This window comes from Heterocephalus glaber, unplaced genomic scaffold (genome assembly GCF_053883595.1).
Source record: "Heterocephalus glaber isolate CG9 unplaced genomic scaffold, H.glaber_assembly_v1.0 deba00001472, whole genome shotgun sequence".
Classification (NCBI taxonomy): domain Eukaryota; kingdom Metazoa; phylum Chordata; class Mammalia; order Rodentia; family Bathyergidae; genus Heterocephalus; species Heterocephalus glaber.
Window position 1 is genome coordinate 63,429,661 of NW_028258315.1, and position 72,089 is coordinate 63,501,749.

At 39.2% G+C, this 72,089-nt stretch overlaps 1 pseudogene; it reads left to right on the top strand.

Annotated features, from left to right (window-relative positions):
• Positions 1-28,569: 28,569 nt before the first annotated feature.
• On the top strand, positions 28,570-41,057 carry LOC101701997 (zinc finger protein 462-like; annotated as a pseudogene).
• The last annotated feature ends 31,032 nt before the right edge of the window (positions 41,058-72,089 follow it).

The following is a 72,089-nucleotide window of genomic DNA, read 5'->3' on the forward strand; positions in this document are numbered from 1 at the left end:
GTTCTTTATAGATTCAAGATAGTAGACCTTTGTCTGAGGAACAGCAGGTTAAGATCTTTTCCCATTTTGTGGGTTGTCTCTTCACACTGCTGGTGGTTTCCCTTGCTATGCAGAAGGTTTTTTTGTTTTTTGGAGGGGTTTTTTTGGTACAGGGGATCAAACTCAGAACCTTGTGCTTACAAGGCAGGTGGCAGAACCACAGAGCTAAATCCCTGGCCCTCAGAAGTTTTTTTTAATAAGAAGAGATCCCACATGTTGATTGATTGTGCTAGTTCACGGGCAACTGAGGTTTTGTTCATAAAATCTTTTAATACACCAAGTCTTTAAGTGTTCTATCTAACCTCGGTTCTAGCCATTTCAGTGTTTCTATTTGAATATTTAGATCTTTAATCCATTTTGATTTTAGTTTAGTGCATGGCAAGAGATATAGGTCTAGTTTTAATCTTTGGCAAGTTGAAGCCCAATTTTTCCAGCACCATTTATTAAAGAGGCTTTCTTTCCTACAGTGAGGGTGTTTGGCTCCTTTATCAAAGATGAGATGGCTGAGTGTGTCTGGCATTATTTCTGCATCTTCTAATCTGTTCCACTGATCCTCAGGTCTGTTTCTTTGCCAGTACAATGCTGTTTTTATCACAGTAGCTTTGTCGTATAGTTGCAGGTTGGGGATTGTGATACCACCTGCCATGTCTCTGTTACCTAGAATTGATTTTGCTATTCTGGGTCTCTTCTTGTTCCAAATGAATTTTTGGATTGTTTTCTCAAAGTCCATGTAGTATGCTGCTGGGATCTCAATTGGAATTGCTTTAAATCTATATAGCAGTTTTGGAAGTATGGCCATTTTCACTATATTAATCCTTCCTACCCAGCAGCAGGATATGTCTTTCCATTTTCAGATATCATCTTCAGTCTCTCTTTTCAGAGTGCCATACTTTTCAGAGAAGAGGTCTTTGATTTCTTTCGTTAGGTTGATTCCTAGGTATTTCAGTTTTTTGGATGCTATTGTGAAAGGAATTATTTGCACTATTTCTCTCTCAGTGAGCCTGTCATTCATGTAGAGGAAAGCTATTGATTTTTTTGTGTTGACCTTGTAACCAGCTACTTGAATGAATTTGGTTATTAAGTCTAGAAGACTTTTGGTGGAGTTCTTGGGGTCTTCTATATAGAGTATCATGTCATCTGCAAATGATGACAATTTGACTTCTTCATTTCCTATCTTTATTCCTTTTATTTCTTTCTCTTGCCTATTTGGCATGGCTAATGTTTCCAGAACTATATTGAACAAGAGTGATGATAGTGGACATCCTTGTCTTGTTCCTGATTTGAGTGTGAAGGATTCAGTTTTTGACCATTTAGTATGATATTGGCTGTTGGTTTTTCATAGATGGCTTCCATCAGTTTGAGGTAGAGACCATCTATTCCAATTTTTTGTGGGTTTTTTTTTATCATAAATGCATGTTTGATTTTGTCAAATGCTTTTTCTGCATCTATGGAGATAATCATATGGTTTTTGTCCTTGGCTCTATTGATATAGTGTATTACATTGATTGATTTGCATATATTGAACCATCCCTGCATCCCTGGGATGAATCCCACTTGATCAGGGTGTATCATCTTCTTGATGATCTTCTGCATTCTGTTTGCCAGTATCTTATTAAAGATTTTTGCATCTATGTTCACTAGTGAGATTGGCCTATAGTTCTCCTTTTTAGTTGTGTCTTTCTCTGCTTTGGGGATCAAGGTGATGCTTGCTTCCAGGAATGAATTCAGAAGTATTGCTTCCCTTTCAATTTCATTGAAGAGTTTAAACAGTACTGACAGCAGTTCCTCTCTAAATGTCTTGTAGAATTCAGCAGTGAAGCCATCAGGGCCTGGGATTTTCTTAGTTGATAAGTTTTTAATTAGGTTTTCAATTTCATTAGTTGATATTGGGTTGGTTGTTCAGAATTTTTAGATCTTCTTCGTTCAACTTTGGTAATTCATATGTATCTAGGAATCTGTCCATTTCTTCTGTATTTTCCATCTTATTGGCATATAGGTTCTTGAAATAGGTATTGAAGATGCTTAGGATTTCTGCTGGCTCGGTTGTCATTCCACCCTTTTCATTCCAAATTGCATGGATTTGGGCCTTTTCTTTCCTTTTTCTGATAAGGTTGGCTAAGGGTTTGTCAATTTTGTTGATTCTTTAGAAGAACCAACTCTTGGCTTCATTAATTTTTTGTATTGTTCTCTTAGTCTCCATTGCATTGATTTCTCCTCTGATCTTTATAATTTCCTCCCTTGTATGAGCTTTGGGTTTGTCTTGCTCTTCTTTTTCTAGAAACCTGAGGTTCAGCATCAGGTTAATTGGGTTCATTCTGTTTTCCTAATATGAGTATTCACTGCTATGAATTTCCCTAATAAGACTGCTTTCATTGTGTCCCATAGATTGATATGTTGTATTGTCATTGTCATTTAATTGAAGGAACTGTCTGATTTCTTCTTTAATTTCCTCCATGACCCATTGGTTATTCAAAAATGTGTTGTTCAATTTCCATGTGTTTATGAAATTTTTGCAGTTTCTTTTGCTATTGATCTCTAATTTTATCTCACTATGGTCTAATAACATACAGGGGATAATTTCAATGTCTTTGCACTTACCTAAACATATTCTATGTGTGAGTATGTGGTCTATTTTGGAGAACAACCCATGTGCAGCTGAGAAGAATGTGTATTCTGATTTTGTGGGGTGGAACACTCTGTAAACATCTATTAAGTTCATTTGCTCAAGAATTCGATTGAGTTCCAGTATTTCATTACTTATTTTTTGTCTAGTTGATCTATTTGTGACGGTGAGGTATTGAGGTTCCCCACTATTATTGCCTTAGTGCATATATGACTTTTCATGTCTGTTAGGATTTTTTTTTTATATAGTTGGGTGCACTAGTGTTTGGTGCATACATATTTATGATTGTCATCTCTTCCTGTTGGATAGTTCCCTTTACAAGGATGTAGTGTCTTTCTTTGTCTGTCTTAATCAGTGTTGGTTTGAAATCCACTTGATCTGCAAAGAGGATAGGGAATCCTGCTTTTTTTCAGCTTCACGTTGCATGGAGTATTGTTTTCCACCCTTTAACTTTCACTCTATGAGTTTCTTTTGAATTAAGTGTGTTTCTTGTATGCAGCATATTTTTGGACCTTGCTTCTTGACCCATTCTGCCAGTCTATTTCTTTTGATTGGTGAATTGAGACCATTATTATTGATGGTTATACCTGATATGTATTGACTTATCATTGTCATGAGTTTTTCTTTTTGTTGGATTCTCTCTCTTTACATTTAATTTCTTGTTGCACCCAATGGATTCATTCTGCTGGGCTTCCTGAGGTTGTCATCCTCATTGTCTTTTCCTAGGATATTGTAAAAAAATTTTGGAGTGCTGGTTTGGTATTCATGAAGCTCCTAAGCTGCTCTTTGTTATGAAAATATCTTGCTGCTCCATCAATTTTGAAAGATAGTTTTGCAGGGTACATCAATCTGGGTTGGAGGCTGTTTTCCTTTAGGCCTTCAAACACATCACTCCAAGCTCTTCTTGCCTTGAGGGTTTGCATTGAGATGTCTGCTGAGATTCTGATGGGCTTTCCTTTGTATTTGATTTGTTTCTTTTCTCTAATTGCTCACAGAAGTTTGTTCTTCTGTTGGGTTTCTGAAATCTTAACAATTATATGCCTATGTGTAGATATTTTTCGATCAAGGCTACTTGGAGTCCTATATGCCTCACTTATCTCTATGTCAAGCTCTTTTCCCCTCCTTTGGAAGTTTTCTGCCATTATTTCTGTGAAGAATTTTCTATGTCATCTGCACTCTCTCCCGTTTCTTCATTGACTCCAATCAGTCTTATATTATTCCTCTTTGCATTGTCTAGCAGCTGCTGGATTGATTTCTCATGTTCCCTTACAATTTTGAAGCAATTTTTCTTTTCCTGGTCATTAATTGCAATCTTATCTTCTATACCTGAAATTCTGTCCTCACATTGGCTCATTCTGCTGTGTAGACTTTCAATGGAGTTTTTCATGTCCTGGAAATCTATTTGCATCTGTTTTATGGATTCCATTTGTTTCTTATGTTGGGATTCCATCATGTTCCTCAGCTTCTCTCTAGATTTATTAATCATGTGTTGCACTAGGAGCACAATTTCTCCTGTTATCTGAGAAATTATTTCTGATTTCATTTTTTCCAGATCACCTTTTGTTGCCAGTTCAGTGGGTCCAGGTGGTTGAGTATCAGAGTGTTCTATCTCATTTCCCTTTGGGGTTGCTGTAGGTGATCTGGAAGTCTGGCTTTGAGACTTATTTATGTGTTTTCTCATTTTGATTGGGGGGGTGTTCTGCTGGCACCTGCACAGATTACCTCCTCTGAGCTGGGAGAGGTGGGACAGGGGCCAGGAGCAGCGGTAGGGATGGTTGCCAAAAAGCCCTTTCCTCTGGGCTGGGAGCAGCAGGAGGGGTGGTGTCTGGGAAGCCCCTTCCTCTGGACCAGGAGCAGTGGGACAGTAGCTCAGAAGCCCCTACCTCTGGGCCAGGAGTGGTGGGACTCAGTACCATGGTCTGGTGGTCTGGTGTCCTCTGCGTCTTTGTAGTGTGGAACTAGGTGGCTGTACAGAGGAGTTGGGGGGGTGTCCAGTGGATTGTTGCCAGGCATGGGCTGATTGGGTGTGTTCCACTGGACTCTTGACCTTGGTAGCTTGTTTGTGTGTCTTCTCATTTCAATGTGGGGGGTGGGGCAGGAGGTGTGTGTGCTGTTTGCACCCATGTGGCTCACCTCCTCTGTGCTGTGAGCAGTGGTCCAGCAGCCTGGAAACTCCTTCCTCTGTGCTGGGAGTGATGGTATGGTGGCCCAGAAGCCCCTTCCTCTCTGCTTTGAGTGGTGGAACAGCGGCCCCAAAGCCCCTTTCTTTGTGCTAGGAGCAGTGGAATGGCAGTCCAGAAGCCCCTACCTCTGAGCTGGGAGCAGTGGTTTGGTGGCCTGGAAGTTCCTTCCTCTGCTCTGGGAGCAGTGGAACAGCAGCCCAGAAGCCCCTTCCTTTGTGCTGGGAGTGGTGAAATGGCAGCCTGAAAGCCCCTTCCTCTGAGCTGGGTGTGGTGGTATAGCAGCCCAGAAGCCCCTTGCTCTGTTCTGGGAGCAGCAGATCAGTGGCCAGGAAGCCCCTTCCTCTGGTCTGGGAGTGGTGGAACAGCAACCCAGAAGCCCCTACCTCTGAGCTGGGAGCAGTGGTTCAGCTGCCTGGAAGCTCCTTCCTCTGTGCTGGGAGTGATGGAATGGTGGCCTGGAAGCCCCTTCCTCTGCCTTTCAACTTCTCAGACCCTTCTCCAAGTCAGGCGAGACTACCTGGTGCAGATGGGGCTAAAACTACATTTCTCCTAATCATTTCTTTCATTCTGCTCAACATCTCTGTAGTTATCTGGGAAATTATTTCTGCTTTGAATTTTTCTAGAGCCTCATTCATCTGTTTTGTTACTTTTGGTGCTATCAGTTCCAGGTGTCCAGGTGGTTGATTATCAGTCTTTTTCATCTCATTTCCCCCCAGAATTTGCTTTTGGTGAGCTGGAAGTCTGGGATTGTGCCTTGCTTAGGTGTCTTTTCATTTCTATTTTTGTTGTTGGTCCTGTCCTTGGTTTAATTCCTTGGTTGGTACTTCAATAATGCTTATGGTATCTTTATTGCTTGCATTTAGAACCCTAGAATTTAGAATGATTGCTTCTCAGAGGTATCTTCCAGATATAGCTGGTGTTTAGGTTTTGAGTCTCTAATGACTCTGGGGCAATCTCATTTTCACCAGACCAGGAAGGATAACTGATTAGATCAATCACAACAGCTTTGCCCAAGTAATACAATTAGCAACAACAATAGTATGAAACATAGTTTAGAAAATGACAATTTGTGGTAGTTATTAATCTATCACTGTTAACCTTGTGAATTAAATAAAAATCAAGGACCAGCCCCAAATATGTTTATAGTGAATAAACTCTTCAATATAGCAACTTTACCCTTTGGATGGGGACTTAGAAGGCATTGGGGAGGGAGGGATAGAGGTAGAAGGATAAGACAAGGTTAGAAATGAGGCCAGAGGACACAGGTAGATGATGCAAACTCCAGGGAACTGTTGAACACAAGAGGAAAATACAGAATGAAAGAACAAAGACAAGAACAGAACAACCTACCAGCAATAGGGAAGTTAGAAAGTGCAACAAAATGGGAAATGAAGAACAATGTGGGAAAGCAAGAGAGCCAGAGAGGAAGAGAGAAAGAAAAGTAAAAAAAAGAAAAGAGAAGAAAGAGAAAAAAATTGAAAAGAGTAGAGAAAAAAATGAAAAATAACAAAACTAAATTTTGAAAATAAAAAAAATTAAAATGTAGGGCCTCCTTCAGGGTATGTCTCTGCTGCCACAATAGACAATGTGGGCCGCAGTGTGCAAATCGAAGTAAATTAGTCTCAGCAAACCAGTAGCAGAGACTTGAGATTCAGGCTGATTTCTGGCTGCAAGGCCCAAGTTGAGCTCCCTGAACTCCTGCAGGGTTGAACTCTGCAAGGTTCTACTGCAGGTTCCAGCTGTCCTTCCCCTGAACATAGTCCAGTTTCTGATGTGAGGTGATGATCTCTCCAACTTAGCAACTACCATGGTCTGGTGTCCCTTTATTGCAGAGATTCTCTTAACTTTTTCAGTGGGCTTCAATTTTCAAGGAGCCTGAGAGAGGCCCTTTCTCTGTTGTTCACTTCTGCTGTATTTTCTGGAGCTCAGGACAATGGCCTTTATGAGCCCGCTGTGGGTCTATGGTGTGGATCCATGTGTAGGAGTAGTCCGGACACCAGAGGCAGGGGTAGGGGAGTGCTGCAGACACCCTCTAGGCTCTCATCCTCACTAGACTGCTCCTGGCTGGGAGGTGCGGTTGAGGGCAGGGCAGTGCCGATGGCTCCAGACCACTTATGATCATTTTTATTTATGACTAAGATCTCAGAGGGGAAGATGGATGTTCCCAATAAGAGAAAATTGGAAATTCTGCAAGGCAAGTTGGCTTGGGGGAAATGATGATAAACTTGGTTGCAGACACACCAACTTTGAGCAGAAAGAGCCCTCTAATCTAGGTAACTGTAAATGTAGAGGGAATTTAGGAGAAGAGTTGAAAATATCAGTGTGCAAGGAGTCACAGGGGAAGCAGCGTAAAGGAAAACCAACAGCAGACCTACACACTTAAGGGAACCACCAGGATGGGGGTTGAAGCTCAGTGGGAGAGCATTTGTTTGGCATCTGCAAGGCCCTGGATTCCATCCCTAGTATGGAAAAAAAAGGGAAGCATTATGAGGGAGGAGTGGGTACAGTTTTGATCTGTATACATAAGGGGTGCACATCCACACAGAGACACCTATAGATCTTCTCACTTTAAGTGTGTTCATACAGAGTTCCAGTGCCCTAGAATTTTAAGGAGAATTGGCAGGCCTTCGTTGTAAAAAGCCAAATATTGTGTATATATTTTAGGATTTACTGGCTCTGTGATTTCTCTTCCAACAACTTAACACTGCCATGGTAGTATAAAACCAGTCACTAAAAAATACATAAACAAATGGCTTTGGCTAAGGTGCAGTAAATTCTAACTGTAAAAACACTCGGCCAGCTAGATTTGATAACAGAGGGTCTGGTTTTTGAGCCCTGTTTTAAAGGAACATCAGGGCATTGAAACAGATTCTATGAAGTCAGGGCCATGTTGTTCTGTTCTCTACATATCCTCAAGGACCTAATAAGGAACCTTGCACAATTTGCTTATACCTTTCTCATCTGAGGGTTTACTGACACAGAGAAGTCATTTACACTAGAACATAGAAGATTGGAAAATAGCATTTTGGAACAAAAGCAAAAGAATTCACAAATATCACAATCTAAGCACCCATTTAAAACTCAACACATGCTTTCAGCTTGCAAAATAATTTCTTTATAATTAGGCAAACCGCAGCAGATGACCCACATTAGTTGGGGTTTTTTGTTTTGTTTTGTTTTCTTGGAGAAGTCACAGGATAACAGTGTCCTAAGGGCATCTCTGTGTTGCACTTGAGAAGTGGAATGAAAGAAAGTTATGTTTTCATTCCAAACCATGGAGGTGCTGTGTAGACTGTCATATTTCAATATCAGGAAATGTTGGGAGCAATGCTACATAATTCTAGGGAAAATTCATTTGAGTAGGCCTAGTTCTCCTGCCTACAGACCAGCCACGACATTCCAGACATAATTGCATTTTGGCCTTGGGTCACAACTGAGACCTCAGTGATCCCTGGATGCTGTAATACTCCAGGACAAGACCACACCTGTGGGAGATGCCAGGGAGGAACCAAATCTTCATCTGCATAGTTCCTCATTGTCCTTAGATTTCCACTGCCCCCCCCCAAGTCTTTTTACACCTTGTTTATCCCAATGTAAAGTACTGAACTCTGCATTTTCACTTGTTACATCTGTTTCCCCATGTACTGAATAAAAAGTGCTGCAAGCTAGGGGGCTTTTGTCTTTGCCGCCCAGAGCAGCACTGATCAGACCCAAAGCTCAGCTTCTTCTCATTTGTCTACCTTTCCTGTAATTCACCGTGTGCTGCCATGGCTCGCAGGAGACTAGGACTTACTGCAGAGGTTCTGGTAATGTCCTCTTCCCCTGTTCCCTACAAGGAAAGGGAGTAGATTAAAGAACTACCACTCCAGAAGACAACCCAAAAATAATTGCACATGAAGTTGGGCATGGTGACACATGCCTATAATTCTAGCTAGTCAGGAGGCTGAGGCAGGAGGATTAAAAGTTTGAGGCCAGCCCAGGCAACTTAGAAGTACCTTGCCCAATCCTGAGTTCAGAATTTTTCACCTAAAGGTCAGTAAAATCTTCTTCCTATGTGATGAGGATTCGGCACAGCCTAGTAGAAGCACCCAGGCCAGACTACCCTGCGCTCTTAGACCACTTGGCCATAGTGACTCTCACTCCACTGTCTTCATGCCTCCTCACATCAGCCAAAGTGGCATGGAAAATGGCTTTTCATCAAGACACACATGCATTTTCACTGGGACTGAAATCTTAAGCAAAAAGACTAAAGATTTCATGTAGAATTATAATCAATTAGCTGGAATCTGTGAACAGTCAAAGAAGTTTTCTAGCAATCCTACAAAAACAAGAAGAAGGCAACTGCCTACTTCAAGATGCCCTATGGACTCCTGGGGCCCAGAGTGCATTAAAATTTCAGAGATGTCATAGTCCACCATACTGTCTGCAAGATCCAAACCCTAGAGTCAGAGATTCCTTTGATTTAGAAATGTTCTCCCCACACTCACTGGTGCTGCAGAGCACACATTTTTGCCACAAGCAGACAGGGCAGTTATAAAGGTACTAACTATTTAGCAAGAGCCAAACTTTTTAGAGAGGTTTAATTAAGTGATCAACACAGACAGCTCATGTTGTGATAACCTAACAAAACAGGAAGAGACAAGGCACTGGCTTCTAAAAGAAATACGCGGATTTGACAGGAGAAGATGCTCTTGGTCTATGATGGGTCCTGCTCTTGTCATTTCTGTTTCAGAAAGGAGTTGCTTTTGGGTACCCAGGACCTGGGATAAAGTGAACCTGGAAGAGTTTTGCTTTATTGGCCTCTGGGTCAGACACCTGATACTCCTGTTCAGATTCTGGCTGTTGAAAAAGATCTCTACTTGCCAAGGTGTTTAAGCACTTAAGAAAGAAGTGAGTGTGTGGATAATTTGCAAGCCCTCAGTTTAAGGTTAATTGCTGCTAAACTCTCAGCTTGAAAACCTTCCCAGAGTCAGTGTGCATGCCTTTCCCAGGGTTTGCTTGCTGGAATCTGTTTCCACTGGATCTCAGAATTTGCCACTCTATTACCTTTCCATACAGTTCCGGCTCACCTGGACAGGGCAAGTTGTCCTACCATTGTGCCTTGTAACTGACAAGCTCAGATAAATACTAAATGTTTTGAATATGGGCTTTGAGTTTTTCTCTAGCTCCCTTTCACTTCCCTGCTGAGCTTGGCTGGCTAGAAGACAGACAGTCTGTGGGCTCTACAGCCAGGCCAGGGTTGGATTTCATTCACCCGTGGGCCCCATGGCTGGCCACTGGCAATGCTCACTGAATACCACTGAGATCAGAGCCAGGATGGGGCTCCTCTCCTGCAGACCCCATCAATCCACTCTAAGTTCCACTGGCAATACTTCTTTAGCAAGAGTGCATCCTCAACCCAAACAAAAACAAAAACAAGAAACTTTAGCATTCTTGGGAAAAAATGTTCCACAGTAACAGATAAACCCTTCGAAACAGAAGTTCTAAGAAATCACCAAGATGATACCAAGTATCTTTAACTTTCTTTTACCTTAGATTCTTTTTTCTGTCCTCACAATAAGGTATCTCAGGAGATTGTTCATAGACTCATATTATAGTTTGCTGAATGAAAGAAGTCTATTGGACAGATGGATGGATAGGTGCACAGATAGATAGATGCATAGACAAATAAGGCAGAAGAAGGGACAAAAATGAAGCGGCAGCCCATTCTTTCCATCCTCAAACTTTTTCTGACATAATAAAATATCCACATAGACATCTCAGAGCATGTTGCAAAGCAGTTTCCTAATAACACTGGTTTTACGTGATGCTCAACATATGCACTTCAAAATGATCCCAATGCTTTGGAAAACCTGTCTTCTTTTCTTTGAGAGTCACCTTTGATATTAGAGGCCCTATGGATTCTATAGTAAAGCCTTCTACCCAAGCTAGATTTAACCTAGTATTTCTCAAACGCATTTGTCCTCACAAACGATCCCTTATATTTACTTCTCACTAATCCCTTGGAACTAGTGTTCATAGGATGTTTTAGTAATTTCTCATTTGCACATATTTTACAACTTTCTCTCTAGTGTTTTGCTAAGAGATGGGGACAGGGAGATGTTATAGAGAAGTATGTGATTAAAAAGAAAGAAAAAGTATTATGTTTCCTAAAGAAATATATATACTGCATTATCTGCACATCCATATGGTGAGAAAGAGTCACTGACCCTGACCACTAAAGAATACACTTGGGCCTGGAGCTCACACTGAAATCAACTCCCCATTTGGATACTTTTTCTTCAGAATTTCATGGTCAAGTTATTTGCTTTGGGGGCTTGTTAGTTTTAGTAATGTTTATATTTCATTCTGACATTGTGCATTTATTTTGTCATTCTAGCAAAGGAAGCACTAATTGGTTTTTCAAATGCTAATCAATGAACAACTTTATTTTTCCCCAACAATCCACACTGAATACAGTGTGGAAATTATGCACCAATTGCATGTGTGAGACTAGGGAAAAATCAGTCTCAGGTTCTTATCAAAACAGGCTGGCATTTATATTTCTTGATTATCACTAGTGTCTTCTGTTTTGAAAGTCAACATTTGCTTCTGTTTAACCCCCCTCCCCCAAGTCCTACACAGTTAGGGACTAAAGTCTTACTATTCTTTAGATAGTTTTAATTTGCCCTAGGGATATTTATGCCCCCACTACAAATCATGTTAATGCAAAAGCAAAGCCAAAGCACTTCATGTGTAAGACATGAATTTATGAACCACCTAGAAGCCAGCAATTAGACTTGAGAGTTCATGACATGAGACAGAAAGTCCCAGGCAAGTATCTGTGGAGCCAAGAATCCATTGAAAAGGTCAATATCTCAATAGGTAATAGTAAGTGAACTCTGTAAATGATGCGCTGTTTGCCATAGGGAAGTCAAGGGCAGTGATTAAATTTGTGAATGTGCACGTTTCAGTTTGACAGTATAGCTTCAAGGAGAGATGACAGTCATTTTTACATATGTGAAGTACTATCGTGTGGAATAAAGTGCTCAGAATAGATCAATTTCCTGCTTGGAAACCTATAGGACTTAGATGATTTCCTATTCTGATATTGATAGTTTTAAGTCAGTTTTAGATATTAATCATGTCTTGACTGTCATTTTTATCATGGTCCTAAACAAAATATACTTAGTTATTTCCATTTCACAAGAATGAATAAATTTATTTTTGTATCACATTCATGTCAGCTTTTGTTTTATTTTCCTGTAAGTCTCATTTAAACATACATTAATTCTACAGCAATATTTCCAGGAACATCAACCATAAAACAAATTGCTTTACCAATGCCAAATTAATATAGAACTCTGCTTTCCACTAGAAAATGTATTTGAAATATAAAATGATAAAAAGTTATTTATGGAAATATGCCTAAATTGATGCCTATGCTATTCCTTGAGAATGAAATATAGTTATTATTGACAATTGTCAAACTAATATGCTAATTTCTACCTAAGTGACACCAAAAATATGCCCTGATCCTTCCTACTCAGGAGCAGGGCATGTTCTTCCATTTTCTGACATCATCTTCAATCTCTCCTTTCAGAGTGCTATAGTTTTCAGAGAAGAGGTCTTTGATTTCTTTTGTTAGGTTGGTTCCAAGGTATTTCAGTTTTTTGGATGCTATTGTGAGAGGAATTTTTGCCCTATTTCTGTCTCGGTGAGTCTGTTGTTCATGTACAGAAAAGCTATCGATCTTTGTGTGTTGACCTTTTATCCAGCTACTCTACTGAATTTGGTTATCAAGTCTAGAAGACTTTTGGTGGAGTTCTTGGGGTCTTCTACATAGAGTATCATGTCATCTTCAAATGATATATGTGCACCCATGATCATTGAAGCACAATTTGTAATAGCTAAAACTTGGTAACAGCACAATTACCCATCAACTGGAGACTGGATAAAGAAAATGTGGAGTTTTTTATAAAATGGAGTACTACCCAGCCATAAAGAACAAGAAACTAGAGACATTTATAGCTAAATGGATGCACATTGAGGCAATACTCTTAAGCAAAGTAAATAGGACACATATGTGTAAATATCAAATAGTTTCTCTAGTGTGAGAAACTGAAAGTGTAAATAAGGACTAAAAGGTATAATAGATAATGTGAAATAGGAAGAAAAGGGGCAGAGGGGAAGGGAAAGTGGGAGGGGTAAAGGAAGGAAAGAAGGGAATGGAATTAATAGGAGAAAATGGAAAAATGGAAACAAAGTCTTTGTAAATAGGGAGAGATGGAGGGGTTGAAGGGAGGGCAGGGGAATGGGGAAAAAATAAGAACCAAGAGAGATTATGTAAAAGTGCAAATTTCCCATGATGAATGTCATTATATTGTATACCTAAAATGTACCAATAAAATAAAATTTAAAAAATATTACCATCTTCAGAACTTCAGTATATTAAAATACTAATATTATCAATAATTATTTTAAAATGAGGAACTTGTAACAACTCACTAAGTTCAAGACTTTCCAAAATGCTTCCAACCAATCAATTCAGTGCTAATACCCATAATTCTTCTTTACAATGTATTTGATATTGTAAACACTTTGTGACCCACTTGATTCTGGTAAAAGTCCACTAAATATTGTCTCATGAGCTTCCAAGCCACTCTAATGTAAACTCTATGCAAACAAGGATTGTTTGTTCCCTGCCTTAACGCTCACACCTGTAATAATGCACATTAAGTGGACCCTCGAATTATGATCAACCTGACATAAAAACAGCTTGGGTTATGACCGAAATTGTAGTTTTAACTTATGAACAAAGTCTTGAGTTACAACCCAAATGGTGGCCATTTGTGCTTCCAGATGGTCTCAGATACAGATGTAACCCTTAAAGAGTTCTGGAAGGAAAATTACAACATCCTTTCCTGTGTAGGATTAATTGAGAAATCCTAGACTGAGATCTGTCTGAAAGTGTGGCCTAAAATTATATAGCAGAGAGACTTTGAAATCTGTATAAAGGAGTCTGAGCCTTCAATTGACCAACTTGAGTTAAAACCAGCCCTCGAAAATGAATTCAGCCCATAAGTCAAGTGTTCTCCATACTTGAAAGATACAATAAATATTTGTGGACAGAATGACTGTGTATAATCTCACAGCTGATATTCAATAAATATAAGAAAATTTGTGTGTGTGTGTGTGTGTGAGAGAGAGAGAGAGAGAGAGAGAGAGCATGTGTGTAACCATGATGTCACATGCCAGATAAAAAATAATGTGCACCAGAACTCAGAACTGCAGGGTAGTCAACTTCTAGTGGTGCCACTATCATGGTATTACATGTGGGTTTGTGTTGGGCATGCAAGAGTTACAGTACATCCCAGCCACCAGATAGGATAATATGTCACATTTTTCCTGGTGTTCTAGCTTTTTCCTATTATGGAGGAAACACATTTTTAACTCAGGTCTAACTTCAACTTACTCTTTCCACCATGAAAAATGAGCATATAACAATTATTTTGCCATGAGGCCCTTGCACTCATTGGACTCATGGGGATGGGGGACAGTAAGGAGATGGAAGTCACAGGGTAAAAATTTGTAATCATATAGTATAAATAAGTCCAATATACAGCGCTATGGTTGTAATGAGTGGTATACCAAGAATGTATTTATTTATGTATTTATGCCATACACACAAAGGTAACTATGTGAGATGATGGGTATATTAATTTACTTGACTCATTTCACTATATGTATGTCTGTCAAGACATAATGTTCAATACTTTACATATATATAATAAAAAGAATCGTTAAAAAAGAAAAATATTAAAAATAAAAACTTTAAAGAAAAGCCAGTTCCACAGAATCTGTGCCTAGCAGCAAGTACTTTCTAGAATACAATCAGAAAAATGCAAATCTTTCTTTTGGTTCACATATGAGGATATGTGCTTAAAGTGAATTCTGAGCAAATCAATCCATGTAGATTAAAAAAGGGTTTACAATTAAAGAATGTGACGCATGAAGGTATACAAGGGGGGCAAGAATGGGGTGATATAATCATGAGGAGTAATAGGCTATCAACAATGAAAGACAAAATTACATTTTGCCAAAGTCTTCCTGGCTGGTTTTGGCCCAAAGTTTTCACTGCCTCTTAAAGGAGGAACATGTAAATATATCACTTGTTGAATGAATAATTATCACAATTATATAATAAATGATACATAGTTGACTCCATAGTAAGAATTCAATCATTTACAACTATACTTTCAAAAAGTTCCAGGATTAAAATACTTTTAAGCAGTTCCACATGGAGGATTTGGCAGACCTCTGATTAGACCATTAGAACCAAGATGCTGGTGTCTACATAGGGAAAATGAATTGTAGCTCTCATCAAAATATTCTTTAGCAGGCTCATGAAAGAAAACCAAAGTGTTCCTTTAAAAATATACTACTATATGGAAAATTAATGTCCAGGTGGCAAAAATAATTCTTTTAAATGAACAGAATACAGGCTGCCCACTAACGTGCAAACATTTGATTCATTTCAGAGCTTGTTAGGAGCTTGCAAACTGCAAATGTTCACTATATATCAGAATGAACATATGTATACATATGTAAAATATATATATTAATATATTTCTTTCATAAGGGATGAATAAGACTAAGCAGCTGCAGCAGGAATAATGCTAATACTACCCAATAACAGCTGCCACAAATAAAACCAATCAGTATGAAAAAATTAAAATGCCTATTTGATTATCATGAATTGTATTTTAAAATGTAGGCTGAAAGATATTAGACAATTGAGCATTCATTTTCTTTCTCAGATGGAATATGCCATCTAAATCTAGCTTTCTGTCTCCACCCTACTACTGAAGTCCCAGTTTTGTGATGCCTGAGGATGTAGGTTAGAAAGGTCCAGACCCATACCACCTGCCTGACGAAAATAATCTCAGCCTGCTGGTGTTTAGTATCATGCGAATTCTAGCATTGGACAGTTTGTGGGACTAACTGGGCTTAGGTAGAATCCAAGTGCCATAAGGTAGATTACGCTAATTGACTGGGATTTCTAGGCACTCTATCTTTTTTCTGTCATGAAATAAAAAGCTTATTTTCTGGAGCCAGGGATTTAGCACAGTGGCACCATGCTTGCCTCGCAAGCTCAAGGTCCTGAGTTCGATCCCCAGTATCAAAAAAAAAAAAAAAAAAGCTTATTTTCTCTAAATTCATCACTACTTGCATTAGTTGGCTAGGGCTGCCATAATAGAATACTGCAGATGAGATGCCTTAAACAAAAGACATTTATTTCTTCACAGTTCTAGAGGCTGAAAAGTTCAAGATCCAAGTTGGAACAGGGCTGGTTTCTGGGGAGGCCTCTCTTCCTTCTTCCTGGATTCCTGTGTATCCTTACATGGTGCATATTGCCTGTTGTTTCTTCAGCTCATATGGAGCCCCGGGCATTACTGGAGTAGGACCCCACTCTCACAGCTCGTTTAACTCCAATCACTTCTTTAAAGGTATTATTGAAGCGGTTTCAATATTTGTACATACTTTGAGGGGGACTTAATCCATAACACTAATCTTAGTGCAAAACTAATAATATCAAGAGATCTCGTAAAGGTAAGTTTCCCCCTATGGAATCAATAATAGCTTTGTAAAAATGCTTCCAGATGTAATATTTAATATACTTAATGAGCGATGGGCTTTATCCATCAAAACAGACAGGCCCTGGGCCAGGGATTTAGCTCAGTGGTTCTACTGCCTGCACAGAACCCTTGCAAGCACAAGGTCCCAAGTTTGATCCCTGATACAAAAAAACCCCAAAAAACAAAACAAAACAAAACAAAAACAACAAAAAAAGGCAGGCCTGAGGCAGGGTTTTAGAATATGCAGTGGTGCTAAATGATAGGAGCACTACTAAAAGCAGGAGCAAATGGAAGGGGCCTTGGGGTTATGGTAACAATGCAGAACATTTCAATCTAGTAAAATGCCAATGTTCTTCCTCAAGTGCAGAGTAATTCACTCAACTCTGAAAATTGCACAAGTGGAAAATGCTTTGTTATTATTATCTACATTAAAGGAGGAAATCTTCTTTTCCTTTGTTTTCACTGACAAAATAATTTCACTTATAAAATAGCCAAATTTTGTAGACTGGAAGCCAGTCTGTCTTCCCTTACCTCTGATTTTATACACGTAAAGTTATATACCCTATTTATAAAATACACCTTATATATATATGCACACACATACATATATAAAACTCCAGAATTACTCCTGCATACTTACCTCCCTTCTATCACTTTCCCATTGTAATTAGAATATAATAGAGAAAACTACAAGTCACCCTGAAATAGCAAAAGGAAACAGTAGAAGGGGCCTGATTCTACATAAGAAACTCTCACCCTGTGTCAGGTGGCTCTGATGCATAATTGCCTTTAATTTTGAGCCTTCGTCTATGTTTTGATCCACTGGATGTGTGGGGAGAGACAAACCTCCTTCACATCTCTTCAATGTATTACACTGAATAATTTTTAAGGCCATATTTGCACAAGTTAAATGCTTTGTAACGCACAGAGCATTTGTACTTACATTGCTGAGATGATCGTACCCTAATACAATTCCTACCTAGTCCTGCACAAAAACTGTGGATCTAATATTCTCATTTTATCCTGTGAATTCCTACTTTCCATGTACTTGAACCTCATTCTGTCATTTGCTGACACTGTGAATGGAGCACACATTTCTAGTTCCTGAGATTACTGACCAGCAAAGTTCTTCCTTTCATGGTATTGAAACTCTAGTGGTATTTCTATTAGTCAAAATGCTACTAAGACTCATTGGGCTTTGGTTTTTTTCAGCTGTAAAATGATGTGAAGATTTGCAAGTTTTCTGATCAAGATTATATAAACTTTCTCTAATAGTGTCTATACCTTTCAGTGAATGATGTCATACCAAGCCAGGCAGATCTGGACTTTGGATTGGATATTGATGGGGTTATAAATGGTTAACAAAATGCACATACTCCCTTTTTATGCTACTAAATTTTGAATGTATTCATCAGAGTCCAGGTATGAAAATAAAACCCACACCAAGCAGAGAGGGTTGGATATAGGGAATTAGTTACAATGATCTTTAGCTGAGCCAAAAGAGCAAACATAAAAGGCATGGCAATCTCCAGATTAGTCTGCAAAGAAAGCTGCTACTACTTCTATAACAGAAGAGAAGACAGTGTTAATGTTCCTAGGAACTGGGGCCTCCAGTAAGAACATAAATTATCCTTAAGCTTTCCACAAGGCATCAAACCCCAGAGAGCATATCTGGCTACAGATGACTTTGATATTGACAGCCTCCATTACTGGATGAACTGCCCTAATGTGGCAGAGAGAGTAGATACACTGACTTCTACTTTTTTCCTTTCCTCCAGCATCCTGCTAAACTTATCCTTACCTGAGTCAGGGAGAAAGGAGTTGGCAGTAAAATTGTGAATGTGGTTTGAGGGGTCAGGCTCCTTGTAATGAAGAATGGAATAGGCAAGGAAAGGAGGTGAGGAAAAATGATGATAGCAGGAATCAAATGAGACAAAGGAGCTTGATAGATGAAGACCAGAGTATCAAATGTATTTCAGAGAAAACTATACAGATAATATGGCTTTAATCTGTAGGCAAATTCATTCCCAATTATCACCCTGAATTAAATAGGTTTACCCAGCTTGTACTGGGCATAACTGGACAGCCAAAAGCTACCCCTTTGAAGTGGGTACCTTACTCTGCTGATGAAGTACAAATTAGAAGGATGCAGTTCACCTGCTTCTTATCTAATGCATAGAAATTATTTCACTGTCTTTGCCAATATCACAAGAATCACCTTTTTGAAATTGCAAGCATAAATTGACTAGACATTCACTCACAGGTTATGATGTCTGTCACATCAAGCCAAAGTGCAACCATAAGCTTGTCTCTGGAAATAAGAGACAATGATAGGATAATTTTTAAGAGCCTTGACTTTGTGTTTCTATGGTGACTGGAGGGAGATGTTCAGAAACAATGAATGCCTTGAGAAAATACTGGAGAACTACATGTAACAATGAAAAGAATGAGAGCTACAGTCATCCCATAAACTTAAACTCCAGGTTACAGCCAATAGGAACTAGAATGGTCAAGTTTCTGAAAGAATAAACTAATGAACATGTGGAAAACATACAAAAGGAGGAAATGGAGGGTGAAGGGATTTGATAGTGGGAAAATAGTAATATAGGTATGAAATGGTCTTGAATAAGGAGTAGCACAGGAAGCTTCAGGCCTTTTGAGTTCTCATGGGGGTATTTGTTTTGTGTGATTTTTGCATGTAACTTTTTCCTTGAGCTTACTCAACACTGATGTTACTGCTCTCTACTCCCCAAATCCATGTTTATTAATCATCACATTCCTTTCTAGACAGATGGTACACAGCCTTACAATTCATCTCAACACTGGACTCCAGACATGACTGTCCTTCAATCACATGAGCAACTACCTGCTGGCATACATTTTAGCTCACTGCTGCCACCCAAGTGTGTCTTCTTTCTGAAATGACATCTTTTAATCATCTTATCCAACCCTCAATTTTCTTTTCTTCATTTATTTTCTTTGGTACCGGGGATCGAACTTGGGACCTTGTGCTTTCAAGGCAGGCAGCAGAACCACTGAGCTAAATCCCCAGCCCTCAATTTTCTTTTCTAAAAATTGGTATGCTAAAAACCATCTGTCACTATATTAGCTTTCTGTCACTATAGCAAAACATCTGAGATTAAAAAAAGTAAAAAGCTTTATTTTGACTCATGGTTTGAGAGATTCCACTTCCTATCGTTTTTAGGCCTCTAGTGGGAATGTTGAATGGCAGTGGTTAGGAGCATATGATGGAGCAAACTGATCACCTCTGTCCAGTAAACAAATGAGAAAATGAAAGAGACAAGTGTCCCAATATCCCTCCAAAAACATGCCACCCCTCATGACCTAGGACCTCCCATTTGGCCTTACTTCCTTTTATGGCTTATGTCTAGATGTCCCCTCAAAGCCTCATTTGCTCACCCATGGGGCTTTTGGGAGGTGACTGGATCATGGTGGTGTGACACTGCACCATGGGTGTGTGATACTGGCTTAATCTACTGATAGGTTTACAGCTGGGTATAGTGTTGGGAGGCAAAGCTTGGTAGGAATAGGTGGGTTACTGTGGGTGTGGCCAGAAATTGTATATGTCATTCCTCTCTCCTTGATCTCTTGCCACTTCCTGCCTGCCATGCCAGGAGCTCTTTCAGCTCTGCCATGCTCCTCTGCCATGCCACCTTGCCTTGGAACCAGCTGAGTATGGACTGAAGCTTCTACAAATCGTGAGCCAAAAGAAACCTTTCCTCCTTTGCGGATGTTGATTATTTTGTCTCAGCATCAAGAAAGTAACTAAGACACCTCCGAAAAGTTTTACCACTTCCTAATTATACCAACCTGAGGACCAAGACTTTAACAAACAGACCTTTGGGGGATACTCAACAGCCACACTACAGCCCTCATCCATAACTGCTAGTCTTCAGTACGGTAAATGATGTACTGTCTAGTGCCAGCCAGGTCAGACGAATAGTAGATATTTGAAAAATGGCTGTCATCATTATTAGTGCTTTCAGACCCAGGAGTCAATATAAGTTTGCATCTCTTTTTGTTTCTGATCTACTATATCTCTCAAGATCAAGCTCCAATTTTTCTTCCTCTCTCAAATTGACCCACATCAGTATCATGGTGAATCTATTTACATGACTGTATCTTGGAGCAGCAAGGGGTCACTTAGAGTTTGATTTCTTGAATTGTTTCTGTATCCTCAGCTCACTTGTATATCAGAAACTGTTAACTAATAACAGCTTCTATATGGTTGGTGGATAAATCCCCAGCATATAATCTAGGAACTGCAGGAATGCTCTAAGTGTAAGAGTATAGTCTGTGAAAAGCAAGGACAGAAAACATGATGAGGGAGATATCTTCCATTTTTACTGCTGAAAGAGAAGCTTGAGAGACTCTGAGAAAATTATGCAATGCGGCACATACAAAGTGCTCACTCCTGATCATGGAAACCAGTAAGTGCTCCAGAAATGGCAAATACGTGGGCTTCATTAGGAGCTGTACTTGGTGCGCGACCAATGCAAGGTCAACTTAAAACTGTAGTCTTCCTAAATACAGATGAGCTGCGCTCTATACCCTGAGGGCTGAGCAAACGTCCTGAAAGCTTTAAGGAAGCAGAGGTTCAAACTAGTGATGCTATTTGTTTTAATCACCTTTCATAAGGAAATCATCTGATGAGGGACATACTAAGAGGAGGTGACCCTTTAGGTTGAAGAAATGCAATTCAGGCAAACAACCTTCTCCTAAAATTTCCTTTTGCCTGTATTCCAGTGAGCATGCCCATGATTTAAGTTAAAAAACCATCATATATAAACATTGTTGGTCTTTTTGCCTGGTTTATTTGCTTATTTTTGCCTAAAGTTTCTCCTGCAATATAGATAGGAATTAATTTAAGGTAGACATCAAAATAGCCTAACCCTAGATAGAATTTTTCTAATCAGAAAAGAAATTAAGATATAGTCTATGAAAGTTATAATATATCATATTCTCTCTCTCTTCCCATACACAAAGATACACAAACACATGTGTGTGCACACAGAATTTGGTGGCAAATTATTTCTGAAGACTCTTTGAAAAGAAATGTAATATAACTCTGCATTTCTTAAACATCAGCCCTAGAAAAACTAAACTTTACCATATCCTCATTCCAACTCTGTTAGTGTTTTTTTCTTCTAATCAGTTTGCTTTATTTAAAATTTGACTCTAAAAAAAAAACTACACAGCTACCAAAATTTACAGTAGTAGAGTTACTGCTGTAACTTAAGATAAATTCAATAGACACAAAGCTAGGCTATTAAATTTATCAGAAATTAATGAGGCTCACTAATTCATTCTTACACAAAAATCAGCAAATATTTATAGAAGTATATGATGTTGAATTAAGAATATTATCTTACTAGAATGACTGAAAGAGAATTGAAAAGGAAATGCCTCTTTTAGAGTGAACCCCCTCATCCATCTCAAGGATCACCAGCAGTAGGAACCTCATGCTACAGGAAATATCTGAGTGGCAGAAAGAAGAGGCAAAGAAGCAGGGTGCTTATACCAGCTCTACCATTACAATTCATACTTCTACCTCACACACTCAGGTATATCCTCTCTCTAGACCTCAGTTTCCCTCTGGGTAAAATAAAGTATTCAGAGTTATTAGACTGTTTCCTCTAAAGCACAAATAAAAACCCATCTTATTTCTTATGTTTCAACTCTCAGAGATAGATAAAAAGCAGTTGAAATACAGCACAATCCAAGGAAAAATTTAGATCCAATAAGGACTGAACATTAACATAAGTAAGGATAAAAAATACACTGCAATCTTGCATTTTAGTTGATCCTTACCAGTCCTTCTGTGAGCAGTTATGGACCCACCTGGCTTAAAAAATTAACCTCCAGACTAGACATAAGAGGACAATGAGGACTCTGTCACTCAGTCATCTCTGTTTAAGAATAAGTCTGACAAATTGCTTCTTGGACTTTTAGCTAAGATCAAGTGAAAAATAAGTCTGACATGTCTGGGAAAATAGACATATTTTATAGATATTGGGCTAAATTGCATGAGAAAAGTCTCAATTTATACTTTATCAGCAACAATTCAATTCAGGTTTAAAATCCCAAAGGCAGCTATCAAGGAATTGTGTTCCTTAGATTTTAGACTTCGACAATACACAATAATTGATGTTCATTTCATTCTATATCACAAGGGCCCAGATTTTAATTAAAAATGGTGTTTTCAATAAGTTTAGTATACAATTTCTCCCTGACCACAAATGTCAGCACAAACTACTGACCTCAAACCAATCTGGCAGATTTAAGGCATAGTTGTTAAAGGAATTATTTACCCTAAATGCAAGATGGCCACCGAATTGCTGACAGTACAGTACCCCCAACCCAAGGAGGGCTAGATCTCCTGGCTTTAGGTAATGGGAGACTGGGGACAGTGTACAAATATGATAATCTGTATGCAGGTGAAGGGACAAATCCATGACTCTATTTTGCTTTAAGGTTTCAGCTTTACCTTTTTATTATACCTTCCGGGAACTAAAAGAGTGTGATGAGTCCTGTTTACAAAAAAAGATTACATAGTTACTTAATATTTCATATAAATCAAAAGATGAAGCACAGGATGGCTCTGGAAAGAAGCAGGAAATAAATTTTGTCTGCTTAGGTCAGTATCAAACAAGATATTCTTTTTCTTTATATTCAAAAAATATTTTTCAGTGATACCTGTCCATAAATTTTGTGTGAACAGGGATAAACTAGCAACTCTGAGACAAGTTTATGAAATTTTAAAGATAAGGAAGTATGGCATTCTGGTGGATATGCTCTTTTTAGCAACCAAAGTTTCCTTTCCTCTTAGGAAACATAGTACCCACTACTCATTGACCAGAGTTCTGATATGCCAACAGAGCACACTTCCTACATCCCACCCACAATCACTAAACTTTTCCTCATTGGTCATTGTACATGTGACCTCTGAGCTGGCTGATCAGATTTCTCTTTCCTCCCACCGATAGTAACTGGATTAAGGTCTGGTTAGCAGAGCCAATAGAATTCTTTCATGACTTCAATATGCAAATATGTGAAGAGAGAAGCTGGTGGGATTAGACAGTTTAAGTTAGTATTATGGGAAGCCTGTATCTCCCTCTGTGGGTCCTCCTATCACTCTCTGCTTCCTGGCTGCCATGACACAAGCAGCTTTTCCTCTGCCATGACCCTCTGCCATGCTCTCTTACTTTAAAGCCAGCAGACTATGGAGTAAAAATATGAGCCAAAATAAAACTTTAAGTTTTGGATGTTGGATATCGTGTCCCAGCAACAAGAAAGTGACTAAGACTGCCAGTTATGTTACTATAACACACTCCCAAGTCCCAGTGGCTATCAACAACACTTGCTCCAACTCTTATGTCAATGAAGTAAAGAAGTATAATTCTTTCACAGAAAGATGTACCACAAGTCATGGCCAAAATTGGTATCAATGAGTTAGGTGATGAATAGTCTTCTCATTGTTAATATTTTGAACCTATATTACATACACATTATTAAAGTCCACTGGGGATGATAGGTAATGAAAGTTTTAAAACATAACTAACAATACCAGCCATATTATATTATCTAGCAGGAGTCTATACAACATGGTTTTAATGCAGCAGACAGCCACAAAATACTATACCCACTCATCTTTGGGAAAGACATGTGATCAAGGCATATCCACCCAGAGCTAGGTTTTCCCTGTATTGGCAAGTGAACCAGATATTGTTCAAGGAGGGTTCATCAAGGTGCTTCCCTGTTGCTGAAACACAAATAGCAAAGAAACAATCTCTTTTCCATAGGGTTTCTGAGCTATTTGTGAAGAAAACCTATCTTAGAATGAAGCCAAATGGGGACTAACAGAGATGAGTGAAACAGAGCAAAGTAGAAAGATCAAGCAGGCATGGGAAAAGAGTGTGAAGTGGGGAATATCCATGTTCAAAGATCTTGACTTCCAGTTGGAGTATCCACAGATTATTTACTAAACTTCATCTTCAGATCCTACAGGATACTTTAGTATTTTTCCTGGTCTACAATTTATAACCCACATATTCTCTCTCTCTCTCTCTCCTCCCCCTCCCTCTCTCTGAAATACACTCATATACATATACACACATGCACACACATATGTATATTTTTTTTTTACTTATTTAAACTGATTGAATTGAAGGCATGCTAAATAGCAGGTAGTTTGGGAGGAGGTTAAATATCTAGTAGAGTATGAACTGTGTACCCTGCCACAAAAGGTCCTCTTTTCTTTTTTGAGTACTGAGGATTGAATCTAGGGCCTTCATGCTAAGCTCCATCAACAGCACTTTTTAATTTTTATTTGAAGATAATGTCTCACTAGGTCTCCATTTGGCCTTGCTGGACTCACACTTGTAATCCTCCTGCCTCAGCTTCCAGAGTTCTGAGATTACAGGCATGAAACAGATCCCTCCAGAACTAAGCCTACTGCATTTCCACATGCATCTCCTGACACCCTGGCCCACTGTACTCTGCTGCTTGGAAGTGTTGGCCTTTCCTGCAGTGTCTGTTTCTTCTCAACATGGGGTCTCTGTGTATGCCACTTTTCTAGACCCTTAGGTCAATCACTTCTGCTTTATGGGAGAATAATCTCAAGAGAACTAATAACACACAGAAGTCCATCTCTGCCTAACTCCTATTCAACCCTAATTCCTGGGTTTTAGCTCAGGTATAAATTTTCAAACAGGATCAGGAAGTCTTCCCTGTCAGCCCAAATCTGTACAAGTTTTATCTCTGGTGTACTCCAATGCTACCAGGCTCACCTATACTTTAACACACATCACATTGATCCATAATTATTTACTTACCTTTTCTAACAGTAAACAATGACTGTGTTATATTCATCTGTATAAGTTTAATAATGGTGACTGAAAAAAGATCTCAAATATTTGTCGAATAAGTGAATGCCAAATGCCATTTGGTAGAAAATGGCATATGTGGCCCTGGTTAGTTCTAAGTAAGCACATTCCCTATAATATTCTTGTATTAATGCATTTAGAAACATCTCCAATGCATACTAAATGCCAAAAAGCTTAACAACACTGAATCTTTTTCCCTCAAATGATTTTCTCATCTTGGATAGAGCCCCCAAAGATGGAGGAAAGTCTAAACATAGGAGAACATCATGGGTTAGTTGCTCACTTATGGAAGGTGGGCTCCTATAGCTCCCACTCTGACATGTTTGGTTTACAGAGAACTACAATTGCCAGACACCCTTGAAGTGAGTTATGCAGGTTATCTGGAGGCAGACGGACACTTATCTCCAGGAGCTGTAGAAACTAATTATGACTGGTATAACAGGGGACAGCAAGCAGGCAGCAAGCATGGAGCTTCAACCAAGCAGGATACAGGAAGTTCAGGACTGAGTCCCAACATTCCCCAGTATCAAGTGACATCAAGCAGAGGAGTAGGATTTTATTTTGTGCACACATGAAGGAAGTAGTTCTCCTTCTGCTATCATACCACAAAAGTTAACAGGGAAGATTTCTGTGACCTCAAATGGCATGAATATTTTTCCTCACAGCAATTTTGCAGCAGACATCAGCTAGCTATCTTCGAGTCCAATTCAGTTCTGACACTGTCTACTTGGATATAGCATCTGATCTCACAGGTGAGAATTTAGTCGAGACTGTCCCCTCTCCATTTGCTATCAAAAGGCTGGGTTGGTGTCATACAAAGTCAAAGAATGAAATTGTGAAGGTGGAGAGGGAGTGTAAATAAGGGAGTTTATTGAGGCAAAAAAAAGCTCCTGCTCCCTGTGAGGGGTCCTGAATGGGTAGCAGAGAAGTTTCCTTGTCTAGGGGTTCTTATGAATAAGCAGGATACAGGAATTTGTTCAGTTTCTGTGGGCACCTATCACAGGTATCTTCATAGGCTTAAAATGACCAATTAAGACTCTAGCTTCCTAATATACACTTCAAAAGTCCAGTTGCTCAGGATACTAATTTCCTGGAAAACTACCCCAGATGCAGAGAGAGGTTTGTTTACTTGGTATACTCCATTCCTTCTGCTTAAGGAATTTCTTTCTGGGATAATAGTCCTAACTGCCTGTCCATATCCTAGCTTCTGTCACCTTTGGATACCAAGTGCAAGTCCCAGGTGATGTTTAACCTGTGCTTCTGATTGGCTAGTAATCAAGGTTCCCTAAACATCTTCTTAGTTTTGATTAACTTTCTCCAGCAGTTCATAGAACAAGAAAACACTTATATTCATGGTTTTGTTAAAATAGGTACAGATAAAGAGATATATAGGGCAAGGCATATGGTAAGAACCTTGGGAACCTCCATTTCTTCAGCTATATGGATGCTATCAAACCATGTCATGTTTTGTTTTTATGGGGGTTTCATAAAATCATAAAACCATATGCTAAATTAAGTCTTTGGCCACCAATTTAAACAGCTCACCATCCTCATTGGCTTTTGCAAGGTACGGCCCAAATTCACCCTGTAATCCTGCCTTGATTTTTCTGGTGACAATGCTAGCCATCAGTCAACTCACTGGCACACAGAAAGATAATTATCACTTTGAAGATTCCAAAGATTTTGGGAGTTGTTTGCCGGGAACCAAAGAAAAAAGGCCAAATCCACATTTTACAATGTCACACATGCAGAACATTGCACGCTTTGGTTGGGCATTTTTCTTGGTCACATGTTTCTGGTTACTAAGATTTCACTTTGAGTCTTAGTCCTCTTGAAAATTCTGAAGGTACCCAATTCTCTATGATAACTTTTTATGGTCAATCAGCATACATAGATTTTATTATATGCAAGAACCCTGACATTCCTAATCATTCTTCAAGAAATATCCTTAGCCTAACCATACAGACTTTGTAGTGTAGTGAAGTATCAGAATTTACCCTGAAATAATAGTGTTCCATAGATAGAAAAGTCAGTGTTTTGGCAACTGCACCAATGCACAATAATTCATATCAATTAAAGAAGAACTAAGGTAATAAGGAGTTAAAGTTAATATTCTTAACACAAGTATTATGAAAAAACAGGTTTGTTACTGGGATCTGGGGCTCTGTAGACTCATTTCAGGTCTTTGGTGTCCTGAACAAAGAATTGGGCAAGACACACAAAAAAGGTAACAAGGTTTTACATTTATTAAAACTAGGGGAAAAAGTATGCTTTGTAAGGTGAGAATGAGCCAATTAAAGGTAGGAAAAGAAGTATGCTCTGAAGCATAAGACCAGGCCAGTGAGAGCATCACCAGTGGTGATGAAGTAAATGGCAGAGATTTTTTGTATTCTTTTTTCTTCAGGTTGATGTCAGTCCTAGGCCATCCTATCCAAAACCTGCTTGATTTTATGCCAGCAAAACTGAAAATAGCACTTTCTGATTAGTCCCAGGTGCAGGACTTGGAAACTATATTCTGTGCAAGTGTCATGTATCTCTGTGATTGACAGGTCATGCCCACTTTCTCAGCCAGTTGGCCACACCCTAATCACCCACCTCAGATTCACAATTAAGGTTTCCAGAAATAGATGCATAGATAAAGAAAATATGGTATATATACACTATGGAATACTACTTAGCTATAAAAAGTGAAATCTCATTTTTAACAACATAGATGGAACTAGAGGACAGTCAAATACCACATGCTGTCATTCACTTGGGGGAGCTAAAACTTTGATTTCATAAAAGTAGAGAGTAGAACAGGAGTTACCAGAGACTATATTAGAGAAATAGAGACTACTTAACAGGTTAACAGGAAAGGAGAATAAGTTGTATTTCCCAGCACAGTAGGGTGATTGCACCTAACAAAAATATGCAAAAATTTATTACATATTTTTAAATGGATAGGATTCTGAATTGTTCCTAACACAAAAATTATAAATATTTGAAGTGATGAATTTGCTAAAGACATAATTTGACTATTATACATTATATACATAATGGAAATATTCTCTTTTACTTCATAAATATGTATAATTCTGTCAATTAAAAAGTGAACATATACACATATTTAAAATGTATACCTAAACCTACAGATGATTTTTATATTAAAAAGCAGAGAGACAGGCAGGTCTGCACATGCCCTACTGAGGTCCCCAGTCATGAGGAACAGGCAGAATCAGCGCGCTGCAGACAGGCAGGTCTGTGCATGCCCTAAAGAGGTCCCGAGTCCCACGGAAGATGCAGAATCAGCCCGCACTGGGGCAACAATCCACTGGACCCCCACCCCTGGCTCCTCTGTAAAGTCACCTGGTTCCACACTAAAAGACGCAGAGGATACTGGACCACCAGACCACGGTACTGAGTCCTGCTGCTCCCGGCTCTGAGGTAGGGGCTTCTGAGCCATCATCCCACTGCTCCTGGTCCAGAGGAAGGGGCTTCCTGGCCACTATCCCTCCCACTGCTCCCAGCCCAGAGGATAGGGATTTTGGGCCACCTTCTGTCCTGCCACTCCTGGTCAAGAGGAAGGGGCTTCTGGGCCACCATCCCTCCCACCACTCCTGGCCCAGAGGTAGGGGCTGCTGAGCCGCCATCCGACTGCTCCTGGTCCAGAGGAAGGGGCTTCCCAGCCACCATCCCTCCCACTGCTCCCAGCCCACAAGAAAGGGCTTTTGGGGCCACCATCCCTGCCGCTGCTCCCGGCCCCTGTCCTACCTCTCCCAGCTCAGAAGAGGTAATCTGTGCAGGAGCCAAAAGACCCAAGAAAACATGTAAAGATGAAATGACAAAACACGTAAAGAAGTCTCAAGCCAGACTTCCAGATCACCTACAGCAACCTCAAAGGGAAATGAGATGGAACACTCTGATACTCAAACACCTGGACCCACTAAAATGGCAACAAAAGGAGAAATGGAAAAAATGAAATCAGAAATAATTTCTCAGATAACAAGAGAAATTGTGCCCCTAGTGCAAGACATGATTAATTAATCTAGAGAGGAGCTCAGGAACATGATGGAATCCCAACATAGGAAACAAATGGAATCCATAAAACAGATGCAAATAGATTTCCAGGAAATGAAAACCTCCACTGAAAGTCTACACAGCAGAATGAGCCAATGTGAGGACAGAATTTCAGATATAGAAGGTAAGATTGCAATTAATGACCAGGAAAAGAAAAATTGCTTCAAAATTATAAGAGAAAATGAGAAATCAATCCAGCAGCTGCTAGATGATGCAAAGAAGAATAACATAAGACTGATTGGAGTCAATGAAGAAACAGGAGAGAGTGCAGATGACATAGAAAACTCTTCACAGAAATAATGGCAGAAAACTTCCCCAGCAGGGGAAAAGAGCTTGACATACAGATAAGTGAGGCATATAGGACTCCAAATAGCCTTGATCAAGAAAAATCTACACAAAAGGAAAGAAAGGAAAGGAAAAATGATGAGAAATGGAAAAAATGGAAATAAAGACTTTGTAAATAGGTTAGGGTAGAGGGGATGAAGGGAGGGCTAGAAATGGGGAAAAATAAGAAACAAGATGCATTATGTAAAGGTACAATTCCCAATGAGAAATGTAATTGTGTTGTATACCTACAATATACCAACAAAAGAATTTAATAAAGTGCAAAAAAAAAAAATCTACACATAGGCATATAATTGTTAAGATTCCAGAAACTCAACAGAAGAACAAAGTTCTACAAGCACTTAGAGAAAAGAAACAAATCACATACAAAGGAAAACTCATCAGAATCACAGAAGACTTCTCAATACAAACCATCAAGGCAAGAAGAGCTTGGAGTGACATATTCAAGCCCTAAAAGAAAACAGCCTCCAACCCAGATTGATGGACCCTGAAAAACTATCCTTCAAAATTGATGGAGAAATAAGATACTTTCATGACAAAGAACACCTTAGGAACTTCGTGAATACCAAACCAGCACTCCAAAGAATTTTACACAATATCCTAGGAATGGACATAGAGGATCACAACCCCAGGAAGTAAAGCAGAATGAACCCATCTGGCATGACAAGAAATTAAATGGAAAGGGGGAGAACCCAACAAAAAGAAAAAGTCATAGCAATGACAAATCAATACGTTTCAGTTATAACCATCAATGTTAATGGTCTCAATTCACCAATCAAAAGAAATAGACTGGCAGAATGGGTCAATAACCAAAATCCAACAATATACTGCATACAAGAAACACACTTCATTCAAAAGGAAACTCATAGACTGAAAGTGAAAGGGTAGAAAACAATACTCAATGCCACAGGAACCAAAAAAAAAGCAAGAGTAGCTATCCTCTTTCCAGATCAAGTAGATTTCAAACCAACATTAATTAAGAGAGATGAAGAAGGACACTACATCCTTGTAAAGGGAAGAATCCAAGAGGAAGAGATGACAATCATAAATATCTGTGCACCAAACACTAGTGCACCCAGCTATATAAAACAAATACTAATGGACATGAAATGTCATATATGCACTAATACAATTGTAGTGGGGGAACTCAACACCCCACTGTCACAAATAGATAGATCAACTAGACAAAAAATAAGCAATGAAATACTAGAACTCAATCGAACTCTTGAACAAATGAACTTAACAGATGTTTACAGAGTCTCCCACCCCACAAAATCAGAATACACATTCTTCTCAGCTGCACATGGGTCATTCTCCAAAATGGACCACATGCTCACACATAGAACACATAGTTTAAGTAAGTGCAAAGGAATTGAAGTTATCCCTTGCATATTATCAGACCATAGTGCGATGAAATTGGAGATCCAGAGCAAAAGAAACTCAAAAAATTTCATAAACATGTGGAAATGGAACAACACACTTCTGAATAACCAGTGGGTCACAGAGGAAATTAAAGAAGAAATCAGACAGTTCCTTCAATTAAATGACAATGACAATACAACATATCAGAATCTATAGGACACAATGAAAGCAGTCTAATGAGGGAAATTCAGAGCAGTGAATACGCATATTAGGAAAACAGAATGAGCCCAATTAAACAACCTGATGCTGCACCTCAAGTTTCTAGAAAAAGAGGAACAGGACAACCCCAGAGCTCATGCAAGGGAGGAAATTATAAAGATCAGAGGAGAAATCAATGCAATGGAGACTAAGAGAACAATACAAAAAATCAATGAAGCCAAGAGTTGGTTCTTCTAAAGAATCAACAAAATTGACAAACCCTTAGCCAACCTTGTCAGAAAAGGAAGGAAAAGGCTCAAATCCATGCAACTAGGAATGAAAAAGTTGAAATTACAACGGACCCAGCAGATATCCAGAAGATCATCAATACCTACCTAGAGAACCTATATGCCAATAAGATGGACAACACAGAAGAAATGGACAGATTCCTAGATACATATGAATTACCAAAGTTGAACGAAGAAGACCTAAAAATTCTGAACAACCCAATATCAACCAATGAAATTGAAAAGGTAATTAAAAACTTATCAACTAAGAAAAGTGCAGGCCCTGATGGCTTCACTGCTGAATTCTACAAGACATTTAGAGAGGAACTGCTGTCACTACTGTGTAAATTCTTCAATGACATTGAAAGGGAAGCAATACTTCTGAATTCATTCCTGGAAGCAAGCATCACCTTGATCCCCAAAGCAGAGAAACACCTAACCAAAAAGGAGAACTATAGGCCAATCTCACTAATGAACATAGATGCAAAAGTCCTTAATAAGATAATGGCAAACAGAATGCAGAAGATCATCAAGAAGATCATACACCCTGATCAAGTGGGATTCATCCCAGGGATGCAGGGATGGTTCAATATCTGAAAATCAATCAGTGTAATACACTATATCAATAGAGCCAAGGACAAAAACCATATGATTATCTCCATAGATGCAGAAAAAGCATTTGACAAAATCCAACATGCATTTATGATAAAAACCCTACAAAACATTGGAATAGATGGTCTCTCCCTCAAACTGCTCAAAAGCCATCTATGAAAAACCAACAGCCAGTATCATACTAAATGGTAAAAACCTGAAATCCTTCACACTAAATGCAGGAACAAGTCAAGGATATCCACTATCATCACTCTTGTTCAATATAGTTCTGGAAACATTAGCCATAGCAATTAGACAAGAGAAAGAAATAAAAGGAATAAAGATAGGAAAGGAAGAAGTCAAATTGTCATTTGCAGATGGCATGATACTCTATATAGAAGACCCCAAGAACTCCACCAAAAGTCTTCTAGACTTAATAACCAAATTCAGTCAAGTAGCTGGTTACAAGGTTAACACACAAAAATCAATAGCTTTCCTCTACACAAACGACAGACTCACTGAGAGAGAAATAGGACCAATAATTCCTTTCACAATAGCATCCAAAAAACTGAAATACCTAGGAATCAACCTAACAAAAGAAATCAAAGACCTCTTCTCTGAAAACTATGGCACTCTGAAAAGAGAGATTGAAGATGATATCAGAAAATGGACAGCCATCCCCTGCTCCTGGGTAGGAAGGATTAATATAGTGAAAATGGCCATACTTCCAAAACTGCTATATAGATTTAAAGGAATTCCAATTGAGATCCCAGCAGCATACTTCATAGACCTTGAGAAAACAATCCAAAATTTCATTTGGAACTAGAAGAGACCCAGAATACAGAAAGCAATTTTAAGTAACAGAGGCATGGCAGAGGGTATCACAATCCCCAACCTGCAACTATACTACAAAGCTACTGTGATAAAAACAGCATGGTACTGGCAAAGAAACAGACTTGAGGACCAGTGGAGCAGATTAGAAGATGCAGAAACAATGCCAGACACACTCAGCCATCTCATCTTTGACAAAGGAGCCAAACACCCTCACTGGAGGAAAGATAGCCTCTTTAATAAATGGTGCTGGAAAAATTGGGCTTCAACTTTCCAAAGATTAAAACTAGACCTATATCTCTTGTCATGCACTAAACTAAAATCAAAATGGATTAAAGATCTAAATATTAAAATAGAAACTGAACCATTTGGACCAGAGGTTAGGTAGAACCCTTGAAGACATCGCTGTAGGAAAAGATTTTATGAACAAAACCTCAGTTGCCCGTGAACTAGCACAAACAATCAACAAGTGGGATCTCTTCTTATTAAAAAGCTTCTGCACAGCAAGAGAAATCACCAGCATGGGCCAGGGATTTAGCTCAGCGGTTTCACCGCTTACTGTGCAAGCGCAAGGATCCGAATTAGATCCTTGGTACTCCCCCGGAAAAAAAAAGAGAAATCACCAGCAGTGTGAAGAGACAACCCACAATGTGGGAAAAAATCTTCACCTGCTCTTCTTTAGACAAAGGTCTACTATCTCAAATCTATAAAGAGCTTAAAAAGATCAGACCTCTCAAATTTAAAGACCCAATCCACAAATGGGCATCTGAAATGAACAGACATTTCTCACACAAAGAAGTAGAAATAGCAAATAAATACATGAAAAAATGTTCAACATCACTGGTCATTCAAGAGATGCAAATGAAAACAACGCTGAGATTCCACTTCACTCCAGAAAGAATGGCTGCTATCATGAAATCCACCAATAACAAATGCTGGCAGGGCTGTGGGGAAAAAGGAACCCTGCTCCACTGCTGGGGGGAGTGTAGACTGGTGCAAGCACTGTGGAAATCAGTATGGAGATACCTCAAAGAACTAGGACTGGAAGTTCCATTTGACCCCACTATTCCCCTGCTGGGGATCTTCCCCAAAGAATTAAAAGAATCATCCCACAGTGATATATGTGCACCCATGTTCATAGCAGCACAGTCTCTGATAGCTAAAACTTGGAAACAGCCCAAATGCCCATCAACTGGAGACTGGATAAAGAAAATGTGGATTTTTTATAAAATGGACTACTACTCAGCCATAAAAAATGAGAAATTAGAGACATTTATAGCTCAGTGGATGCACATTGAGGCAATACTCTTGAGTGAAATAAATAGGACACACATGTGTAAATACCGAATAGTTTCTCTGGTGTGAGAAACTGAGAGTGTAAATAAGGACTAAATGTATAATAGGTCATGTGAAATAGGAAGAAAAGGGGCAAAGAGGAAGGAAGTGGGAGGGCTAGGGGAAAGGATAGAAGGGAGTGGGATTAATATGAAAAAATGAAAAAATAGGAACAAAATCTTTGTAAATAGGGAGGAATGGAGGGGTTGAAGGGAGGGCTGGGCAAGGGTGAAAAATAAGAACCAAGAGAGACTATGTAAAGGTGCAAATTTCCAATGATGAATGTCATTATATTGTATACCTAAAATGTACCAATGATTAGAATGAATAATTGATAATGCAAAATAGGAAGAAAAGGTCCAAAGGGGTAGGGGTAGTGGGAGGGGCAGGGGAAAGGAAAGAAGGGAAAGAAAAATGATGAGAAATGGAAAAAATGGAAATAAAGTCTTTGTAAATAGGGAAGGGTGGAAGGGGTGACGGGAGGGCTAGGAATGGGGAAAAAACAAGAACCAAGATGCATCATGTAAAGGTACAATTCTCAATGAGAAATGTAATTACGTTGTATACCTACAATGTACCAATAAAAGAATTTAATAATGAAAAAAAAAGCAAAGAAATAGTCACAGAATGTATTATTTCTACTTTATTTACCTCACAGAAATATTTTACTTTTCTAAATTATTATAGGGATTCTTCCTAGTATACTTATATTTTGAAGAAATTATTTTGGAATCAACATTAGTGAGTAAACAGATGGAGAGACTGATACTTTGAGGGGTAAAGTATTAAATTACATCTGAGTTAACATGAATGGATAGGGAATGTCAACATTCTGATTCAGAGCTAGGAGACATTCATCTCACTTCCCTGAGAAGGCAGGCAAATGCATATTTATGTGTTCTCTGAGCATTCTAGATTATTCAAATTTGCCTAATTTGGGGCTTCCTTTTACCTCTGAACATATGCTATTTATTTCAAGACCCTGACAGCAGCCCTTTGTTCAAGAATTAATGTCTAAATAGCGATCTTTACATAGGTTCAAATAAAAAATAGGCAGTTAGTTACTTCATTTAGTTTTATGCTTCAGTGAATTTCAAATACATCCTCTCTTATTTCTAATTACATCATGGCAGCAGGATTTTTTTTAAAAGCTTAGTTTTTCTAGTATTAGATACTCCATCAATGCTTATCTGACTAACTGAGGAGGACATGGGAGGTGGAACTGGCGAAGGCAGTGAGATATCTGTGTAGCTCTTTAAGTAAATATTAAAATTTAGGGCAGATAATGACCAGGTAGGGTTTCTAGGCCCTCTTATTTTTTTATGTACACAGTAAACACATTCTAGGCTTTGATTTCACAAGGCCACATGAGGAATTATAAGAGATAAAATATCTTAGAAATTTATCTGGACTGACCTACACATTTTATACATTAACCTCTTAAGTAACTGAAAAGGAGGGGGAAGTCATTATACTAAAGTTACAGCACAGGCAAGCTGAAGGTTCTTGTCTCTGTGTACTGAAATCCAAGAACAAGAACTCGCTTTCCTCATCTCTCCGTTCCAAAAATCTGCATTTTCTTTTCTTTCCAGGGTCACTACTACCACCACCTCTGCTCTTCATATCTCTTCCTGTTTTCTCTAAATTTTTGCAAAGGTGAATAAGGCACCTTATGACCCAACTCATTATGGAACTGGTATTATTAAAAAAATTTTTGCTCAGGTTTTGGTCTGGGTTTTTGTCATAAGAACAGATATTTTCATCTGTTTTATTTTCTGTTATATTCCCAGCACCTAGAAAAATCCTTAAAACTTAATGATTAATGAACTAACTGGCATTGAGTCAATCAGTTGGTAAATGAACAAATGAAAACAATAAATCCTTGCATACATTGAAACCCTATCCCTCAGTATGACTACATTAGGGTGTTAAATGAAATTCTAAGGGTGAGAGCCTAATCCAAAAGATCTGTTCTTAGAAGAGGAATGCCAGTGTATTAAAAAATAGAGGAAAGGCCCTTATGAGGTCACAACAAGACAACAGCTACCTGCCAACAAGGAAAAGAGGCCTCAGCAGAAACCAACCATGCCAACACTATGAGAAAGTAAATGTTTGCTATTTAAAACACTCAGAAGGTGATATTCAGGTATGGCAGCCTGAGTAGAGAAATGCAAACAGCCTCTCACATTTGTAGGCTAACTTCCAAACTTCAAACATGGCCAGCAAGGCCCCACATAGTTGACTTTACCTCCATATCCGACATCAACTTATAACACAAGACCTTCACTTTCTGCCCTCCTGAAACACTGGCCTTCTTCAATTCTTCTGTTGCTGAGTTTGCTGACTGGGCCAAATCCCCCATCACAGGTACTCAGTACTATGAACCTATCCTTCCCATTAAACAGGAAGCTAATGGGACTACTATGTGTTTCCTATGAATGAATGAATGAATGAATGAATGAATGCATGAATGAATGCAGGCCATGTGTAGACTAAGGATGAGTGTGTTATGTGCTGATTATTAAAACTAAACCAATTCCATGCAACTGAAGACAAATTTTAAAGCAAAATATTATCTCATATAGATTTGTGGTTTCACAAAATTCTCTGACAGACTGCCTTGCTGTAAAGGAGGGCTTTGTGTGTTTTAAACTGGTCCTCTGCCTATAAAGTCATTTGAAAGAGAACAACCACTTTAAAAATAAAAATGAAAATCTGGAAACATTGCCCTAAGTGAGAATAAGTGAACGTGTCAAAGGGCATTCTCTAAGACCTTGAACATGAAAGTCATACACTATATAAAAAGTGCCTCTCCTGGAAATGTTTGCTTTTCCAAGACCAGAGCAATATAAGACTCAAAAGAAATAACTTACAAATGGTATAAATTCAAAAACCAATGACAGCAGCACAAGAAGATACTTTTAATGCACTTCCACTCCAATCACAGCATGGAAATAAAAAGAAAAGTAGAAAGAACCAGAGATATACATCTTCTCAAACCCACAATAAACCAGTGTTTCAAAATACTGGCACAGAAATATTACATGCCTCCTAGCCAGGCTTCTTGTCTTCTTTCTTTTCCTCTCAAAAATTATCAAGGCAAAAATATATCAGGTAGGCTCCTCCCACAGCTGCAATGATGAGAGGGGCTGAAGGGCCACAAGGCTCCCTCCTGCTTCCTGCCCCAATGCATCAGCTGAACCAGAGCAGTTCTGAGAGAGATGGCCTTCCTGTGGAGAATGAGATATTCTTTTGCCAGCACTGTGATTGTGGAAATCGGACAGTAAAAGGTGTACTCATTCATTATGAGAAGAAGCACTGAGACTTCAAGGCAAATGCAGACATGATCCAGAAGCACACAGCCACCATCCGAAGCCTCTGCAACCGAAACCAGAAGAAGCCTGCCAGTTGTGTCCTTCTGCCCACCTCCAGTGTGGAGTGGGACAAAACAAAACTCCAAGCACTCAAATGTAGGCAGTACTTGTATACCTCCTCCTACTTCTATGCACTGAGGAAGCATATCAAGAAAGACCACCCTGCCCTGAAAGCCACAGTCACATCCATCATGTGATGGGCATTTTTAGATGGCTTGATAGAAGCTGGCTACCACTGTGAGTGGTGCATCTATTCCCACCCAGAGCCCAATGGTTTGCTTCTGCATTACCAGAGGAGGCATCCAGAGCATTACGTTGATTGTACTTACTTGGCTACCAGACTCTGGGCTGGGCCAGACCTGTCCCCTCCCTCTCTCACCATGCCAGCTGAAGCCAAAACATACAGATGCAGGGACTGTGTTTTTGAAGTGGTGTCTATCTGGGACATCACCAATCATTACCAAGCATTCCACCCCTGGGCCATGAGTGGTGATGAGTCAGTGCTGCTGGATATCATCAAGGAGAAAGATGGTGTTGAGAAGCCCCTCCTAGCACCTGAAGAGTTGGCAGGCCCTATGAATTGTGAAAATAGTATGCCCATCCCCCTCCCCGAGCAGGAATTGGAATGCTCAGAGGATGCCAGATTTTCCCCAGAGAAAAGCATACATCTCACTTCAGCTAACCCCACTATATCTTCCACGCCCTACCAGTGCACAGTGTGCCAATCTGAGTATAACAACTTGCATGTCCTCCTCACTCATTTCGGGAAGAAGTACCCTGGCATGAAAGTGAATGCTGCTGATTTTGCCAAGGACATCAACATCAACCCAGGTGCCATCTACAAATGCAGGCACTGTCTGTATATCAACGCTCGCATCCACGGTGTCTTGACCCACTACCAGAAGTGACACTCAGCCATCAAGGTGGCCACTGAGGATTTTGTGCATGACGTAGAGCAGTCTGCTGACATTTCCCAGAATGATGTGGAGGAGACAAGCAGGATTTTCAAGCAAGCATATGGTGTCTACTGGTGCAAACTCTGTACACCCACGGGACTTTGGAGAAACTCAAAATCCACTATAAGAAGTATCACAATCAGCCTGAATTCAATGTCTTTTCCCCTTCACCCCCAAAGCTGCCAGTCTCCCTTCGAGCCTGAGATAACCACTGAAGTAAGCCCCTCCCAAATCTCCATTACTGAGGAGTAGGTGGGAGAGGAGCCTCGGTCTACTTCTCACTTCTGTACCTCACACCTGATCTCCCACACTGTGTTCCAGTGCCAGCACTGCAAGTAATTCTGCTCCACGAGGAATGGAATTGCCAGGCACTACAGGATCAAGCACAACAGCATCCATGCCCAGCCCGAAGGCAAGAACAACCTCTTCAAGTGTGCCCTTTGTACCTACACCAACCCCATCCGCAAAGGGCTGGTAGCCCACTACCAGAAGCAGCATGACATCGATGCATATTATACCCACTGCCTGGCAGCCTCCCAGACCATCAGCAACAAGCCCAACAAGGTGATCATCCCATCCCCACTGAAGGACAACTCCCCACAGCTCAGTGAGGAACTCTGACAGGCTGTGGAGAAGAAAAAGTGCTCCTTGTGCTCATTCCAGTCATTCAGCAAGAAGGTATTGTGTCCCATTACATGAAGCGCCACCCTGGGGTGTTCCCAAAGAAGCGGCACTCCAGCAAGTTGGGGGGCTACTTCACAGCTGTCTATGCAGACAAGCATGAGAAGCCCACACTGATGGAGGAAGGGAGAGGCACCTTTGAGAAAGCCAAGGTGGAGGTTGAAGCTCCAGAAATTGAGTGGCTCCCATTTTGCTGCATCAAATGTTTCAAGCTGTCCTTTAGCACCGCGGAGCTGTTGTGCATGTATTACACTGACCACCACAGCTGGGACCTAAAGAGGAACTTCGTCATCCTGGGTAGTAGGCCCTGCTTGCAGAACTCCACCTACCAGTGTAAGCACTGTGATAGCAAATTGCAAAGCACAGCTGAGCATCTGCCCTCACACTTGAACATTCGCAATGAGGAATTCCAGAAGTGTGCCAAACATCAGGAGAAAAGGAAACAGCTTTTGAGCAAGCAGAAATATGCAGATGGTGCTTTTGCAGATTTCAAACAAGAAAGGCCTTTTGGTCATTTAGAAGAGGTGCCAAAGATCAAGGAGAGGAAAGTGGTGGGCTACAAATATAAATTCTGTGTGGAAGTGCACCCAACACTCTGAGCCATCTGCAATCACCTCCAGAAGCACGTCCAGTATGGCAATCTCCCAGCCATGTTGGCTGCCGTGAAGCAGGAGGCTGAAGACCCTTCCCACTTCTTCCTGGATGGACTGGAAGCAGCCAAAGATGCCAGTAGAGCCCTTGAGGGCTGGGGGGATGGTGGACACTGTTTGCTTGATAGAATGTTGGAGGATGAAACCTAGCCAGGGGGATACCATTGCAGTCAATGTGACAGAGTCTTGATGTCCATGCAGGGGCTGCATTCTCATGAGAGGAGCCACCTGGCCCTGGCCATGTTTACTCGACAGGACAAGTACAGCTACCAGTATTGCTCCTTTGTTTCTGCTTTCAGGCACAATTTGGATCACCACATGCAAACCCACCATGGACACCATAAACCATTCTGATGCAAACTCTGCCCCTTCAAGTCCTCCTATAACAACAGACTAAAAACGCATATACTCAAAGCACATGCTGGTGAACATCCCTACAAAAGTTCTTGGTGCTCATTTTCCACCATGACAATCAGCCAGTTGAAGGAACATTCCCTCAAGGTCCACGGAAAAGCCCTGACCCTCCCCTGGCCACAAGTTGTCAGCCTCCTCTTCTCATATTCCCACCACTCCTCTCAAAAGGCTACCCTAACCTAAGAAGTAGAAGACTCCAATGACTCATCCTACTCTGAGTCCCCAGATATTCAGCAGCAATTGAACCACTATCAGTTAGCCGCCCTGGCTAGAAACAACAGCCGAGGTAGCCTTGTGCCTCTTCCTGGAGCTGCTGCTGCCACTGAACAAAAAGCTGAGGCTGTTCTTCACTGCAAATTCTGTGAATTCTCCTCTGGCTACGTCCAGAGCATTAGGTGACATAATTGAGACAAGCATGGAGAAAAGAAGCTTTTCAAGTGCAAAGATTGCTCCTTTGATACAGGCTTTAAATCTGCTTTTACTATGCACGTGGTAGCTGGACATTCAGCAGTTCCTGAGGAGGGCCCCAAAGATCTCCACTGTCCTCTCTTCCTCCATCACACCAAATACAATGCAACATGATCAACCACATCGTGCTGCACTGAGGTAAGAAACCATAGTGATAAGCACCATGACAGCCCACAGAATAAAAACACCTTCCTGCTGGAAGGGATTGCTCCACCTGGAGGAAGGCAAAGGGGATGGATTCTGTGGTGAACACCTCCACAGGGTACATTCTGAATCCTCTGCCATCCACTACCATGTGTAGGATGCACCTGAGGAAGGAATGCATAAGAAACAAAGTATGTGGGTGAAAGCAAATGTAACATTTGAAGAGCTACTGTATATGCCTATAAGTGATTATTTTGGAAAAGATCAAAATGATGACTTCCAAAGCAAAATGTAGAATTTCCCTTGAAATGGACACAGAGAAAGAATTCTTAAAAAATAAAAGTGGCCTGATATATATTAGAAAAAAAATTATCAAGACCAAAGCCTACATAAAGGAATTACGCATGGTAAGAAAAATGCTACTTTAGAAGGTTAGGGAGATTGGTTCTTAGAAGAAAGATTGGCCAAATAAAATATAAAAGAGCATCAGAACAGCTATATTTCTTGCTGTTGAAAAAGAAAGTTACAAACATGGCAATGAAAACACTGGAATGACCACTGAGAAGTTAGACTGGAATTTGGTTAACAATAACTTACTGTTTTTCAAAGAGAAATGCAAATATAAATATGTCTAAATGTAGGTATTCGTAGACATGTGCTGTTATGACTTGTGTTTAGATGTCCCCCCTACAAAGCCTCATGTGGTCATAAGTGGGGCTTTTTCAGAGATAGCTGGACCTAGAGTTTGTGTTTAATTCATGGTGCAATGCTAGGATTAAGGATGCTAGGATTAAGGGTGGGTGATTACTAAATCAGTTCACTGATTTGTTTGGCACTGCCCTAATCCTGGTAGCCTAGATAGACTATAAAGTGGCAGAAAATAGCTGCTAAGGTATCTTGCTTGCCTTGTTGCCTGCCATGAATAGTTTCTCCACTGTAATGCTCATCTGCCATGCCACCCCCCTGCCTTAGAGCCAGCCAACTAAGAACTGAAATCTCTACAAACTGTGAGCTAAATAAACCTTTCTTCTTTTAACTTTGAGTGTTGAGTATTTTGTCCAGCAATTAGAAAAGTAACTAAGGCAGAATTTGCTACCAGAGAACTGGAGTCATTGCTGTGACTTTACCTAAGAGTGTGGTTTAGGAGACTTTGCAGCTGGCTTATGGGAAAGGGAAGAGTCTTGAAAAGTTTGGAGATGCTTGCTGAAAAATTAGAGCTAGAACATCTTAGGCTGTACTTGATGAGAGATTCTGGTCAGAGCTTAGAAGACCAGAATGCTGATAGAAATGATGCTGGTAAAGACCAGGCTTGGGAGGTTTCTGCTGTGAAGGACTGCACTGGCTGTTGGACTCCAGATGATGTGCATTATGGCTTGGCAGAAAGTTTGTCTGGACTTCACTCATGTTCAGAGACTTTGTCTGAGGCTGATATTAAGGGCAGCTGACTAGTTAATCTTGCGAAGAAATTTCAAGGCAGTCTAATGTTGAGGTGGTGGCATGGCTACTGTTGGGGGCTTTTAGCCAGATTTATGTTGAGAATTAGGAGCAGAGAGCCCAGCAGAATGATTTAAAACATTTTGAGTTTTTCCAGAAAGTAAGCTTCAGTAAAGTTGCAGCCTGCAAAGATAGAACAGAGGAGATTTTGTTTGCTGAGAAGGAACAGAATAGAAAAGATGGCCTAAGGGCATCACAAGAAGCAGCAGGACTCCATCCTTTGAAGCCCCAAAGTTGCAAAAGTGAAAGACTTTGCTTTGAGAAGGGAGCCCCAGAGCATCATGTTCCAGAATGGCAGTGGCCTAGGGAAGTCATTTCTAGGGATTTGGTTCATAGATACTAGACCTCTGCAGTGAAGAGAGAAGGAAGTCTGACTACTGCTCCAGCTGGTAGCAGACCCTGGCATCATCCATATGGTGCTGATTTTAGGTGCATGCAGAATGCAAGACTTATAGGGTCAGGAAGGCTTCCAGCTAGATTGTAAAAGAAGGCCTGGGGGCCAGGCAATTTTCCCCTGAGAGGGCAGTGTGTGAAGCCAAAGGTGCAGTGGAGACCCTAGAAGTTTGGAGAAGCCAGGAATGTGGATCATCCAAGGAAAGCTGCAAAGAATGAGCAAAGCCAGCCAAAGAAAGAAGCCATGAGAGCTATAAACACCAGAAATACCATAGGGATGGAGCCAACCAAGCCCTTTGGAGTTTACAACTTGGCACAGATTGCCAGCGATGCTGGACATGGAACTACAGGACTTAATGTTTGTCCTGCTGGATTTTGGACTTGCTTTCATCTCATTTGTATCCCACTATTTGTACCTATTTGAACAGTAATGTCTGTCTTATGCCATTGAATGTTGCACGTGATTAACTCTCTTTTCATTTGTACAAGGGCTCAAAGAAAGCCAAGAGTTTGCCTTAAATCTCAGAGGAGATGTTGGACTTGGACTTTTCAGAAATGCTGAAACTGTTAGGACATTGACAACTCTTGGACATGGATTAAATGCCTTTTTGATAAAGGGATGTGCATGAATCTTTGAAGGGCCAGAGGTAGAATGTTATGGTTTGTGTTTAGATGTCCCCCACAAAGCCTCATGTGGTCATAGGTGGGGCTTTTTCCAGAGGTGGCTGGATGTAGAATGTGTGATTAATTCATGGTACAATGCTAGGATTAAGGGTACCAGGAGTAAGGGTGGGTGATTACAAAATCAGACCACTAATTGGTTTGACATTGCCCTATTCTGGTAGTCTAGGTAGAATATAAAAGGGGCAGGAAAAAGCTGCTAAGGTGCCTTGCTTGCCTTGCTGCCTGCTGCCTGCCATGAATAGTTTCATTTCTGCAATGCCCATCTGCCATGACACCCTGCCTTAGTGCCAGCCAACTATGAATGAAAACCTCTACAAACTGTGAGCCAAATAAACCTTTCTTCTTTTAACTTGGGTATTGTGTATTCTGTCTCAGCAATGAGAAAAGTAACTAAAACATATGTCATATTCTGCAGCTCTTCCTTAACAAAGGATCATTCCAAAGCCATCATTGTCACTTAACAGCAACAATTATATCTTACAACTAGAGTCTAATTTTTAAATGGGACTGCTCATTAAAATCAACAAGCACTCCCTACAGAAATAGTTGATTCTAGAATTTAGGAAGGAAAAGACTACAAACGGCCTGCAAAATCTTGTAACAAAAATATAAAGAATTGTTGAAAGAATCAAAGGGATCTATCAGAAGACTGAGGGGCTAAGTAACACAGTTCCAAGTGACTAAATCTGCTTGGTATAAACTAAGTATCAAAATAAATGATAGCAATGATTTATAATCCATTGAAAATAAAATAGGAATCCATGAGTCCATAGTAGTATGTGTGTGTGTGTGTGTGTGTGTATGCATCAAACACTGAGGGAAAAAATTCACTACTACAGAGTACAATGTCAACTAATGTAGTTGGTGAAAATGTAATGATTGATGGGGCATTTCTATATATATATATGTATTTTCACACAAAATACTTTTTCAGTACTCAAAAGAAAAAATAACCTTATAGTAAAGAAACCTGGCAAGTACCACCTGAAGTGATCAGACTGAACAGCATTATAATGGCCCACACCAAAATCAGGCACCACCTGATAAGATACAAATGAATGTGGCCTCGTTTGTGACACTCCTGCCAAACATGCAAAACATAAATTTAATTATAAAAAATCAAACAAACTGAAAGGACTTTTGCCAAATAACCCTCTTATATTCTTAAAAAGTTTCAGGAAATCCTACAGCACTATTCCAAACTGAAAGATTAAAAGAATCTGGAAACTATATAGAACATAGAACATATGACCCTGTGATGGATCGTCTGCCCCTAAATGAAATTATTAGGATATTTGGCTAAAATTAAAAAGGATCTATAGACTATATGTTAGTGGTGCGGTAATACTGATTTCCTGATTTTGATGGCTATTCTATTATTGTTCTATAAATGGAAAGAATGTACAAGGAGGATTTGCATCAAAGGACTTAGCATCTTGGGTTTTTGCAAATGTAGCTTTATTTTCAATGGTTCCAAAGAAAATTATTTGTAATTTTCTTTCCATTTTGCTGTTAGATTGAAATAATTTCAAATAATAAAAAATTATAAGTCCTATCACCTTTTGGAAACAAATTACATAGACTTTTAGAGAAAAATTGATTAAATACCAAAATTATGACATGTGAGTATTTAAGAGTGAGATGGGCATAATGAACATACACAGAGGGGAAAAAAACAACCAAGCAATAGGTTGTTAAAAAGTCTATTCACAAAATAGCAACTAAAAATAGTACAGAGCTTGGATATAGTGAGGAAATTTTCACAGGACCTGGTGTCTCCCATCCTGTTTTCAAGTGATAGAACAAAACAGATATTGAATTGCCCTGAATTTGTTTATGTGAAACAAAGAAGGTGTCAAAGCAATCTTTGGAAGTGCCAGAACTGAAGACTGCTTATGTATGACTCATCGGGCAGTTCTTATAATCACAAATGTTTTAGGCTAATCTTCAAAAACACCAAGATAATTTATCAGTTAATGGGGAAGAGTACAACAGGAAACTTGGAACAATAATGGCGAAATAGCCAACTGGCATTGCTATATCTAGCTAATTGTTCTCTCTTCATGGAGTTTACTTAAAGGGAATCAATCCACTAATAATGCTGAAAGCTGATATTTCTACCTATCACTACCTTCTTTAAAAAAGTAATATTTGGGAAGGAGAAGATGAAATTATGTGCCCACCCCTTTCCCATGAACAATATGAAAACTCTAAAAATATTTGTCCCTGATAAATAACACAAAAGGATAAACATAATTCACATGTAACAAAAGCTTGCTCTGTGCCAGAAACATTCTATAAACCATCTTACTTTGTACTTTCAATATTATAAAGTAGGTGTTCTCCTACTTGTTAATGAGAGTGTGAAGGCTCAGACAGGTTAAGTGACTTATCCAGAGCCAGAATAAAAACATGAGTAGAGATTTATGGTCAGTTTCACTCATAACATTATCTTCATGTAAGCCTGCAATCTAGGTATTATTATCTGCATATTACAGATAAGAAAACTGTTGTAGTGTGGATAAGAGTCCCTAAAGGCCTAGATGATAGAGGATTGTTCCTCAGCTTGGTATTGTTAGGAGATTATGGACACTTTAAGAGGTGGGGCTTAATGGGGGCTCATAGGTCACTTGGGTGTGCCCTTGAAGAAAATAGTGAGTATCTAGGTCCTTTCTGTTTTTCATGTCCAGGTTGTCATGAGATAAGCAGCTTTCTTTGCCCTGTGTTCCTGCCATGGTGTGTTGCCTCACTACAGATACAGAAGCAACAAACTATGGGGCCAACTCACCATGGATTAAAACCTCCAAACTTGAAAGCCAAAGAAAGCATTTCTTCTTTTCAATTTTATTACCTCAGGTATTTTGTTACAGATACAGAAAGCTAACTAACACAGAAACTAGTTTAAATTCATGCATTGTTTAAAGCTGTGTTCTTTTCTCCTACTTAAACTTTCTCCTTTAGTCATATCTGAAATTTCTCAATACCATCTCCATCAGATAATTAACAATAGCCACAACATGAATATTCAAAAATCAATTTATAGTTTACAAATGCTTGTATGCACACTTTCTCTCCATCTTTTCTAAAGCCAAAGATTTTTTCTTCCAATTGTACAGATGTGGACACTGAAGTTCAGAGTAGTTAAGAGAACAGCTCAAATTGCACCATAATAATCAAGATTGGAATCTGAAGCAGAAGTAGCTGATAATGCTTATAAAGGAAAATAATCATAATTTAATTTAGTATTAAAGTCCTGTAATCCAGGCTTACTGGACCCATACACGAAAGAGCAGGAGGAACCAAAGCTGTTTGGTAATGTTGAAAATACAGGCATGAACAGAAACTGACCACTGCTTTTGGATCTAAATGCTTCACTGGATCTAAGCTGGAAGAGAATTGATGAATTTCAGGTGTAGGCAGAGCCAGAAGCTCAGTTGCCAGTGAATAAGCCTAACAGGTTCCTCTGGATCTGGGGTGTTCTAGGATTCAGCATAGCCCTTAATTCTCTCTCCTGAACCAGTCAAGCAGGAAGTCTGTTTACAGAAGACCATAAATGAAAGTACACTACTTTTGGACCTCCTCTTGTGGGCTCCTCCTCCCTCTCCACCCTCAGTTGAAGAGTACTGGAAAACACTCTATACTGATAGCCTGTTACTTGGACAAGAGCAGTGCCACGTGCAAACCCACCAGGCAAATGTTCTATGGCTGGCACATGCAGCATAGTACCATCTGCTCAGATGGCTTCCAGCCTGCTGAGAAAACAGTGAGCTACTTCCCTCAAGGCAAAGGAGCCAAAAATGAGCTTGCAGAGTCTTTGTCAAACTAAAGCTATTAACTTGTCTCTCTGTCTTTCTAAACAAAGAGTAATGAATTGTTCTTTGCTACATTGGTCTTCCAAGCTTCAGAACTCTCTGCACTCCACTGAGATATTTAGGCTTAACTTTGCCTTCTATTAAGACTGTTTGACTTCTGGTTGCTAGTAAGAAGCATGGATGGATACCATCTTTCCATCTTTCCTTTTAACCAGCTACCTAAAGTAATACCCAGAAAATGGGATCCAGTTTGTATACATGTGATAATAAGTAAAGTATGACACCGACCCTCCTTAATGCAGAAGATCATGTCCCTCTGAATGTTCAATTCTTAGCCTGTTTCAAATAACTTCAAAAGAGAAAGAGTGAAAACTGGTACAAATGTGAAGATTTCTTTTAATTCACCTGTAACTTTAGAGAATGCACAGTCTGTATGTATTGTGTTCGGGATGGAAGGAATTACCTGGCATGGAAATTATCTCCCTATATTTGAAGAATTTCCAAGAAGTGGGAGGTAGAGGACAGAGTAGGGCAGGGATCCCATGAGAATTAAAGTAGCCAGTTGTATATCCCACAATAAAACATTGATTCTTAAAGGATCAACACAAATACTCATCCATAGCAAAGATATTTTCAATGTGGTGGCAACAAGAGATCCAAAACTCTTTTGATGGCTCGGCTATAAATATTGGCTGATGGCCAAAGATTAGTGTAGAGGGCACCAGCAAGACCATTTCAAGTGAACATACTGTTCACTTAGAGTAATCCATGCAGGTTCTCCTACTATGTGTTCATTCTGGCCTGTTTTATAAATCTTCCCTTCCCCATAGTTCTATACATAGTATTATTCAACAGCCTTCTAAAAAATCCCCTTTCGGAGTCATTCAAACAAAGTTGACTCCACTGATTTTCAAGTAAGAACATATTTTAGTAGGAGATGAAATGTCAAGAGCCAAACAACAGTTGCTTTGCTTTCTGTGAAGCAATGTGTGCTTTGAAAGGAAGCAATGGAACACTGCAGTATCTGCCCCATGAGCAAGTCTTAACCAGCACCCTGGTAGCATGAGAAGGTATTAGGTATGATATGTAGTAATTTATTTACTTAAATGTGAATTCTGATGACTTTAACACATTACCCAGATGCAATACACATTTATTTTTCTTCACACAGCTATTAATTGTCTACTATGTGCTAAGAGCTAATGCTAGATACTAAAGATTGATAATAAGCAAAGTTCCAAGCATTACAGGTTAAGAATATGGATCCTGAGGTATAGCTGCCTACACTTGAATATTGGTGTTGCCACTTCCATCTGTGTGATTCCCAGGCAATTGACTTAACCTTCCTGAGGCTGCTTCATCTCTACAATGGTATTAGCAGCACCTACACCACATGTAGCTTTGCATTTGGTCATTTACTCTTTACATGTAAAACCCTTGTAACAGTATGTCATATGAAAGAAGCATTCAATAAGGATTAGCAGTGGTTGCTCTTGCTAAATTTATTTTTAGTACAAAAGATTGTTTAGAATTAATATTAGTGGAATGTTCTGAATAATGAGCACATTCAAGGAAATGGGGAAAATTATACAGTTTTATGTACTGTAAGCCAGGTTATACAGAAAACCACTGCAAAGATGCACTATCTAGAAAAACCATCCCAAAGCAAGCAACAGAAACCAGCTAGTGAGAGTGGGAACAAGCTATTGCGAGTGGGAATGGTCAAAGCAGGAGGAAATAGTATGTACGAAGTCCAGAGGATAATAAAGCATAGTAGATTAAAGGAGATGAGTTACATTAAGAATGAATGGTTAAAGGCTTTGTGGTAAACGATGTGGTGGGGAAGATAAAAGTAATAGGGGTGACAGGGATGGGGAGATAAAGAGGAACTAAATCATAAATGGTGATGTTAAAGAAAACCATGAACATTCACTGAAGAATTTTAAGTAGAGGAGATTCGAGAGGTGACTCAGTATAGGAATAGTATGGAGGTTGTGAAAAGCAATGAGGCTTGCATTTCAAACACGTAGTTCCTCACACAATGTGATGGTATTTGGGGATTCTGATGCTAAGAAGTGTAGGTCTTTAAGACATAGGAAACAAAGGAAACTCAGCAATCATCCTAAAGTCAGAAGAAAACAGGAAAAGGGGCAAATAAGACCTAGATTTCTCTACAGATGATGAGGGAAAAGTTAGTGCTACTTACTGGAATATGAAAACAGAGGGAAGTACTAAATTCTGGGTGAGGGAAAATGAAAGATAAATTCATCTGTGGACTTAATAACTTGCAGAAATCTCAGGGACACCTAGGTGGAAATATCTAGTAGACTTTTGGATGTGAGGGTCTCAAGATGAGAAGTGAGAGCTAGTAATTTAGAAATCAATGACAATAGTATAAAGAGAATCACCAACTTTATTCAAGGATAATGCAGGACACTGAAAAGACAGCCTAGAGGAGAGCCTCAAGGAATGCTATCACTTAAGGGTTAAGGCAGAACCTATGGAAAAAACAGGAAGTAATGGGCAGAGTGCTAGGAAGAATGCCTAGAAAATGCAGCACTGTAGAGTCCAACACAAGAGGTTTTAGAAAGCAGAGGGTCATTGACATTGTAATATGCTGCAGAAAATTCAAGGAAACTTAGGAATGAAAGTTTTCAACTGATACATTGACAACTATGACATTAACAGGACTATTTTCTGTTTATCATGCAATTACCAGAAGAAAAATGGGTAAACAATGAATATCATGTAGATGTGAAGAAGCAGAGACAACAAATATTGACAATTTCAAGCATTTTGGCTCTAAAGCACAGGAAAGATACAGTAGTAGGTAAAGGGGGGAATAATGATGAAGGAAAGATGGGAGAGACTGACTCATCCTCATTTTTATGACTAAGCTACTTTGACAAACACTTATGGCAAGTACAACCATTACTCAAAGACAGCATGCAAGCTACTATATATTTAAACACTGTTTGAAGGCCACCAAGGAACAAAAAGCTTTTCCTCAGGGGTGGAGATGTGGAATACATCCTGATCTTATGGACCTATGACTTTTAAATTCATGTATATTCATAAATTCATTTAAGGTCCTTACACATCTATTTTATTAATTCTAGTACAGATTATTCATGGGGAGAGCCATCTACAAAGTTTCCTCAATTTAAATTTCTTTTTTTTCCCCACCATTTTGACACTAGTGTAGGGCTAATTAGGGAGGAATGGGCAGCATAGGGCATGACTTAGGTGGCTAATGTATAGAGATAACCACATGGTTGGATATTCGTGATATGATGCACTGGAAGGGGCTGCCCCTTGTAGGATGTTTACTTAGTTTTTGCTATGCACCCATAGTTCCTGTGAACCTTGGTCACCCCAGAAACTACATACTTTGTTGCTAAGTGCCCATTGCTCCTTGAACCTTGGCTAACCCCAGAAACATAAGGCTAAGCCCCTACTGTACCAATCAGAGAAACAGTTATTTTTAGAAAATCAGCTTACCTCCATAACTATGGACAAGGCAAAGACATCAGGCTGAGAACCTCGCCTTGAGCCTCCCTGCCATACAGCTCATTTTCTGTTTGCTCCCAATTCCCTGCCTTTTGCAATATTATAAGTAAAATTTCTACGTTACTTCACTTCCAGTATCTGAGTTTCGCATTCTGCACTGGAGAGACTTTCAGTTCTGAGTCAGCCTCACTCCACCTCTGTGTGCCTGTTGGGCTGGAGAGGCAAACCAGGAAACAGAAGGAGGATCCTACACAGCTAGACCTCTGCCTGATGCAACTATAGGATTCCAAGGTATCTGATAATGAGTGCCACATTTTGATTTTTTAAAACAACATTTGACATGCTGGGGATTTAGCTCAGTGATTTTGCTGTCTGACTAGCAAGCACAAGGTCCCGAATTTCATGCCCAGTACAAAAAACAAAACAAAACAAAAATAAATAAATAAAATAAAGCAACATTTGACATGACTATTATTTTTCTTTATAATTCCCATTATTCTGCATTTAAAATGCAGTTTAAGAATTTCTGTGTGTACATTCTGCATTTTGAAAATACATGGTGTGTTTTACAATTTGATGAATTCTTGTTTCTGGGAATAACCTGACACTAATAACAATGCAGGCGTTTAATTTTTTTTTTTTTTTTTTTGGTACCAGGGATTGAACTCTGGTCCTTGCACTTGCAGGGCAGGCGGCAGAACCACTGAGCTAAATCCCAGGCCTTTTAATATTTTTAATCAATTAAATGCACTAGTGGAGGGATGGGAATTTAGTGACAAAGTGTCTTCTTTGCATGTAAGATCCCTAGGTTCCATCCTAGTGGAAAAGAGAGAGGGAAAGAGGGAGGGAAAGAGAGAGGGAGAGATTAAAACAAACTCAGTCCCAATTTATTTCAAACTGGTTAACTGGTTATTTCTAAAAAACCAAAAAGTCACCACTTTACCATCTGAATGTTAAATATTTATCAATTTGTGCCAAATGGTGAAGAAAAGTAGACATGGCAGCAAGTGACATGCCATTTTATTTAACAAATTTAACTTCAGAAGGTAAAAGTCTGAGAAGTCTCTTGTTCCAGGGAACATGATGCTGGTTCTGATGGCCTAGTGTGGGAATAATGAATCCCTTTCAAAGTTAGTATAGTTAGAAAACAAATGGAATTGAGTGAGTCATTTCTTTCCATTTAATTCAAAACCATATCTTATACTTAGTCCTGTTTTTATTTTATTTTTTAAAGTAATTTTATTGGTACATTTAAGGTATGCAATATAATGACATTCATCATTGGAAATTTGCACCTTTACATAATCTCTCTTGGTTCTTTTTTCCCCATTCCCCTGCCCTCCCTTCAACCCCTCCCATCCTGCCCTATTTACAAAGACTTTGTTTCCATTTTTTTCATTTTCTCACATTAATTCCATTCCCTTTTTTCCTTTCCCCACCCCTCCCACTTCCCCTTCCCCTTTGTCTCTTTTCTTCCTATTTCACATTATCTATTATACCATTTAGTCCTTATTTACAGTAAATAGGACACAGGTGTAAATACCAAATAGTTTCTCTAGTGTGAGAAATTGAAAGTGTAAGTAAGTCCTGTTTTTATTTTCCTAAGAGAGGTGGAGAATATAATAAGAAAAGCTTAGGAGTTTACCAGTGTTCTAGGTGAGAGCATAGACAGTTTGAATTTCCTAGCCTGACCTTCTGATCACCTTTACCCTACTTCCACCTCATTAGAGACCCATAAATACGTACTACATCTCATGAATATAATTAAGATCAGAGTGAATTCTGGGTTGAGCATGTGTGCTGAGAGCCCAAAGATGACTCAGCACTCTGTCAATCATCCCTGTCAATCACACATAGAAATTCAATGGGAGGCACCTAAAGCAGAGGTCTCCAGGCCTTTAAATTCTGAAAGCCTGGTTTATCCACCCTCTTTTGTTGCTGTTTTTTTTGTGTGCTTTTTATCTGTGTTCAGTGCTTTTCTGTCACCCCAGCACCTTTCTGGGTCTGTGCTATACCTTTTGTTGACACAGACTCACCCTGAGCACAACTTCCCATGACTTTCAATAAACATAGCTGCTTACTACTTGCTGCTGGTTGTACATTTGGCAAATTCTTTCCTCATTGTACACAAGAACCTGGACTACTACTGGCCCATTATACTGTAACATGGTCACTATATGGAAAAGTCAGATTGAGTGGGCCTGAAAAGTTATGAGTAAGGCATACTGTAACTGAACCACTTTGTTTGGATACTGCTGTAAGTAGCACAAAAGCATTTCTTACTTAATGAAAATGTTTAAAAGCTATTGCAAAAAAAATTGCAAATAAGCTTTAAATTAGGACTATCTTAATCAATAAAGCAAGTACAACGAAAAGTTAATTGTAGAATCTAGGTGCAGAGTACATAGGTGTGCAATGTAAATTTCTCCCAATTGTGATACATGTGAAAAATTTTCAAACTCCTGCAAAAGTAGCAAGTTTTAAATAGGTTTAAATATGACTGCTAAAAACAAAGCCATCAATTAACAGTGAACAAAAAGAGCCAATTAATCCTAAGAATGCCAATACAAGGAAGCTAAAACGTAATATAAAATACTGTGGAAGAAAGACTATCAGAGATCACTATAGTGTTAGTCCTGTTAATCATGTTATTATATCCTTTCATTAAAAACAAAATAGCTAATGATACAGTACTGGAAATGAATGCAACTAAAATAAAATATAAAGAAAATTTAAAACAAAGGAAGAAAGAAATTTTAAAAAATCTTAAAGGATTCTACAAAAACAGAAAGCCTTTAGATATATGGCCTTCTTTTTAAGCCAAACCAAGAGGATGCTTCCACTTGCCTTTTAGATGGTTCCACCATCACTGTTTTTCTTTCTTAAGTGAGGAATCAACTAAGATACTAAACAGTAACTTAAAAGGCAGATGTTGAAAGTGCTGATTCACACTGGAATAAATTGAATGGGCTTTGGTACTTTCTCTTTGGACTTAGATTTCTTTTGCTGTATCCTATATTCTGTTATAAATCTCAAGGGCAACAATGTGCTTGACTTTCTTCTCTTCAAGGATTGTCCACTCTAGATTTAGGAAGTTACCAGCTTGTATACCTAGAGTACAGTGATCTACCTCGTGCTCGCCATCTTCCCTAAGAATTCCAAAGACTATTATTCCAAATAATCAGACACTCAAAAAAGCAGATAGCAGCAGGAAGGAAGACCCAGCCAAGCAGCTGTTCTGCCTAAATGATATTAAACCATTGCTGAAGGGCTCCCTGGTATAATGGGGAACTCACCCTCACCAGCAACCCCAACAAACAATGCTACTGCTTGGCTCTCCTTTCTCACCATGCCACTCTAACATTAGGAGGAGTCATGTTGTGGGATTAGATTAATTGATACTTCAATCCTGCCAACAGAAAGTAACTGCATACTGGCAGTGGGTATCTGAAAAATGTTTCACTTGCTGGAGGTTGATGAATGCTAAAATATAGTTCAAATGTGAGGACAAATGTAACAGACATCTGCTCATAAACCTTGATACACAATTGGGAAGAAAAAGAAGCACTAACAGATGCATGTTGCTTTGCAAAGAGAAAGACAATAGTCAACACATCTATTTAAGACAAAACTTCTCAAGAGTTGTCAGAAGTGAAGAAGTATTCAGGTTCCAATAATTGTTTTCTGGGACAAAAGTAAACAAATTTTAAAAAACACACAAAAATATCTATGGTGAATTTATTTTTTGCCAGACACTCTAATAAGTGATTTAGGAGATTTACTTTATTTAGATTTCATGAACTTCTCCATAAGTCCTATTATTTTCCCATTTTAATAAGGAAGACAGAGGCTCAGAATACCTTAATAACCTACAATCTTTGTGGGTATAGCAAGTATTAGAACAAGGGCTTTGGCAAGGTTCCACTATGAAGAATTTCTCCACCCAGCTGTATGGACTCACTGTTAATGCTATCTTGGGTTACTGAAGTCACATATAAAGATGAGAACAAGTATCATATAAAGGAGTTTGGCAATTATTGAATTCCCTTCTCTGAGCCCTAAGAGTTAAATCATTTCTGAAGAAATTGTATTGGTGAGCTTTCTCAATGCTGGGACAAAATACCCAGTGCCTACAACTTAAAAGAGGAGAGGTTTCTTTGGCTCAGTTTCAGACCATCCTTCTATGGCTCCAAGGCAGGAACATCATGGTGGAAAGGTGTGGTGGAGCAGAGCTCCTCAGTTCATGGTGGACAGGAAATAGAGAACAGGGTAAGAGCACCAGCAACAGAGTTGATGGCGAACCTTTTAGAGACTGAGTGCTCAAACTGCAACCCAAAACTACTTATTAATCGCAAAGTCCCAACACTTTAATTAAACCTGAATACTGAGGTTTTAGTTTAGAAAAAACAGCTGTTATCTGATGCTCATCTCCTGGGGTGACTTGGCTCGTGTGCCAGGAGAGGGGCTGTGTGTGCCCCCTGCAGCATGTGAGCCATAGGTTCATGACCACTGAGATACACTCTCAAAGGCAGACCCCCAGTGACCCATCCTCCAACTGGGCCCCATCTCCTCCAGCACATTCCACTATGAACATCAGTGGATCAATCCATTGATAAGCCTCATAACTCCACACTCTAATCACCTTTCCAGGAGTCACTTAACCCCGTCAAGTTGACAAGTAAGATTAACTAGCACAGAAGTGTTTGTAAAACATAGCATACTACCCAAATTTCAAAAACTTTAATTTAGGATTTAAGGTATAGCAAGTCCCATATCTACTGCCTGATATATATATATATATATATATACACACACACACACACACACATATACATATATATACATATATATACATGTATATATGTATGTCTTTTCTTTCATATGATTACATATTATGTGTATAATTATAATAGAATGTAATATTCTATTATTAAATCAGTGACTGTCATTTTATTTTTATCTGTTAGGATTCCCTCCTATTTAATGCCACCCCAAACCATTCTATTTCCTGGACTCCCTAAAGATGGGGAGGAGATAGACAATACATTAGCAAGCAGTGAACATCAGGGTTATTTCCCCATTTTAAATTATTTCTGAATCTCTTGATAATTTAAGATAATAAAGAATTTTGGATCTTTATTTAACAGTTACATCAAAAACCAATCAATTTAAAATGGCAAATCAATTATATGATGTAAGAATTCACTCCAGATTCAAAAGAGTAAACTGTACCTAGCTGAAATTAAAGTTCATGGTCATAATTATGAAGATCAATACTATATATGTAGAAAATTCTGAAAAGTTAGTACGAGTGCTTTATTTATACAGAAATAGCTTATCTGGCAATCCACTCTATTCTAGAAGCAGCCAAGAAGGTAGAAACAAAGACATTTGAACAACCAAAAGAGTTCTGGAAGCCACAATTAAGATCCCTACAGAGGGCAGGGAGATGCTGCTACTGAATCAAGGTGGCTAAAGGACAGTGGGAATTGTAAGAAGCAAAATGACAGCTATAGTGGGCAGCAGCTACTGCACTCTGTTGAGGGTTTTTCTCCCCAAAGCCCCAATAGTTCAAAATTCTAAAATCTCAGTTTATTAGTACATGTATGTGTACATTCCTTGTGGAAAGCTGGCACATGTACATCACACATCCCATTTCTTTTTTCTCCATCCCCTTTCCCTCCTCTTCCTCCCTTCTTCCTCCATCTCTTGATGCCTTCCCCTTTAAGAAAGATATATCTCCCTACTTCCTATTGTCCAGCTCCAATTTTGCTCTTTATTTTTTTCTGTGCTTCTCAGATAAGAGAAATCATGTGACATTTATGCTGATGTGTCTGATTTATTTCACTGAACACCATGGTTTCAAGGTGCATTGCTTTTCCTATAGACGACTCAAGTTCATCTTTATGGCAGAGTGTTATTCCAGTATGCTTAATACCAGACTTTATTCATCTGGTGAGGTTTTACTGGGTAGGAATATGAGGTCAAGGTCATAGGCCCTTCCAAGCTTCAAACAGAAACAAGGCTTCCAAATGTTTTAAGTAATGTTTCCTCTTATTTAAGAGATTGTATAGGCCAAATCCAAAAAAAAGTCTAACATCTAAAAACCAATTCCTGGCCCCAAGAACTAATTGAAGATCCTGATGTGATTTCCTCGCTTAACAGATTTACACTTGTAAATCTGGGAATACATGTGACTCCTTCAAAATCAAATATTTAGAATGAGACAAAACTGGAAGTGGAACCAAGGTCTTGTCTCAATCTCATGCTCCTCATATCGAAGCACAGCCCCAGTAAATAACAGATTGAGTTTTCATGGGGGCTGTTCCTGTAGCACAGTGGTGCCAAAACCATGGCATCCAGGCTGCATCAGGCTGTTTGTGTCATTGAAAGCGTTAAAACATTCACCATCACTGCTCTAGCACATCATGGCAAGCTCAGAAGTGAGCATCCTCTGGAAAATGAGAAAGTAAGTAGCAGAGCAGATGGCACTCTGCAGAGCTTCCCTATACTTCTGTCAGTCACGGCAGCATTAGCTCCCCCTCTGACATGGCCATTTTTATTCAGGAGCAGCATTTTAGTAACAGTAAAGTGCTCTGCTTAAGTGTTCTACCATTATTTGAAACAGGTTTGGGAAAAGAACCACTGTTTAACCTTAATGAAACATGACTCAAGGAAAGAAACTAAATTTATTAAGTCATATGGGTGGCATTTTTCTCCAAGTGGTTTTCAGAATTGTTTTAAAATACCAAGATTCACATCTGTCATCTCATGACAAGTCCATGCCTCCCTTGCACCTTGCATTTTATGATCTCTAAGCACTTGGAAAGTCATAAATTCAGATTGAGAAATCTCTCACCCTAAATTCTCCACAGGAAAGTTTTCTTTTGAGTCTTATTTTTCCACTCCCAAGCCTTGGCTTCATCCTATATAAACTCATAGAACAGATATGTTATTTATATTTTTCCAGGTAAATAAATTTATGTTATTGAGAAAATAGGCCTATTCTCCTGCCACAATATCACCATTTGAAAAAGTCTGACTCACATAAAGATTTTACAAATTGTAAACAATGCTGCTATTCCCGATTCTTGATAGTTACCTTGTCTTACTAAAGAATCAACAATAGATGCTTTTTATTGTATCAGTGGAAATATTGACAGAAGTAGCAAAAACACATTGTCAAACACTCACTTCATGACCTTACTAAGTAACTATTATAACCACACATATGAGGAAACTGAGGCACAAGGAAGATAGGTAAGTGATCTAAGATTCCTGAGCTACTCAGCAGCAGAGTTGGAACTTGGCTCCAGGGCGTCACCTTCACGGTCCAGATACTCACTGAACCACAATGCCTCACTGCCAGCCATTAGTATTCCTTGGCAAGAGGGCTTGACTTTGCTCTCTGTCACATTGCCAAGCATCCCAAAGGAAATTGGAGTCTAGAAGTCTACACAGGGGTGTTCCATACCTGATGCTCTCCTCAGCTCTCACCAACCTTAAGAATTAAGATTCAGGGCCATCTGTAATCAGGGTCTCTGAGATTCTGAGGCCACTGCAAGTCTTGGGGAGAGGTCTCTATGGTAGAGATAAAGTCTGAGTCTCAACTGAGGGGGAGAAATTCTCTACTGAATCCTGAGTATATTCTTTTCCTTCTTAAACCCAATCTTGCTGAGGTGGGTAGAGAAGGCTTGGAAAATAAACAAGCTGCACCAAGTACGGGGCACATTTCTATTTAGCAGGCTGACCAAGAGCTACACATGTGTTGCCCCCTCTACGCTTAGGAAGAGAAAGGGTAAGGGGTAGTGAGGAATGGTTTGGAAAAGAGTCAAACCAGATTTGTGTCATCCACATTTAGCAAGACTTTTCATTTTATCCTCCTGCTAACCCAGTGAGGTGGGTGTGTTATTGTCATTTGACACAAAGAAATAGATGCTTAGAATATTTAAATCACTTAACCAAGATCAACCTTACAGATAAATGAGTCAGAAAGCAAAAACTTAGACCATATGAATATATCCAACGTTCTATAAATACTGGAGGGAAAAATAAACACCCAAATACTGTAGATTTCCACCATAGGGCAGGGGGGCAATTGACACTAAGTTTATAGGTTGTGAAGATGTTTTTCCTTGACTCTGTGTATTTTTAGATCTACATTTTTACATCACTATATGGCTCTATGAAATGATGTTCATCTATATTCAGAGAGAAGAAGAGAAAATAAGTATGTTGGCATTAAGCATGTTGGGACTAGGAATTATGGCATTAAAGAAGATAGGAAGCATGCTCCTTACCCTCCAACTTCCCAGATTTGATACTGTCACATCCTTCAAAACCAGAACAGAAGCAAAGGAACCTAGGCATGAGATTATCAATGGAAAAGCTCAAAATGCCAGCGAATATCAACCTCAACTTATGCCTTGCCCAACAAGATGAGAGGAAAAACTGAAGGGTTAAGAAACTCAATTGCTCAAGGAAAGTCACAGAAAGTCTGTGCCACAAGGACTAGAATACCCTTTGGCTTTTAGTCTAGGTTTACCCCTCTATTTTCAGATTATAGCATAGGCATTATTAATTCATAGTGCTGGGCTGACATAGGCCAGGAATCAAGTTATGATGCTAACTTGTGACCTTGAGCAAATTATCTAACCTTATCTATACATCAGTTTCCTCATTAGCAAGATGGGGTCAGTACAGTACCTATTTGAGGTATGAAGCGTAGAAATTTTGAGCATGGAATCCAACCCAAGGATGTGTTCTATGTTAACAATTTCCTGTCATGCTCAAGGAAGTATATTTTCAACTGTGAAGTGTCATTCGCATGTTATTTATTGCTACAACCCAATATTCCTAACATGGTAATGTACCATCCTATACAAATCTACTCTGCCTTATACATCATAATAGAATTTGGACAGTTACAAAATCATCTATAAAAGTCATCTTGTTTCTCATCTTTTTTAATATATGAAATGCAAACTGCACACATAATCACTTCTAATATTCCCACATATGGCAGTCCAGACCCAGACAGTAAATGTCTCCTTGCACAAAGCTGCAGATTAGTCAAGAAGACAAATGGCCTTCTGTGACAACAATATTTATTCAAAACAAAACTCAAAGATGTAGTGTAATAAAAAGATACTTGGTCTTTGTCCTGGAGTTCCTGGTACAGAACTCAGAAAACTCTTGGAGTTTACTGAGTGCTAAGTATCTATTATTTTTGAGGTACCCCTGTAGACCCTGTCTGAGTTTATACTAATGAGGTGGCTCAGGGCAAGGCCCCTAGATAGCCTATAAGGCCCAAGATGGGAGCTGGTCACCAAAAACTGCAAACCTTTTGAGAGCAGGAAGTTTCAACCCTGAGGATGGGAGAGGGACAGCAGAATGAATCCAACCTTCATAACCATGACTGATGAAATCACTGGCTATGTAATAAAACTTCAAAAAATATTCATAAACTCTGAGGTGTGGAGAGTGTCCCATGTGTGAACACATCAGAGTGCTGGGAGATCAGAATACACGAAAAGAGGGATGTGTCTCTTCTACCCCACATCTGTCCTTTGAGTCTCTTGCATTTGCCTTTTTCTGAGTTTCAGCCTCTATAACAAAACTATAATTATAATTATAGCTCTTTCCTGGGTTCTGGAAAATTATCAAATTTGCTAGTCATTCTGGAAAATTACAAAACCCGAAGAGGTAAGTGCAGACAGAAATGCAGGTAGCCTGGAAACACCAGGGATCTGTGGTTGGCATCTGCATTAGAAGTGAGCTCCTGAGACTGCCTTTTGACATGTGGAGCCTTTGCTAACCAAGGGAGGGTCACAACTGAATTGAATTGTAGAGCCCCTGCGGTATCAGAGAATTGCTACAAAAAGACACAAAGGAGAACTACTTTAGTTTTGAGCCTTCCTTCATAGGTAGAAAATCGGACTGGGTAAGACCTCAGAAATTCTATGTCTTGCCATTTCTAGAGAACCTCAATTAGAGCAAAAAGAGGAGCTATCTTCCCCCTATATGCTCAGGCTTGGTCTAAGGTTTTTGAGATCCAAAGCAGCCACTGGATATGGTTCAAGTAGAATTTGAAAGCAAGCTTGGTAGCCTACTAGGTGTTTTATTTTCTTCAAGCCTCTCTAGTTATGAGGTATGATTGCAAAATACAGTTAATTCTTAAATTTTAGAAAATGTTACAATTAAAGACATATTGCCATTAATCCCCATCAAAATACTTCTTGTTTCAAACATGTTTCTTCTTGCCACTTTTTGAAGTGGTTCTGGAAGTTCTCTTTCATGAATGCCTAGTTGTGCTATCATGGCTGTCTCAATGTTGTGAATTGATTCAAACTTTACCTTTCGTGATCATTTTGACTTCGGGAGAAAACCAGAAGTTGCATACCAAATCTGATGAATAAGGTAGATGAGGACACACCATAATGGCACTTGGTAGCAGCACTCACCATATTTTTTTTATCAGACTTTGTAAAGACACTAAGGAGGACTTCCAGGACTGTTTCAGAAAGTGGCAAGAACCATAGGATAAGTATGTTTCAACGGAAGGGAGTTTCTTGATGAGGCTTAGTAGCAATGGACCTTTCACTGTAATAATTTGTTTTTATTTAAACCCTGTTTGATCAGCCCTTGCATAAACTGAGAAAGATATTGCCTGTTTCCAAGGTGTTATAAAGGAGACACAGTTCAGGTGGGGAACCAGGTAACCTGAAGGCACCATGGGAATGAGATAGGATTCCTGAGTTCTGGGCATGTTTCTGCCTTTCAGAGTTTGAATGGACTCACCAAGTTCATAGAGTGGAGTCTCATTTCCTTCTTCACACAATGAGGAAGTTGTATGGATTCTGAAACTGTATTCTAGGAGCTCCCTTTGGGAGACTCACCTGGCATACTGATAAAAGCTGTTTAGATTGCCCCAGGTCTGATGACTCAAAACACTGAGGTTTGGGGCCCTGGAACCTACATGTCCCATAAATATCTCAGAGAATTCTGATACCCATAGAAATTGGTGCCATGGGACCTACTCTTTATATGCTGTTAAAGCATTTTCCATACAGCATCAATGTTATCACATTATTTGTCTAAGTGTAATAGGCTACCAGTTTGGTGAAAGTACCAAAAAGCAAGCATCATATAGTCTAATATTAGTAGGTATTGTTAAGTAAGGCTCATGAGATAAAAATCAACATTTTCACAATGTGCCCATTCAGAAAATTCTCTTACAATCCTCTCAAACCTTGTTGTATACCTTCCTCTTTGTGATAGTTTCTTTTGGGAAAGTTTTATAGATATTGGCATTATCTTTCCATTTAATTGGTCTACATAGTTCCAGTCTTAGAAGTACATTTCTCTTACAATTATATGTCAAGCCAGTTAACCATCTTCATTGATGAAATAAGTTCAGACAGTGAGCAAATACACTTAATGAATATAATGCTACGATGCCTTATTTTAACCATTGTGGAAATACTCATTAAGAGTAACAAAGGATTTAAAGTGCTTCTGACATAGTTCAAAATGCAAATGCTGCTAAACCCAGAGATTAGTAGTGACCCCTCAAAGCTATCTCTTTCAAAGGTCATCAGCTCTTAAAGACTTTCAGATTTTCATTCTCCCTTTTTCTTACCTCTTGTCCTTTCTCTTTCCCTTTCATGTAGTATGTAGGATATTTTCTAAGGCACTTAAATGAGGTCATTGGCTTCTTTGTTTTCATCTTAAAAATTGGCTTCTATACATATCTCTATAGTATAAACAATATTTATACTTCTTCAGTCTTTTTCAAATTGGCATGTTGGGGAAACACAGAATTATTTATATCATCTGCTTGATCTACATTCCAACTTCTCTCACTTAAGTGGCTACTAGACTGATGCTTCAATGCACAGACCTAAGCTACCTGTCATGTGCAGGGTAATTTAAGGTAAATATAATATGGCTAGGAAAAACAAGTGTACATTACATTCATCAGAAAAACTGCAATGATGCTATGTTTTATGTCAAGAATGACCCCCAAAGTCTCATGCACTCAGAGATGGAGCTTTACAAAGGTGATTGAATCATGGGGATCCTATACTCATTAGTTGATCATTCACCAGCGAGGTTAGCAGCTAAGTGTAGTCAGGAGGTGAGGCCTGCTTGAAGGCTGCTCACTGACCTGCAAAGTTATATCTATTGCACCAGCTCTTCCTTTTGCTTCTCTGCCTCTTGGCTGCCATTATGTGAGCAGCTTTCCTCCACCCAGGCCCTTCCACCATGCCATTTCTATTTGGAGCTAACTAATCATGGACTGAAACCTCTAAAACAGTGAGCCAAAATAAACCTCTTCTGATTTAATGTACAAGTGCCAGGTATTGTGTCTCAGAGAAGAAAAAAGTGACTAAGACAAATGGATAACTTAAAATTAAGGTTGTCTGGTGGAGAAGTCCTCTAATTTTCAATCTTTCAGAGGATTCAAAGAGAATTCAAACATCCTTAACCTTGGATTCATGTTTAGGAGCAATAACTTTCTATGTGCTACTTAGAGAGAGCAGACTCAATGTAAGTCTTGGCCCTCAGAGGGCCTATAAGACTCTGAGAAGAGGATAAAAGCTACAGACAATCTTTTTCTTTCACTATTAAAAAAAAAGAAAAATGAGGCTGGAACCTTCCTACATATGCTTTCAATCAGTCCTGTTCCCTCTCTGGATTATTACACTATTGCTTTATAAGATTTTTGCTACTAGTCTATAACAAAATAAGTACTGAAAATGAGAACAAACATTAGGAGGCTTCAGAAAGACTTGAAAGAATAATTTTATGCCTGTTGAATCTAAAAAAGAAAAAGGAATTTGTATTTTGTATATATTCTTTTTTTAAAAATTTATTTAGTTTATTGGTACTATTTTGTATATATTCTTAAATTTTCTTTTTCTTACATTTTAAAAGTGTTAGCCTATTTTGAGTGAGAAATTTTTAAAACAAACTGACCATTTATGACAAAAATCTCAAAATACATGGCTATGTTACAGCTGACATTCACTTCTTATGATGTCTTAAACCTCCAAAATATGATGCATTAATCCATGCAAATTCAAATGACTTTGCATCCCAGAGGCTTTAAAGATGCAGCACAAGGAGATGGGAAGTAATCTTGTACCATTTGTGCCAAAATTTAATCAGAGCCACATCTCAGACTCTCCAGGACAGAAGAGGTCCATGACCTACAGAAAACACTGGGTAGGGGTGGATTTCACTATGACGGAGTCAGATTTGAGCCTCAGTTCTTGAGCTCAGCAAGCCCCAGGATCCATAACTTGGGTTAGTAACTCACACCAGTGTGGGATACTCTTGGCCCTTTTAGGAAATGGCATACACGACAATCAAAGGTTATGATCAATGTGAGACAGGGATATCAACTGCAAAGCAAAGAGGCACATCAGTGTGAACCTCAGCATCTCCTAGCCAAAAGCATAACTTCTCTAGAAAGAAACTACTCTACCAGGGAGCAGGACACCCTGTGTACAGAGAAACTTTCAGTGAAACATAAAACATAGCATCCAGATCAGGAAGTTCATGAACTTTCTGAAATGAGGCTATGGACATCTCCTTAGCTTTCTTGCTCAAGGCAATAGTTTTCTTGAGCTGGGGCTATGAGGATTAACAGGGAGGGGGATAGTGTAGTGGCCTCTAGCAGGCTGGGTACTGACATGGTACAAGGGAATGGTTCACCAATGGACCCCTCCAAGAGCCTTTGAAAATTAGTCAAAGCAGAACTGTATTAATGACAGGAAAATATCATGTCCTTTAGATTTCTTATTTAAAAAATAAGGTTCAGGAAAATGCTTGAGTCCATTCCTCTGGGGATAATGTGCAAAGGCACCAACAATTCATGCTCTGAGAAAACAGAAGAGCAGGTTTCTACCATTCTAATTCCTCCATCTGCTACTCCCTACTGCCCCTACACACACCTCACACACAAGCATGCATGTACTCTTTCCATCACTAACACCCTTTGTGACTCAAGGCAAGGGTAGCTTCCTCTCTTAGGGCCTGCACACCTCATTCATGGCCCCACAGCTGCCTGTAAGACTCCACAGCTAACAACCCAGGTTTCCCAAACTCCAGCACTATTGCCTTTCTATTTCTGATTTATTTTAAAAGTAAATAAATTCTGCATTTACTGGCTCCAATGGAAGGCACAGATATCATTTCTTTACAACAGCAAGCATTTTCCATGTTTTAGATCCTGTGAAAAACTCAATGAAATGTCATCTTCAAAAACACTTTCTTTTAAAAGTAGTACAACAACTGTTGTGTCTACAAAACAGGCCAAATGCTTAATAATAATTATAAGTCCATGAGCAAAAAATGCAGAAGGTGGTGAAAGGAAAACAATTTATCTGACAGAGCTACTCACTGAAAGTAAGGAGTTTTCAAAGCTGTTTTAAACCCAGGGATAACTCACAATGTGTGGCTGATAGAAAAATCTATGTTACTATGAATTAAAAATGCCATATTCTTTTTTGTTGTTGTACTGAGGCCCAAAGCCAGGGCCTTCACACTGAGCTACATTCCAGGCCTTCCTATCCATCCATCCATCCATCCACCCACAGCCTGTTCACTTTTACCACAATACTTGCTAGTATTACCACTGTTTACCCTTATGATTTCTAGGCTGAGCCACAACAGGAGCAATTATAGAAGTCTAAGGATCTCACGAGGATAACAGTAGCTAGAAAAAGAACTTTTTAGTTGGAAAAAGGAAAGAGTAGGATGCTATGAGAAGGAGCATGATAGTTAAGAGCTTAGCAGAATGAGAAGACATGGAAAGAGACAGAGGGCAAATGTGTGAATGGTGGATGTGATCCAGAGATGTAATACTCATGAAAAAATCCAAAGAGGGATGATGAAGTTCTATTGTGATTATGACCCAAAGCTTGGAAATGAAGTGAGGAGCATGAAATGGTAGCAGATGTAATCAGTGACATAAAATTAGAGTGAGGCCTTGTCTAAAAGTTCCACTTACAGATTGCTGTCGTGCATTGCTTAATGATGGGGACACATTTAAGAAATACATTTTTGGGAACTGTGTCATTGTGTGAACATGACAGAGAGTACCTATATTAATTAAGATGGCAGGCCAGGATGTAGCTCAGTGGCGCCATGCCTGCCTCCCAAGCACAAGGTCCTGAGTTCAATCCCTGGTATCTCTCCAAAAAAGAAACTAAATTAAGATGGCAACAATGTCACTAGATGATATAACTTTGTGAGATCACTGTTATATATTGTATATGGTACACTGTAAGCCAAAATGTTGTTATGCAGCACATGATTATATTTAATTCTCTAGAAGCCTGGACCTCCATTTGACATTCTGTTTGCTGTGTGACTGGAGTCCTGCCACTGTGAAGTTATATGGTGATTTGTAAATTTATGTTTGATAGAAAAGATATTCCCAAACATTACGGTGTTAAGGATTTATTGCTCTGTGGAACATTAGCAAGTTCTGTGTCTAACCCAGCAAACTTAGCATTTTAAAATTTAACATTGGAAATTCCCAAATCCTCAAGTGCTCTTGGAAACATTTTTCTATCTATCATCAAACATTTTACATCTCATTATTAGTTCTCTTATTGATGAATTAAATAAACTGATACCTACTTATATATGTATCATGATCATGTTTTTAACCCTTTGAAAATTAGACTTTGAGAAAGTTAAGAAGTTATCTCCTCCACCACTATCACTGTCATTTGCTTTTGCATTAAACTCTTCATCTTATTTCCAATTTTTTCAGTTGCTAAACTTATTTCTTTGAAAAACACTCTGTGCAGAGCTTGGCTTAAAATAAGAAATGTGGGTGCCTCAGATTCTAGGCCCCTGTGAACTGACATGTTAACCTGTAAACTGTGCTTTCCTTTTCTTTATCTGTATCATAAGAGGTACGGCTTTGAGGGTATTTCTCCTACTTCTGACAACCATGGTGTCATAGATCAAGAGTGACCCACATAACTCTCATGTGTCCAGAGGAAAGGCTTTTGGAAGGTGCTTGGACTATGGATGTGTTGTTGTTGAATATGCTTTTTGAAAGTGGGCCTGTAGGAAACAAGCAGAAGATATGGTCCCTCAGGGCATGACCTGGAAGAGTATTTCTCCCCGACCCTGGATCATTCCTCCTCTCTGCCATGACATGAACAACTTTCCTTTGAGGCAGACTCTTCCATCATGCCATTACTGCCTTGGAGTGTGCCTACCATGAACTGAAACTTCTGAAACTTTGAGCTAAAATAAACCTCTCCTCCTTCAAGTTATATGTGTCAGGTATTGTGTCCCAGTCACAGAAGAATGACCAAGACTCATGGAGTCTCTATTTCTGGATGTTCTTTGTTTCTAATGACCCTTCTGTTGCTCTCTTAACTATGTAGCAAAAATGCCCTAATGCTCCCCCAGCTTTGTCTCTTATTCCACACATGGAGAATAAAAGTCACCCCAGCAGGTTAAGCTGAGCTGTTTGGGGCCAACTAGTGGAGGGAGAACCATGTCCTGAGTAGAGAAGAAATTCACCCACAGAGAAAAGCAAACTTGCCTAAGTCTCTCCCAACTCTGCCCATAAATAAATCCCTTAGTAGTTTGCAAATGATTTCATAATCCTATTTTTGAAGGAGGAATAAAAAGAAAAAAAATTTACATTACTATCACTAATAAATATCATATTTAGGCCCCAATACCAGCATAAACACATGTGTATCTGTACTCATTTTCTAGTTATTTGAAGTGTTTATATCTGTTGAATATGTATTATTAAATTAATGCTGATTGGATTTAGAAGGCAATTTAGATTGGAATGCATTTCATTGTGCTGTAGGTAAAGCTGAATGTGAGAAGCAAATTATCTAGCAAATTGAACTTGCTGCTCTCCATATATCCATGCCTGGTGAATATTTGACTTTCAGATTATCTACCCAGTTTCCTTTCCCAGAGCTGACAAACTTCATCCTGAGTCACCTCCCATCTTGGGGAGGGGAGGAGAGAAACCAGTGTGAGGTTTGGGAGGGGAAGTGAGGAAAGTGTGGGTGCCATGGCACCCAAGCTTTCTGGATGGCACAAGAGCACTCTTCTTTGTCTTTCAATAAATAAATCATGGATGGAGAGATGTATGCATCAACTTATTATGGGTTCCCTGTGAGCTTCTGTAAAGCCAGAGTTAGTTTTTTTCTTTAATTAAATGATGTCAAAGGGATGAGAAGTACATTCAGTTAAGAAGCAACATGGATTCCAATCAACTTAGTGGGGAGAAAAGAAAGACTGTGTCCCTTGAGGAATATCAGAAGTCAAATAAAAACATTCCTCATTCCTTAAAAGGGGACAAAGTAATAGATATTTCTCTACAGGAAAGGTTTCTACAAACTCTGGAGTTTCTTAAGAGAGCAGTTCAAAATATTCCCATTCTCTTCTTTTCCTGTATTTTCTCACATCACAGGAGGGCATGTCAGCCTTATAAGCGTCACAGTGGAGTTCTTTGGTTCCATTACTGCCAATACCTGTAGGCATCTTGGAAGCTAGCAAGCATGGCAGGATGATAGAACATAGGACACATGAAGATTCTCTGCAGGAGCCGAGGTCAAGGAGGGCTGGTCCTTAGTCAAGTTTCACAGTGAGAAGAGTTCTCTGCACTGAAGGTCCCTTTTCCATAAATGCAAGTATAGGAGGAACATATGTGAAAGAGACTGCCCACACAATGGCCATTTCTCACCTGCCATGGTGCTGTGTCTGCCCAATAGTGAAAAATTATAACTCAGTAACTATTTTCAGTGGAATCTATCACATTTTCCCTGACTAGTCATCAGTTTGGTAGTTGGATAGGCTTAGCGCCACAAAAATGAGGAATTCAGAAAGGATGACCATTTCAACAAAGCCCTATCATTATGTAGACATTTGTGGCAAATTAAAATATAGACAATAGATAGTTTTCTACTTTTTGGGATGAAATACATACTTGGATTTCTCAAGGGAAATTTTCTGAGCAGTAACCTTCAGCTCTAGAAACTTCATTTGTCTCTATTTCCTGACCATATATTATGACAAAAAAGAAAATGACTCATTTCTGGGAAGATCAGCTTTGGCTTCACTAATGAAGCAGAAATAATAAGTATACAAATGGAAATGGCTAAGGCTTTCTGAATGTCTACATTGTGGCAGCATTTTTATAAACATGTTATAGAAATTGTCCCCATTTAATCCTTACAGAACTTTGAAGTATTCTGTATTTGTCTTTTCAGTTTTACAATTGAGGAAACTGAGGCACACAGAAGCAAGTTAATTTGATCATGATCATACAGCTGGTATATATTGGTCAATAAACTGCTATTTAAGACAACAATAGAGGTTGTGAGTCGCGTGGAATACGCTGAATCAGCCCGCTGCAGAAAGGCAGGTCTGCAGATGCCCTACCAAGGTCGCAAGTTGCATGGAACGTGCTGAATCAGCCTGCGCCCCAGCAGCAATCCACTGGACACCCCACCCACCCCGCTCCTCTGACCTCTTCTCTGTACAGCCACCTGGATCCACACTACAAAGACACAGAAGACACCAGACCACCAGACCACTGTACTGGGTAAGTTGGAGTCATCTTCACCTCCCATCAGGACCGGGACTATCTTCAGAGGAAGAGCAGCTGGAACCTGCAATACAACTCTGCAGAGTTCAACCCTACAGGAGGACAGGGAGCTCAACTTGGGACTTGCAGCCAGAAATCTGCCTGAATCTCATGGGTCTGTGACTAGCTTGCTGAGACTCATTGACTTATATCTGCATACTGCTACCCACGTTGTCTATTGTGACAGCAGAGACATACCCTGAAAAAGGCCCTACATCTTCATTGTTTTGTTTTATTACCAAAATTAGTATTATTAGTTTGTTTTTTCTCTTTTCTTTTGGTCCTCTTATTTTTATTTTTTTTCCTAGTATTTGCAAATATTTGTTTTTCTCTCCTTTTTTTCTTTTTTCTTCTTTCTTTTCTCTTTCCTTTCTCTCTCTCTTACACTCACTCTCTTGCTCTCCCACATTGTTCATCTTCCCTTTTTGTCCCTGTTTTGGTCCTCATTTGGAGTTCTTCTTTATTTTCCTATTATTCTCTTTTTCTTTCTCACCTGTGTCCTCTGGCCACACTGCTAACTTTCCCCTATCCTTCTTCCCATCTATCCCTCCCTCCCCAACCCCTTCTAACTCCCCATCCCAAAGGGTAAAGTTGTTATATTGAAGAGTTTATTCACTATATGTTAGGTTGGTCCTTGATCTTGATTTAATTCACACAGCTAAAGGTGATAGATTAATAACTACCACAAAATGTCATTTTCAAAGATATACTTGATGCAATGGTGTTGTTGATTGTATCGCTTGGGCTAAGGTCTTGTTATTGATCTAGTCAATGAACCTCCCTAGTATAAGGAAAATGAGATAGCCTTAGAGTCATTAGAGACTCAAAATTTAAAGACCAACTATATCTGGAAGACACCTCTGAGAAGCAATCATTCCATAAGGGTTCTAATTACAAGCAACAAGGATACCTACAATAAGCAATTTCAAACTATCAACCCAGGAGTTAAGCCAAGGACAGTACCAAAAACAAAAATGAGAAGACATTTAAGCAAGGCACAAACTCAGACTTCCACTCCATCAAGGGGAAATCCTGGGGAAAATGAGATGGAAAAGTCCCATAACCAACCACCTGGATACCCTGAATTGTTAGCACAGGAAGTAACAAAACAGATGAATGAGGCTCTAGAAAAATTCAAAGCAGAAATAATCTCCCAGATATCTACAGAGATGGTGAGCAGAGTGAAAGACATGATTAGAGGATCTAGAACAGAAACGGACAAAAAAAATAGATGAGCTCAGAAACATGCTGGAAGCTATGAATACCCAGCATAAGAAAGAAATGGAAACTATGATCGCCCAACATAAGAAAGAAATGGAATCCATGAAACAGATTCAAACAGATATTCAGGAGATCAAAAACTCCATTGAAAGTATCCACAGCACATTAAGGGAATCTGAAGATAGAATATCAGATATAGAAGACAGGATCGTGGGCTGGGGATTTAGCTCAGTGGTTCCACAGCCTGCCTTGCAAGCACAAGGAGCCAAGTTCGATCCCCAGTACCGAAAAAAAGAAGACAGGATCATGGTTAGAGAAACACATCTAACTCAAAAAGAAACTCATAGACTGAAAGTAAAAGGACAGAAAACAGTTCTCCATGCCACAGGAACCCAGAAGCAAGGGTAGCAATCTTATTTGCAGACAAAGTAGATTTCAAACCAAAACTAATTAAGAGAGACAAAGATAGTCACTACATCCTTGTGAAGGGAACAATCCAAGAGGAAGAGATGACAATCCTAAATATATATGCACCAAATACAAATGCCACCAACTATACAAAACAAATATTAATGGACATGAAAAACCAAACAAGCACTAATACAATTGTAGTGGGGGACCTCAATAACCCACTATCACAAATAGACAGATCATCTAGACAAAAAGTTAACAAGGAAATTCTAGAACTGAACCAAGTTATTGAACAAAGGGACTTAATAGATGTTTACAGAGTGTTCCACCCCACAAAATCGGAATACACATTCTTTTCGGCTGCACACAGGTCATTCTCCAGAATAGACCACATGCTAGCTCATAGGATATGTCTAAGTAAATGTAAAAGAATAGAAGTTACCCCCTGTATATTATCAGACCATAGTGCAATAAAATTGGAGATCAATAACGTAAGAAACCACAAAACCCCAACAAACACATGGAAACTGTAAAGCACCCTCTTGAACAACCAATGGGTGACAGAAGTAATTAATGAAGAAATTAAACAGTTTCTACAAGTAAATAAAAATCCTAGTACAACATACAGGAATCTATGGGACACAACGAAAGCAATTCTATGAGGGAAATTCATAGCAATGAATGCCTGTATTAGGCAAACAGAGAAAACTCAGATAAATAACCTAATCCAGAACCTCAAGCTTCTAGAAAAAGAAGAGCATAATGAATCCAAAGATCATACAAGAGAGGAAATTATAAAGATCAGGGCAGAAATCAATGCAATAGAGACTAAGAGAATGATACAAAAAAAA